Raw genomic sequence first — 68,623 nt, 5'->3', positions numbered from 1 at the left:
GCTGGAAAATGCATGGATCACCAACTGCTCCTGGATTATTGGGAGAAGTTGCTCTAGCAGGACGTTTTTCATAACATTCTTAATTCATGACATTGTTTTGGGGCAGAATATGAGAGAAAGACAGACAGACAGAGAGAGAGAGAGAGAGAGAGAGAGAGAGAACACTGCCTTGGTTGAAAATCAACCCCACGCTTGGATGATCTAGGGATGCTTTACTGTTGCATGACACCCACCTGCTGCCAATACTGACCAAGCGCTGCACTGGATGTGACATGATTCCCTTAGGAGGAGACGGTCCTGGTGCTTGCTGGACACTCTGGGATGTCCTGAAGCCTTTTTCACTGTCAAACATCTCTCGTTAAAGGTGACCATACGTGCTATTTTCCTGATTTTGGGTGCATCTTCCGGAAGTCGTATTCGTCAACCGCATACGTCATCAGGTTTATTATTTCAAGTTCTATGTCAGAAAAGCAACCATTACATTTTAAGGTAAGAATGAAACGTGAGAACCTTGATGACGTATTTGCGGTCGACAAATATGACTTCCGGAAGACACACGAAAAAACCTGGCCAGGATGCGTATGGTCACCCTACAGTAAATGTTTTTTTTTTCAAGTGCAAAGTAATTTCCTTTTATGTGAGGCCATTTTGATACAAAGAAATTTTGGCTGCACATATTTCTTTGGAGCGAACCATTGCTAAAACAATGTGAATGAACACCGTAACAAATTAAATAGACAACTTTGCAAAACATAAAGTTTATGTCACTGCCATTATTTATGGCTATGACTGTAGGCGAGAACATTGACTTTGTGTCAAGAAGAGCTTTCCTACTAACAAACTGTACATACTGTAATGAGGCTTTAGGGACTTTGCGAGAATTTTAGTGTGATTTTTTTCTTAATACATATGTTCAAATCTTCTAAGAAATTAATTTTACAAATGAGTCAAAGGGGCTGCCAAAAAACAAAAGCATGCTTTTGTCAGCGAACCGTGTTACTTAAAGGGATCATTTGAAAAAAAAACATGAAAATCCTGTCATCATTTATTCACCCTCAGGTTATTCTATACCTGTATGAGTTTCTTTATCCTGTTGAACACAAAAGAAAATATTTTTATAAATGATGAACACACTGTTGACTTTCATAGTAGGAAAAACAACTGTGTGCTTAAAATTAAAAAAAATATTTATTTTGTGTTAAACAGAATACGTCAAGGTCAAGAAAGACGTCTAAATGAAATTTTATGTGAAATAAACCTGTCTACTGAGAATGTCAACAGATTTCATTCCAGAGCACAAGCTGGGAATAAAGAAGTGCTGGGAATGTTTTATTTTATCACAGTAATATTAATCTTATGATAATATATAGGGGTCATGACTTTTGCTTTAAAGCAAATATCACATTTTGCTAGAAACCAGAAACTTACCCATCCTGTTTTTAATAGCAAAATTGTTTGCATACAGTCAGCAAAATACTGCACTTCAGACTCGACCTAATGAATGAAATTCACTCACTAATCCATATTACTTCAATTCATCTATTTAAAAATTCAGTAGATAACAAACAGTAAAGGGATATTTTAACCAAACAGCCACTGCAGCCAAATACATAAATAAAAATGTACTACACTTTTATTTAAACATTAAATTGTAATGGGATCTGCATGATGACATTAAAGAGGTTTCAGTACTATATTAGCCAGCTGCTTCCAAAGCTATTCAAAGCAGTAAATAATCACAGCGACAACACTATCTAACATGTCCTATACCCTACAGTAGAAATGTCTATATAACATTTCCTCTCTTACTTTCCATGCTTTCCTAAATTCTGTCTTAGCTGTCTATTTCATAAGAGCTATAAAGTTTAATTGTAGTGCAAATAAAAATGTACACACGAGAGCACTACAAGGGCAGCTTACCTGCTGGGTTATTTTTAACCCAATGTTTGGTAAATATGAAACACATGGGTAACCCAACCATGAGTTGAGACAAACCAGCATTGCATTGAAACAACCCATCATTGGTTTATTGATTAACCCAACGTGTGTTCTTTCCAATGTTTACCCAGCATTTGGTTAAAAATTACCCAGCAGAATTTAAAGTTTGGGGAGTTTAAAATGTAGCTCGATCAAATGCACCTGAACCAGTTAGTCAAGGTCTCTAGGTTAACTTGGAAAATTAGTCAGGTGTGCTGGAGACCTGAAACTGAAAAATACAGCAGTGTTACTCAATCCTGTTCATGGTGATCCAATGGTCTGCACATTTTGTTTGTCATCATCTCACACAACTGACTCTGATTGTCATATCCTTAGGTGAGAGATCCATGAAGCTAGGGCAACACTAAAAGATTTTTTTTAAATCTTATTAGATTTTTAAAATGTGAGAAAACACAAACATGATGAAAAAATATGATTAAATGGTTTTGTACCTAAACAGTGTGGAGTGCTGCTATATGGGCATGACAGCACACCACACATCATTAGATTCCATTTTCAAACAACTCGAGTCTCGACTGAGAACGCAGGAAATCCCCCATACACAACATGTTGAAGATTTACAATTTGTGATCGAAGAGCCTCCGATGTGTTTCAAAACAGATTCAGTCCTTCTTAAAACACCACGCATCACAGGAAAATCTGACATTACCTAGGTTGTTCGTAAGGGGAAAATCGGTCCAACTTCAGCCTGATTATCTTGTGTGTGTGTGTGTGTGTGTGTGTGTGTGTGTGTGTGTGTGTGTGTGTGTGTGTGTGTGTGTGTGTGTGTGTGTGTGTCAGGTAAGAGAGACAGCGGCTGTGTCCAAAACCACATACATTCCTACTATATAGTGTTCAATAATATGTGACAAAAGAACTATTTCTGAATCCACAGTACTCACAGAAGAGAAGGCAAAAAGTACCTGGATGCTTTACTACTTCTGGTTAGATTCTATTATTGTGCATTTAATGGACACTTTTGTATCCCATGGGAGACGATTTGTAAATGGAGCTGATGTGACGCAACTGACCCTGGTAGGTCACATGACAATGACAACATGACGATGACATGTAGTATGTCAGGATTTTTACTCATACTATAAATAGCATACTTATTATGAACTCGTTAGGTATTGACTGACTGATATAAGTACCTACTTAAGACAGTATGCGACTTCAGACGTCGTGTCCGGTAAGCTCCGCCCCGCCAGTCAGCCTTCGGCGTAAACGAGAGCGAAGAGTGTCCTGGGAATCTGCATCGGAAGGGTCATCTACCGAGCCTATCGTTCCCACCACACCACCTCATGCCATCGCTCTCACTGCACCGCGCCCAAAGAAGAAGAAGAGGAAGAAGGGCTCCTCCGCTCTTCAGCCAGCTGCCACCCCTCAGTCCTCTGATAGGCAGCAGCCTCTGCCTTCGCTGGTGCAGCCTCAGCCTCAACCCCCGCTGCGCTCCCTGTCAGTGACCCTGTGTCGTCTCCGCAGCCGCCCGCTGCGCTCCCTGTCAGTGACCCTGTGTCGTCTTCGCAGCCGTCCGCTGCGCTCCCTGTCAGTGACCCTGTGTCGTCTCCGCAGCCGCCCGTTGCGCTCTCTGTCAGTGACCCTGTGTCGTCTCCGCAGCCGTCCGCTGCGCTCCCTGTCAGTGACCCTGTGTCGTCTCCGCAGCCGCCCGCTGCGCTCCCTGTCAGTGACCCTGTGTCGTCTCTGCAGCCGCCTGCTGCACCCTCCGTCATTGACCCCGTCTTTCCCGTCCAGCCCCAAGCTGTTCCTTCCCCTAAGAACCCGGTTAGGCGAGCCCGGCCTCCACGCAACCAACCCACAGCGACTCCCCGGGGGCAGAAGGCTCGCTCTGCACCTAGTCCCATCCTCCCTCCCCCTGTGAACTGTTTGGTTCCCCCGCCCCCCCTCCCTTGTTTATTGTTCTTGTTGTCTCACCCTAACCCTCTTGTTGTTCTGTCTTGTCTTCCTTTGTTGGTGTTTGTCATGTTTTCATGGGTGTTGTCTTCTGTCCAGTCTGTCTTGTCCTGTGTCTCTCCTTGAGGGCCGCCAGTCAGGCCCTTGAGGGGAGCGTACTGTTAGGATCCTGCCGGAGTCCTGTTGGTAGTTATATCTAGTCTAGTGTGGCAGGGTTCTGACAGTTCTGACTGCTCTCTGGTACATTTGTCCCTTATATTCCCCGCCCCGTTGTCACGCTATTGTGGATAAGTTTCCAGTCTTCGCCCTCCATCTCTGCTGGTTTACTCCATATCACTGCAGTCTGGTTTCCCGATTTGTGTGGCACAGTCGAGTATTGCGCTCTCAACAGCTGTGGCTCTCCGGGCGCTGTCCAGCGGCTTGTGCTGACCAGTAGCGTGCGCTGTTCAGCGCTTTGTCAGCTGAAGACTCCGTCAGCCTAACTCTCTCTCTCTGTGCCCCGCCAGGAAACTCTCTCCGTGCCCGCTAGGAGTTCGTCTGTGTCTTCGTTTCTGTGGATGTCCTACAGCCCGGCTGTGTTTCCCACATTGTGAGCTACTCTGAGGAGATCATTGTGGTCCGCCTCGCTTGTGTTGTCTCTTCACCTCTTCATCACACACACGGACACAGAGAGTTTTTCTACTATACATATTGACTGTCATTAGTGTTTCCACCATCCTCCTGAAACCATTGTGTGTTTGTCTCCTCTATATTTTGTGTAATAAAATCTCTGCGTTGGGATCTCTGAGTTCTGTCATTCCTAACAAAGTGTGCAGAGCAGTGCATCACTAGGAATAGGACTGAGAAACTCTATAAAATGCAATAATTCATAAACAGCACCTTCGGTTTTAATACTCTAGTTTTATGTAACTGCATGTGCAATTTTAAACTTGCTGAAACAAGGTTGGTGTGTTTTGACCATAAACCAGTGTTGATATGTTTTGCAGTGGTGAAAACAACAAAACGACCATTTATAGTCAATGAAAAATACCTTGATGTCTGGCCCAGGTTTTGTGCGCAACAATTTACCCTGACGAACATGTGATACTGTCAAAAAAACACTGAGGTGAAAGAATAAAGCAGGAACTCATTTAATGTCATTGTGTTTTTTGATGTGAAAAAGCTTTAAGTCAACAACGATAAAAATAGATTTATAGGGTGTGAGAGATGATGACTTGAACATTTCTTTTGTTTGCTGTAGTAATAACAAACATTACTATAGAAATATTTACATGGTAAACAATGTATACCTGCTTAAAATGAATGTATGGAATCTCACTGGTTCTTGTATGTCACATGATGATTAGATAAGACATGCATATAAGAAGTGCTAATGAAACACGCAAGAATCAATGAGCGTCGCTATATTCTCTGCTCTGGCCCTCAAGATCCACTTTCCTGCAGAGTTTAGCTCTAACCCTGATCAAACTCACCTGCTTGCAATTATCTGGTATAGAGGGTAGGGTGGCCATTCGTGCCAGTTCCGCCAGACACGTCCTGAACATGTTTTTAGGTGCATTCTCCGGATGTTGCGTTGCTCGACCGCATACGTCATCGAGGTTCTCACATTTCAGTTGAAATACTTTAGAAAATTAAGATTGATTTCTTTTAAGACAAACAATCATTGTAGTTTCATTCTTACCCGAAATATTAAACCTTGATGATGTATGCGGTCGACCAATGCGACTTCCGGAGAATGCACCCGAAAACATGTTCGGGACGTGTAGGGCGGAACTGATAGAGGGTATGCATTGACAGCACTTTCCACGTGACCATGCCGGAGCTCTCCCTGTTGAGTTGCAAACATTAAAGGACAAGTTCGGTATTTTAGACTTAAAGCCCTGTTTTCAGATTGTTTATGGTCAAATAGAATGGTTTTGACAGAAATTTCGACATTTTCGGCTGCCCTGAGAATTTTCGCGTGTTTGTGTTTCAGCTCAGACCTCTACAATGGGTTTAATGGTGCACTGGAACAATCCTTCCTAAAATGCATTAAACTTTCGTTTACAAAGACGTGAAACTCACCGAGTGGTCAGGGGTGTTCACTGATATGCTCACACAAAAATCGCTCCAAAAGACGCATTCCAACAGGTTTTATCGTAGTTTTTACCAACTCCATTGACTGTATTAGACGTCCTGTGAGGTACGGTATTACTCCGCGCCGGGAACTTTGTTTCTATTCTTGCAATTGGCAAAGGCGGATTAGCGCCACCACCTGGGCTGGAGTGTTTATTATTCAAGCTCTAAGCGGAAGAATGTACGGGTGTGAGGCGTTTGGGGAAATAGGTCCACAAGTTAACAACGAATGCTAAAACAGCTGTTGGAAAGCATCTTTTGCAGCGATTTTTGTGTGAGCATATCAGTGAACACCCCTGACCACTCGGTGAGTTTCACGTCTTTGTAAACGAAAGTTTAATGCATTTTAGGAAGGATTGTTCCAGTGCACCATTAAACCCATTGTAGAGGTCTGAGCTGAAACACAAACACGCGAAAATTCTCAGGGCAGCCGAAAATGTCGAAATTTCAGTCAAAACCATTCTATTTGACCATAAACAATCTGAAAACAGGGCTTTAAGTCTAAAATACCGAACTTGTCCTTTAAGCAAAATGTCAGTGTAATGTGGGTTCAGACTGCACAATTTTAGCCCTGATTTTGACTTGCCGACTGGTTTTGAAAAATTGCAGACAAATGCCCGAAATCACAGGCAAATCTGTGCTCGTGCACACGAGTGACAATCACTCAGTGTGAATTATTAAAAACGCGATCTGAGAGATTTGCAGACGAGTTGCCGACCCCTGTGAGATATTTGGCATGCTAAATATCTGAACCTGTCAGCGATTCAAAATCATGCCGTGTGAAATGTGTTTTGACTGAAAATAACATCGGCCATGACCTACAGCCAATGAGAGAGCAACATACAGGAGTTATGAAGGTACAGCCCATAATATCAGCAAGCATGGATTTGGTTAAGAAAAGGGCTTCTTTTCTTTTTCTTTTTACTACAAATGAGCGCACATGCAGTTATGGCAAGCTTCTTGCGGGCTACCATTTTTAATAATAATCTGAAGTGTTACGTAGGAACTACGGTCTCGCATGCACGACCTCACGTTGTTTCCTTCTCACTTCTCGGCTTCTCTTTTGGCTGAGAGACGTTGTTTGCGGACCGGGACCAAGTTGTCGGTGATTCTTCCTATGGGAAAGTCATGCCGTGTGAAACCTCCTGTCGCCGATCCGTTGTGCAGTGTGAAAACAGCAGTGACTGAACGCTACCCCAGATAGTCATGCGGTATGAAAAGATATGTGAACGACTACTTTGAAAATCATGCAGTCTGAACGCAGCATTCACGAGTTCACACTTATAAATAAAGTCAGAACAGGGTTATTAATATGTGTATTTGGCATGCTGTCCGAGGAGAGGGCTCCAAGCTCGTTAATGGCCTGAGCGCTTCCTGGTGGGGAGAGGGTTCCAGGCTCGGAAAAATTAGAAATTAGAAAGGTGACCAGCCAACCGCGCGGAGATGGGGAGGTGGAGGAATGCTGAAACTATCAAGGAATGAGGGTGAGTTGATTTCCGGTATATAGGCTTCTGTTGATGCCGATCAGGTGACACATGATTGCTAACTGTCGACAACAGGTAGTTACAAGATGATTAGGTAGATTATTTGAATGTGTTCCTCCCAAACTTTGTTAATAAAACATCATTAAGTGACAATTATAAGCAATTATTAAATTTAGTTGGACTTGATAGGGACCCTAGCAACTTGTCAACCCACCTGTGTTCAGTGAACGTTGGCATGGACAATCCATTTACTTCTTCTTTCAGGGTTATTTGCAGTCTGTAAAACGATAGCTCCGGATTCTTGTTAAATCTGTTAGTCTATCGCACAACAGCTTTTTCCCATTTAGACGCACTATCCTCGTGTTTTTGCTGATTTCACACTGTACACAAATTTGAGCTTGCAAAAAGGGGCTGAGACTACACCCTATATAAATCCGGGTTGAATGCCATAGAGTACTTTTTCAACTGAAGCGTGCAGTCAAAAAAAACACTCTCTGCGTGACCTTTAAGCATTATGCTCGTTCCCATTATTTCAGGGAACCAGTTTACATGAGTAACCTTATCCTTCTCTTACAATACAGTTCACTTAACATTGCATCAGTAGCTGATGCTATGGGGAACATATCCCATGCTGTGCTTGTAATGGACTGTAAGTTAATTTGCTGGAGAGACGCTGAATGAGACTCCATTTAACCAGCTAAAGCGAGCTAAGGAAAACTGAGCTTGATGTGTAAAGCACCATATAAACAGTTGTATGTGTATAGGTGGGCTAACTGAGGGTACTGCAAATGTAATTATGTATCAAGAGCTGATCGACGTGCTCCACTCCCAGACAAGCTCATGCGTACCTGTGTCCATAATGAAGCACAGACAAGGAGGAACCCATTCTTAATGACTGGCTACCCATTTTTTTCACTAATATATTTGTAAGACAGCTAATCTAAATTTGGACAGACAAATTACATCTTCCACCACCACTTTTCAAAACAACGTTATGCCACTTGACCAGAGGTAGCCAGCACAGATAGATCACCCTCACTACATTGTTGTTTGGAATAAGGCCAGCTTCCATCGTGATTTCCATCAAGTTTTTTCGGCATAGAGGTGGAAAGTGAATGCTGAGAACCTTACCATCCGTTTTCACCTCATCCTAGGCCTAGGCTTCTGTAGATGCGTGCCAGGGATGGATCAGGCATGCAAGATAATTTTCCCCAGCTGCCATAGCTTGTGATGTTTATTATTTTATGGCCGTGGTATCAGGATGGGTAATGTATCATCAAGTTGTTGTGATACACAGTTTTAGTTTCTATAGAACCATTAGGTGCCCACAATCATTTTTTGTTACGTAAAACCTATTTTCTTCTCTTACCACTCCCCACTTCCACAGTAAAACAGCATTGCTTCATTCCGTAACTGACCTACTGTGTATGAATACACGTATTGTTTTGTTGCTCTATCTGTATTCATTTTCCTTGTGATAAGTTGTCAGGCCTGTCTCACACTTCCATGGAATTCTTTTCTATCATTCTACAGAAAGATGAAAGTAAATGAATGGAATGACTTTATATTATAAATCTACTCTCTTATAGAATATACTGGAGAAATACTTTATTCTTTAAAAGATAAAGAAATAGATCCTTTGTGATGGTTTTGCACGACGAAAGATAGAGAAACAAACAAACAAACGAACAGATAGATAGATTCAACACCCTTATCATTTTCTAGCTTGACAAACCTGTTCTGTCCTCAAGAACGATGAAGCAAATGTCATTTGAGTTGAAAGCAAAAGCTGAGATCTTGTGTATAATGTTGTTTTGCCTATATATATATATATATAAATGGTTTGTCTTGTAATTATCTAATCACAAATTATAGATTAACTTGATTCGGTCAGTGTGTTGCCATGTTCTCACAAAGCCTTATTTTCGAAAGTAAAGAAAGCATTATCCTTCCCCGAAACTGTAAAAATGTTCAACCCAATAAATCGGAAAACTTCAGTTTCATTGCTGCTTTTAACTTTACGTAGGTGTACAAAAGGCTGCAGCGAATCATGAATAAGTCACGTCTGAACTGAAGTCAATTCAAACCCTTCAGCCATGACTTATACAGAACAGCCTTGGGTACCTTAAATGTTTTTATAAAAAGATTACCACACGGTACAAATATTTAAGCAAAAAAAAAAATTGTCAACACAACTTTCATGAAGTAAAATAATTACCTGACCGACTGTGAACAGCAACAGAATGTTTCACATCCTGTATATAGTTACAGTGCTAAGGGTGTTGTGCAGTGAAAGAATCGTTGCGGTCCCATGTGTGTTTTATCATAAACACACCTATTGACCAATCAGAATCAATGACTGGAAAAACTGTTCCAAATAGGGAAGTTAATTCCAAAAGGGATCTGACCCGACGGACAGTCTCACATGATGACAGCTATAATCCCCAGCAGGTTTCAACAGGGAGACAGAATAGGTGGAGGGATACAGTCATAAGAAGGCTTATAGGTCACAGGTGTAATCTTTTCTGATCATTTTAAAAGGGTCAACGTATCAGGGACTTCATTGTTTACATGTGTGACGAAACCAGAAATCCAGGGTAGACAGCCAGGAATTTGACTTTGGATGGAAAACTGGGAAAGAGAATGGGAATGGCTGGAAGGTCTAACTGGAGAGGTGAGTAAGGTAACATGACTGGTGAAGTCCAAAACCAGATAATTGTTGCAAATCTACACCGTACATCCAGGACAGGTCCATGTATCCATGATGTTTAAATTCTGACCCCACAATATCAATCTGTCGCTGCAGGAATCAAGTCTAATGAGATCGCTCAATGTTGCAGGTGGTTGTGTAGGTGTATGTTTTCAGCAGTTTCACTACTACAATAAAGAATTGCTAACGCTAAAATGTGTATACTTTTACATGTTACATGTTGCTCTTGTGTTCTGTAAGACCGGCTTGGGGAAAACGGCTAAAAGTGATTCACAGCCAAATAATATTCAGAAATCATCATAATGGTGACTTTAAAACCATGGTGACATTACACAACGCAGCATACCATATAATTATGCTTTGTTTTGTAACAACAATGAATTCAAACTGAAACAAACATTGGTTTGTTATGTTCTGGTAAAATTCTGAATACAGTGTTTTACCGTGGAACATATCATTTGAATTCAAACTGGATATTTTATTGTACACATTATAACAGTATGGTAATGTGTGGCTCCATAGAGTAACTTCCTCCAAATTGTCCAGCCCACCCATATTTGAATACCCTCATTCCTCCTCCCTTATTTGTCATGTGAGAAGCCTTGAATACTGAAGGCAGAGGAATAGTCAGTGTCAGTCGCGCAGGACCGTTCACTGAAGTTCACTGGATTTTCACAGCGGTAACATAATGACTCTACCTCTGACTTTTCTCTTGCTGATGGTGAGTTAAAGGACTTCAACTGAGTGCTCGTATTCATAAACAGTAGATGTTTACGTTTTAGAAATGAAGTGTGTCTTTCACACTGTTCAAAGCCAGGTTAATGCACAACAGGTGACTAAAGGAGTGGTGTCCAACAAGTAATTGCTGAGGTGATTGTAAACTGTGTGTTTATGGATTAAAACCTTTTAAAGAGCACAGGAGGCAAAGCAAGGGCATGTTGACTCAGAGATACACTGTAAAAAATTGACTGTAGAATTTACAGGATTTAGCTGGCAAAAAAGTTGCCAATAAAGTTCTGTAAAAAAATTATTAATTGCTGTAAAATGGACTGCAGCATTATACTGTAAAGCAATTTACAGCTAATTGTTGTTTGTAAAATACAGTACTTTGTTGTTTATTTTACAGTTATAATGAATTATACTTGTATTATAAGTTACAGTATTTTTTTGTAATTCCAATAAATTACAGTATATAGTTGGCAACTAGAGTTGCCAATAAAATCCTGTAAATTCCCCAAAACCCAAGATGATATTGTAATAGTTTTACATTCAAATGCTGTAAAGAATTTTTACTACATTATTACACTGTAATATATTTACCAAATCTATTCCTGTAAATACATGAGAATGAAAACTGAATTAAATGTAGTTTACAGAATAATGCAACCAAACTCAAAGGTGCTTCAAGAACAACATTTATTAAAACTGACAGCAAAGTACTTTCAAAAAAATTATGTTGTTTCAGCAAATATTCCACTCAATCCTTAATATTCTAAAACAATGGCATCTATAAAACATCTAAACACGGTTTGTGTTACATTTAAGATCTTGTTGAATCTGTGTTAGAACATAACATAACTTGTATGTCTAGAAACACAAGTGCTCAATCACAGAACTGGCCTATTTACAATATGTTTTGGTCTTAATACATGAACAAGAACTTACATGCGTAACCATTCAAAGTCCAATAATTTTCTGAAAAGAGTACACACATGAGGGTTGATGGTGTTGTTTCTCTTCTCAGAGGCGTTTCCACTTTTTTTGCCTCCAACCTTTGTTTTGGCTGTCTTGATGCCAGTGGTAGGTGTGATTCCAACAAAACATCTGCACAAAGAACAAACAAAAATAAATTTTAGAATATACATGTACATATATGTACATTTACAGACAAATGTACATATAAACACTTAAATATCATATGGTAGCATGGGTACTTTCCTGGTGTGTGTGTATATATAATTTTATTTTTCAAATGAAAAAAGTATAATGCAGGAAAAAAACACATCTACAGAGTGCCCACATAACGTTACGTTACGTGATGAAATCCAGTAAGAAAAAATTACAAACAAAAATTGTGAAGAAGTTAGTATTAAAAGGCTTACATTTTAGACAGCATATTTCCTGTTTTTTCACCAACAAAAATAATTACAAACGCAGCCACAGCACTGTTTTGATTATCTGAGGACAAGAATGGTCTCTTTTAATTAACCTGTTCATACTCTAAAGTAAGAACCTTATGTTACCATATTTATCTATAAATACAACATATACACCAGGAAAGTACACATTTTAAAAAAGTGGTTGTCAACCTTTTTTCTTTTCAACCTATTGTCCAAAACAATGTCAAAAGTCTTATTTCTACCAAATAAAATATACTAGAGCAGGGGTGCCCAACCCTGTTCCTGGAGGGCTACCATTCTGCAGATTTTAGCTCAAACCCCAATCAAACACAGCTGAAGCAGCTAATCAAGGTGTTCAGGGTTGCTTGATAATTACAGACAGGTATTGGTGTTGGAGCTGGATTGGAACTGAAGTCTGTAGGACGGTAGCCCTCCAGGAGCAGGGTTGGGCACCTCTGTACTAGAGCTTGGCGTGTCTACACAATGTAAATTTGTTACAAAAACATCCAAACAATAAGAAATCTCTTGATTTTTGATTGTTTTAGCTTATCATGCTTGTTTCGTTGTATTTTGAATAACTGTCATTTAAAAGTCTTAAGGCCTACTTGGGGGGTCCTATCCCCCTGGTTGAGAAACACTGCTATAAAACAAATAGCTACCTATGTGAATATAATTACCTTAGAACAAATTCAAGTGTGGAGGATGCCTCCTCTTAATAAACCAGGTTGAAGTTGTAGTATGATGCGAACAAAGCTGCAAATCCAGCCACAAGGTTGGGGTGTGGATTCACAACCACCTGACCGTCCATACTCAGCATCCACTGAGTTGCATTGAGGATTTCACCTAAAAATTATCTTGAAAACAAGAAATATAAAATGTAAGAGAAAATATAACAGTCAACATTTATTGAACAAATACAACAGATTTCAAAACATTGTGTATTCTTGAGACATGAGAAGCAAATATGAAGTTAACACTAAATGTCCTCTCACAGCTCTTAAAAGGGCATTTTATCTCCCTGCCTTCATCTATATGGTCTTTTAAAGGAACACGCCCAGATTTTGGGAATTTAGCTTTTTCACCGTATCCCCCAGAGTTAGATAAGTCCATAAATACCTTTATCATTTTTATGCTTGCTGTAACTCTGTTTGACGCAGCCCCCGCTAGCTAAGCTTAGCACAAAGACTGGAAGCAAATGGCTCCAGCTAGTATACTGCTCCTAATAAGTGACAAAATAACGCAAACATTTTCCTATTTATGTGTTGTGATTTGTATAAATAACAAGGTGATATGAGACACAACTATCTTTTAACAGTATACAATATACTCGTCAGACAGAGTTACAGCACGCACAGAGATGAGAAAGGTATATATGGACTTATCTAACTCTGGGGGATACGGTGAATAAGCTAAATTCCCAAAATCTGGGCGCGTTCCTTTAATTGTCCAATAAAGTCCTTTAGGCTTGTACATGTGAAATTACAAACTTAAATTTGTCAAGTCAATGTGGTGCCTGTTTGGTCAAATCTGACACTTCTATGATACCCTCTTAGGTCTCTGTTTAAATGAGACTTGAATGCTGAAATTTTTTGAATGCACGGGAGCATTCAGGTACTCCACATGTAAAGGAACAAGTTACAAACATTACTGTGTACTTTCATATGCTAAGTAAAGCCTATAATAGTATTGCTCTCATGCTGACACAACTTGCAGTGATACATGTCTAAAAATACTTTATAAAATAGCAAAGTCAACAGTGAAGTATAGCATCCATCCATGAAAAAGGGCACAGTGGGTTTTTCACCTTTTCTCATTTGTCTCACACCACCAGTCAGGTTAAGAGTTGCAATCTCTGCTGTCTCGTGCCTGAAAAACAATGTTAAACTTAATTACACTCCAACCTAACCAAATTTCACGTTTAAAACAACACTGCAAAAGCACCTATACTTACATGTAAAAAGTGAACTACAAACTGGAAAATTAATTACATCTGACTATGTTGGCTAATGTTATAAAATATTTCTGGTCGAAATAACAGGCATCAAATTGCTTCACATTAACTTAAGTATGACACAATATGTGTAACACTACCTTAAGTAAGGAAAATAAACTGACGAAGTAAACTAGAATAGAAAATCGCAGCATCCAACCATGTTAACATATTTTCTAAGATGAGAGCAAATACGCATTTATCGTGTAACCTTACGTTCGTTTTCTTTCACAAGCAATTCCGTTTAAATATCACGTTCAGTTAACAGCAATCCAAAATACTTTAACAAAATGGCAACAAACTACAGCCGTATGCAAAAATAAAACGTCCTGTATGATGTTTCTGTTGGTGCTTCTTTAGTCTCACCACCCTGAAGTTGACCCGTATGACGTGACATCTTTGCTGCCTTGCGCCTGAATTCAAAACTCCTGCACATTCAACTCAGATATAACGCGGGTATTATGTTAAACATGTTGACGTGCCCTTAGTAAGGAGTATAAGCTGGCGAAATAAACTAGAAATTTGCATGATATCCAACCATATCTTATTTTTAAAACTGGCAGCAAATAACGTACGCGTTTATAACGTAGTTTTCTTTAACAAGCAATTCAGTGTCGCGTTTAATTAACAGCAATGGTTTAAAAACACTTTAGCACGCATCCATGATAAAATGCACAGCATGTACAATGTTTTTTACCTGTAAGTTCGAAGATTCGTCTCACCACCACTCTTTGCCACCATGCAGTCCAGCCGTTACGGACCCCTCGCGCTTTTTGCTGCCTCGCTCATGCCTGAAAAAAACATCTGAAACGTTATAAAGTTAATGACACATAACTACCAAATGTAACATTTAAAATAATGTAAAGAATTTAATTTTATATTTTGCTACATGTCTTAATGACACGCTGTTGTGAAATACAAATTATTAACATCTGTTATGTTAATAATATCTGGTATAGCGGTCGCATACCAGATATCACTATTTAAATGACCATAATAGTACTATATTAGTTTAATACTGTACTATATTTGAATGATTTACGTGAACTTACCAACAATTTTGAATGATGACTCTTCAGTGTTCAAGTCCATTTCAAACGTAAATACACCCACGCAATCCCATGATGCCATTTCACAATTAATTTTTGTAAAAACATATGATATACAGTGGCAACACCTCCTGCCTGTAAATTCAATTACAGTTTAAATGAAAATATACTGTTAACAGCTGTAATACTTTCTTTTACCCATAATGCATTGTGAACTACACTAAAATCTTGTAAAATGTTAAAACAGGAATTTCCTGTAAAATTTTGCTGTAGAAACTACAGCAATTTGTTACAGTGTATAAATTACCACTGTAGGGTGTGGAGAAAAGTTGCTTTCATTCCCAAGCATTTTTCAGACCATGACACAAGATTGTTAGTAAGTGTTTAAAGAGTGCTTTGTGATGGTCAAAATGAATGGCTTTGGATAAAATAGATTAGCTAAACGTGCACTGTTAAGCCTTTAATGTGAATTTAAGCTCTTTGAAGCAGGCACTGTGAAAAGTGAAAGCTGCTTTACTTAGAAAACTTACTTCAGTTGATAAACCTAAACAAAATGTCTTTTATAAACTTTAATTTTATCACTTTAAGTGGAAAATGTAAGGTGAAAAACTTCAATTGGTAACAGCTAAAATATTTAAACATTTTCAACAAAAAATTTTCACTTCAAGTTTTAGAGGTGGTTTCCCGGACAGGGATTAGCTTAAACCAGGACTAGGCCTTAGTTAAATTAGCAAATATAACTAGTTTGAACAAACACGCCTTACTAAAAACGTTACTTGTGTGCATTTTGAGGCAAAACAAAGGGCACTGATGTATTTTAAGATATGCCAGTGCAAGTTGTTTTCAGTTTTGACAGCTCTTACATTTATTTTAGTCTAGGACTAGTCTAATCCATGTCTGGGAAACCTTAGACTTTACCAATTTAAGTAATTTTTTGAGTTGGTCCAACTTTAACTTTTGCTTTAAGTATGGAGCATGTATAAGAATGCATGCTGTCATTAAATTCATGTGAATTTTTAAGTCCTTATGAAATGTTGAGCTTTTCACTCAAATTCTGCTGATAATGTCATTTGTAATGAGAAAAAAATGTAGTTTAGAAGAATTAGTAGTGTGTTGTGGGCTTTATTTCAAAGGCTTTGACGTGTCAAAACTAGAATATATGAGGTGGTTTGCAGAGTTTATACAAGGATGCCCTCAAGCATTTCTGAAGAAGTGTCAGTGGAAATTTGATTGGCCTTACTTACACAAACACAAATAATACTATTACTGGCAGAAAGCACTAAACTCATAAATTTTGTTTCCTGTAGTTAAGTCGAATCATAATGCAGTTATTCATTAATAAAAAGTTGTATATCAAGGGTAAAAGTATATGACTAACACTTCAAATTGAGAATTACATTTCTCTAAAAAGGAATGATAAAACAAATTATAATACATTGAAAACTTCTTAGCAAAAAGTTAATACATAAGATTTAAAAAAAACCTTGTTTAAATATATTACAATAATTACACATTCAACACAACTATTGATCCCACTATACAGTATAATATGATTCTTCAATAATTGAAGAGTTCGGATGCAAAACTGTTGAAGACTGGAGTCAAAATCCGATTTTCTGTTGATATGTGACCCATGTCTGTCTCTTTGTATGACCGTGTGAACAGCACAAACCACATAAAATGTAATCTTTTCGATTCTGATTTGAGCCACTTCCATATGTTGTTTTTAAATCAAATTACAGGTCAGATGTTTTGCAGTGCCACATCAGTCTGAACATTCATATCGAAATTCATATCATTCTAGATTGAAATGTGCTACAATTGCACCAATATTGTACAGATGACTGACCCGCATGCGGACCATGCAGAGCATTGTTCCCACAGAATTGGGATAAAACACGTCGACTGGCCGGTCTGCGCCGCTTCGTATGAAGTTCATTATACTCACTGAGTAGTCTGCAAGTTCATCTCCATAATACGGTGTGCTGCACGTGACGTATTATTGTTCTTTTGCGCATGCGGTGCAGTTCAGGACCACGACCAGTTCAAGCAGGTGTCTGATTTTAGCTAAATAATGTAAAAAGTCAAACAAAAAATCAGATCTGAGCTAAGAAACAGAATTGAGCATTAAAGCTTGCGTTCTGAACGTAGTCTACAGTAAGTGCATCTGACCTGTTTTCTTTTATCAGGCTCTTGTGTTTAGGTTCAGTAATTTCACTTTAATGGCAATGAAAAGGTTTATTCGTCAGTAATTGAAATGCTTTATTTTCACAAATGTCAGTTTAGTCATTTCATTGGTATTTGAGCAAATTTGACTGTCTTTGGTTGCAAAATCCTCTAAATGCATGCAAGCTTTTGCGGCAAAAACTGCCACTACTAAAACAATACATTTTTCTGGAGAAGAAAATCACTGAAGATGCAACTAAAAACATTGCCAAAGATGAACGTCAAAGTGTAAAAACAAAAAAGAAACCAAGGCACACATTAGGGTGTGTAAGTGTCACATAGGGATTGTATTCAGGGTTAAGTACTCACAGGGGATACAAGTTTGAATGTGATCAACAGGTGTTTTGCACATCTTTACTCGTCGAATTTATCTTTCATGCATTAAGAGGACAAGTGCACAAAGTCGACGTGGTGTTTAGTGGATTCTGCTGACAACGCTGTATTAAGTGGATTTGAAGCATTCGGTCAATATCTTTATCTCATTACTGATGGAGGTGTTGTTTTGCATCTGAGTTCTTCACTTAAATGCACCTAACATGCATTTAAACTCTACACATATGCGCAACATCTGTCAAATGCTCTATTCTTCTGTCAGTACACATGGTAATTAAAGACAGCTAATATAAAGCCATCACGATGGACTCTTTGACTTTGACACGCCGTAACGTTACAGAAAAAATCCCCCTCAAGCAATATGACGTTAATAGTCCCGCTGAAGGGGAAAAGGTGTGAACTCAACAGGGTTCAAACTTGAATAACAATCTAGATTTTAAACCACAGAACCTGCACACTTTTCTTTGTGTGATGTTTGCTTTTTTACATAATTTTTGTAGATCATTATTATCTTATGCTTTGTAGAAAATCTGATGCTTGTTTAACCCTTGTTTTAAGTTTATAAATGGTTATTTTTTTAACTCAGTTCACCTGGACCATGTGTGCATGGGCTGACACAGGAAGGATAAGAGAGAAACGTGCATGGATCATTGATTCTTTTTCTATAGAAGAAGAACACCCTGGGCCTTTTCCATATAAACTCGGCAAGGTGAGTCGTGTTGTAACAGCCTGTTTTAAAGTTCTGGACATGCAGAAGCTCATTAATTTGAATGAATATAAATGTAAATGTTGTTGTGTGTGTTTTTAGATTGAACTTGATAGGAAGTATTTAGTAAATTTCGAGCTCTCTGGCGAGGGTGTGGAGCTATATCCGGAAAATACTCTGAGAATTGATAGCAAAACAGGTGAAATTGAAGTACTTGCAAAGGTGGATTATGAAGCTATTGACAGCAAAAAAGCTCTAAATGTATGTAACTACAGTTTATTAATTGCATCAAAATGTCATTTAATTAAACACACTGCATGAAAGAACTGTATATGGTATATTGAGTTTTATCTGACCAAATTACAGCTCCAATTTCAAGCGAAAAATAGATCCAATAATGCAGTGGACACGAGGCTCGGAGTTGAGATCAAGATACTGGATGTAAATGACCACCCCCCAATGTTTAAACCACCAAATTATGAAACCACTGTGGAGGAATCACGTCAGCAGGGTATGTGAATGTCCTTACATTATATGAGATAATGTGAAACTAAAGCTATAGTGCACACACACACACACACACACACACACACACACACACACACACACACACACACACACACACACACACACACACACACACACACACACACACACACACACACACACACAATTTTTATTACTCACACTCCTCTTTTTCTTAGGTGTATTCTTTAAAATATTCAAGCTAAAGTCATTTTGTGTGTGTGTGTGTGATTTACTTTTTTCTACATAAATCATCCTAAATTATGTAGATAACAATCTGTAAAAATATCTTGATATATTTTATATTGACTGAGTAAAATCATGACAAATCTTGAAATCAATGAGTGAAATCAAACATTGATGCTCATTAGATTATGAGACCTTAGACTGGATTTCACAGAAAGGAGGAAACACAAAAACTATTATTGATAAATCATTGTAGCAATAAGTGCAGTAGTTATATTCATCAAAGGTGCTTTTTGGGTCACTATCATTATATATATATGACCAGAATAACAATTCTTCTAACTTTTAATTTCCACTGATAAAGTAACAACACAAGGGCTTAAAGGGGACATATCATGAAATCAGAAATCTGTTTAAGTGCTATAATTGGGTCCCTGGGGCTTCTATCGACCTAGAAAATGTATAAAAGATCAAGTAACTTATTTTTGGTAAACCATTCTCTGCAAACATGTGAAAATATAGGTTATTGAAATTTGCCCCCCCCCTTGTGATGTCAGAAGGGGATTTTACTAAAATAATTCCGCTGAATACCGGATTCGGCCGAATACCGGGCTTTTTGACGGGGTTCGGGTTCGGCCTAATCTTAGATTTTTTTTCCACCGAACCCTAAACTTGCGTTACGCTGGTCGACGTCACATGGCCGTTGATTACACACATCAGGTGCTGACATGGAGATAAGTGTTTTTTTTTTCAGTGAGCCTTAGGGGCGTTTCACATTTCGTGGACGCACCTGGAAAAACTAACGCATCGCATCGCTTTCATTGTGCTTTGCAGTCGGGCTATCAAAATGCATCCCCGCCCTGCCCGTCGGGCTATCTTGACTTATAGGGAGGAAAAAATATATTTAAATGCTTATGTATCCTCTCACAGATTTGGATTGGTAATTGTGGTGCATGAAATTCAGGAATTGGGTATTTAAATTGCGTTTGAACGCGCGCTCGAGTTTTACTTTAACTTTCGCGATCGGGCGAAGCCGCAGTACAGGAAGCAATCCGTACTGATTTGTCATGGATTTTTGTGCAAATCCTCCAACTTCGTCCTGTCAGTCATGACTATCCTCACGTAAGAAAATTAAATCTCTCGCAGCAAGCTTTAAAGTGTTATAGATTGTACGGGCAGTGAAGAGAGTGACGCAGAATCGCTCTTAAAGCGACAGTAGCCCCTGTTTTTCTGATCGAAAAAATGATCCAATCTCTAACTGGATGATCCAAACTGTGAGTTTTGTGACCCACTGAACCACTTTTAAATGGTGGGTATATCTGGGGATGAGCAGGAACAGTTGGTTTACATGGAAATCCATTTTTTTTGTTTCAGCATCAAAACAACAACAAGAATAGCAGATTAAACATTGTGGTTAGAGGCCCTATTGGCTTTGTATTGGCAAAATTTCGGGCTACCAAAAACTGAAGAGTGCCTGCCCGAAGGGCTACCAGGGATTTTGAAATTTTGCAAGCCCTGTAATGGAATAAGGATGCGAGTAGGATTCGGTATTCGGTTTCGGATTCGGCCGAATCTTAACAGTGGATTTGGTATTCGGCCGAACCGAACCCAAAAAGAACACACCCAAAAATGACACATTTTGCTTATACTTATAAAGTGGCCATTTATAATAAATTATCTTTATGGTATTTTTAGCTAAAGCTTCACATATGTACTTTGGGGACAACAAAGATTTATTTTACATCTTAAAAGAGTCTTGTGAAATGTCCTCTGTAAATAATGACATGATGTTTGTGTGATCTTTTCCTTTGACACTTTCTTTTATCAATGTTCATTCAGATAAACGCATTCTGGTAGTGTTGGCATCTGATGGCGACAACTCAAATACCCCCAATGGAACTTTCGATTTTACAATCAAATCTGTCACGCCACAAACTGACAACGTTGAGTTTTATCTCAAACAGTATGGCGATTCAGGGACTATTTATTTCAATGGGTGCTTGGACTACGAGGTATAAACTTCACTTGTCTTTCATGTGAATAAAGGTGTTTATAAACTTTTATGCATACTGGTATGTGAATTTTCAAAACCTGCAAAAAAAATTTTCAGTATCCGTTTTAAGTCCAATTGTACGGAAGAGGATTAGGGCCACTGGTGAAAAAAATATTTGAATTCTGACTTTATTCTCAGAATTCTGACTTTAATCTCAGAATTCTGAGATTAACGTCAGAATTCTGAGATTAAAGTCAGAATTCTGAGTTTAAAGTCAGAATTCTGAGAATAAAGTCAGAATTCAAAAAAAATTTCACCAGTGGCCCTAATCCTCTTCCGTACAATTGTGCACTTTCTGTGTGTCACAGAAAAAAAGTAATTTTCACCACATTAAAATGTTTTGGGTTATTTTCAACAGTGTTGGGTCAAAATGCAACAAGCCCATTTGTTGGGTTACAGTAACCTAGAAATGTTTATATTTAAAGTAACCAATAATATGTTAAAACAACCCAGCATTTTGGGTTAAATCAATCCAGCTGTAGGTTAAATGACAACCCAGTGGTTTGGGTTCTTCCCTTTTTGACCCAACGCTTGCTTGAAAATAGCCCAGCAGTTACAGATGTTACTTTTAGTACATAACTATATATTTCAGAAAGCTCACAAATACAAGATTCTGGTTGAGGCAAAAGACCGCGGAGAGAAGGTTCAGCTGTCGAGCACAAGCACAGTGACAGTCTGGATTGATGACAAAAACAATCATCTTCCAGAGTTCTCCGGCCAAACTGTGAGTTTGGACTGAATGAGTGTTTATACTTGTGATGTTTTCAGTTATCGTTTGGATTCTTAAAAAAATGTATTGGCAAGGTTGACATACTGTATGAAGTGCAGGGGATGAGCAGACTTACTCCTAAAGAAATATTTTCATAATAAATACATGAATATACTCTATAGCAAACACTAATGAAATCAAAACCTTTCTTTTTAGCAAATATAAACTCACCTAAAGGATTATTAGGAACACCATACTAATACTGTGTTTGACCCCCTTTTGCCTTCAGAACTGCCTTAATTCTACATGGCATTGATTCAACAAGGTGCTGAAATCATTCTTTAGAAATGTTGGCCCATATTGATAGGATAGCATCTTGCAGTTGATGGAGATTTGTGGGATGCACATCCAGGGCACGAAGCTCCCATTCCACCATGTCCCAAAGATGCTCTATTGGTGTCTGTGGGGGCCATTTTAGTACAGTGGACTCATTGTCATGTTCAAGAAACCAATTTGAAATAAATCAAGCTTTGTGACATGGTGCATTATCCTGCTGGAAATAGCCATCAGAGGATGGGTACATATGGTGGTCAGAAAGGGATGGACATGGTCAGAAACAATGCTCAGGTAGGCCGTGGCATTTAAACGATGCCCAATTGGCACTAAGGGGCCTAAAGTGTGCCAAGAAAACATCCCCCACACCATTACACCAACAACCTGCACAGTGGTAACAAGGCATGATGGATCCATGTTCTCATTCTGTTTACGCCAAATTCTGACTGTAACATCTGAAATCGAGACTCATAAACCAGGCAACATTTTTTCAGTCTTCAACTGTCCAATTTTGGTGAGCTCGTGCAAATTGTAGCCTCTTTTTCCTATTTGTAGTGAAGATGAGTGGTACCCGGTGGGGTCTTCTGCTGTTGTAGCCCATCCGCCTCAAGGTTGTGCGTGTTGTGGCTTCACAAATGCTTTGCTGCATACCTCGGTTGTAACGAGTGGTTATTTCAGTCAAAGTTGCTCTTCTATCAGCTTGAATCAGTTGGCCCATTCTCCTCTGACCTTTAGCATCAACAAGGCATTTTCACCCACAGGACCGCTGCATACTGGATGTTTTTCCCTTTTCACACTATATAAACCCTAGAAATGGTTGTGCGTGAAAATCCCAGTAACTGAGCAGACTGTGAAATACTCAGACCGGCCCGACTGGCACAAACAACCATGCCACCCTCAAAATTGCTTAATTACCTTTCTTTCCCATTCTGACATTCAGTTTGGAGTTCAGGAGATTGTCTTGACCAGGACCACACCCCTAAATGCATTGAAGCAACTGCCATGTGATTGGTTGTTTAGATAATTGCATTAATGAAAAATTAAACAGGTGTTCCTAATAATCCTTTAGGTGAGTGTATAAGCCTGCTACTGACATCAAAAGTGATGGCACAGCCAGTTTTTGAACAATTACAGCTTAAGCGCAGAGAGAAAGGCAAGGTTTTCAGGACGTACAAAATTCAGCCTGCAATCACATTGTGCTGTCATAAAAGTCCTTAAAATCATAAAGGCATATTTGATTTCTGTTTTAGGGCACTGGGAGGGTAAAAGAGCGAGAGACTGGCACAGAAGTTTTACGACTTCAAGTAACAGATAAAGATAGTTATGGTACAGACGCCTGGATAGCTAAATACACAATCCATGGAGATACGAAAAACATTTTTCAAATCGAAACAGACCCAGCTACGAACGAAGGCGTTTTAACTGTTGTTAAGGTAAGTCAGTGCTCTTAAATATATTTACTGCTGAGACATCCTGATCTCAAGGGAATTTATATGTATTTTACGAAATGGCTAATTTGTGTGAATGTGTACAAACTTACACAAAGGCACGGTTATTAAGATCAAAACAATAATGAAAACCCACCCATAACCCCGCCCCTAACTCCAACATCATGGGGTGAAAGCAAATCGTACAAACATGTATGACGGACTGTGGTTGTACAAATATGAATTTGCCACCTCATAAAATACATACAAATTGCAATAAGATTCTGTTGGAAGATATCACACAAGTCTGGCAAAGTTAAATAAAATGTATTTATTTCCTGAATGTCATGAGGTTTGAGGTGAAGTGTGTAGTTTCTGTGTATGACACTGCTCTCGAACACTTAATGATATAATAATTAAATACTTAAGTCTAAACAAATATAAATTAGTGCTGGGAAAAGATTAATCGCGATTAATCGCATGCAAATAAAAGTTTATTTTTGTATAATATATGTGTGTTTGCTGTGTCTAATTATTTTTTTTAGTTTAGTTTAGTCGGTTTATTTCAGGAATATATGGCCTCTCGGCCCAAAATTCCACAAATATCATACCATGGCGGACAATCTCTTTTTCATTCCTTGATATATATACAGTGCCAATCGCCATGCATACACAGAATCACACATACTTGAGACATCTTTGTGGACATCACCTACAAGAGTAAATTCACTTAAATATTTCTCACGTAAATCTATGTACAAAGGACAAACATACAAAAAGTGCTTCTCATCTTCTATCACAGAAATTTTTGTTAAGTTACAATAATGACAGATTCTTTCTGCAACTGGTGTATTACTCCATCTGCCCGTTTCTATAGCTAGCTGATGACCTGAGCATCTAAACAGGAGCAATGACCGTACCAGTTGCACGTTACACACAGATGTTATGTAGCTCTCTTGTATTAACAAAGACTTGCATTGTGAGTACATGTTTAGTTTGTTATTTTCTAAAACTGCTGCATACCACGCCTCATGTGCTTTTTCTTTCAATCTTTGATTCAAAACTGCCGTAAATATTCTTATATCACCTACACTTTGGGCCTCCCAAGCAGCAGAAAAACCATAAAAATTCAATAATACTTTAATATTGGTAACCCAAGTTTTTCTACCTACTTTATCCAATTCCAATAGCATATTGTAACATTTTTTGGGATAACGATAATCAAGCATAGACACTAATTTTACCCAGTACATAATTTAGCAAACCAAGGCAAGAAAGCAATGTTTTCTTTGCTAAGGTTTGTTCGTAAGCAAAAAATTAGCTACACTCAAGCCCTGTTTTTGTTTGATCGCATGGTCGCCCCTATACTGTATTATGGATGTGAAATCTGGGGCTATGAGCCAGTTGAATGTATTGAGAATGTTCAAGTATCTTTTTGTAAAAAACTTCTGTGTATTAGTTCAAGTGTAAGCAATGTAGCTGTTTTGGGTGACTTAGGAAGATTTGCATTGTCCACATGTTATATGAAAAGGTGTATTATGTGTCTAATTATTGTGTATATTTAAACACACTCACATACATATATACATTTCAGAAATTTTATATATATATATATATATATATATATACATATATTTATTTATTTATATTTATTTATATACAATATAGAATATATAAAAATATAAATAAATATATATACACATGTAAATGTTTCTTAAATACATACGTGAATGTGTGTGTATTTATATATACATAATAATTACACACAGCACACACTTGTATATTATGCAAAAATCACTTTTATTTTGTATGCGATTAATCGCGATTAATCTTCTCCCAGCACTAAAATATATTATTTTAAATCTCAACATTTCTGAAAGATTACAATAATAAATAATTAATAAAAAATTTTATCGATTGAACCAGACCCTTACGAAAATGAACCATGGTTTTACTATAGTTAACAAAAAAACCATGGTTACCACAAAATAACCATGGTTTTGACAACCCTGGTACCAAAAACCATAGTTACACCATGGTTACTGTAGTAAAACCATAATTTTGCTGATAATAATCAATACACCAAAAAACATGTTTACTTTGCTTTTAATTTTTGTAAGGGGAGATGCTTTCACAGATCATCTTAAAGCTCTCTTGCTTGCAAGTAGCGAGACAAGAAATATCACAAACCTTGCTGAATGAGTACATTGAATAAAAGTAACATTAAAATTCTTGCAATCTTTACAAGATAGTTGGATTTACATAGCACACATTTTGGAAATATACTGTAAATGTTCAATTAATCACACAGCTCTTGTTTCTACATATTATGCAGTGTTAGGAGAAAGTATTTGAACAATTACACACTTCAGCTGTGCAATGTGAGGATGTTTTTTCGATTTATTTTTAATTTTTGCATGACTTTTCTTGTGGCTCTATTTGACTCTTTCCAAACACTCAGCCAATGGACTACGAGGAGCAAAAATATCAAAATCTGTCCATCAGTGTGCACAATGAAGCTCCTTACTTCTTCTGTAAGATTAAGAAACGCACACCGAATGCACTGGGAAGGTGGGAACTCGAAACATTTTTTGAAACTCCTAACAAAATTGATCCAAAAAGTTACAAGTCCATTCCAGTGACCATTAATGTTGAAGACGTCAACGATCCTCCGGTATTCATACCACCAGAAAAAAGTATTGTGGTAGAGGAGAACTTAGATGTAGGAATCCATCTGACCACCATGACGGCCAAAGATATGGATGGAGGCCACGATAACACATTTAAGTACGTGGAGCTATTCACTTTGTTTATTTGTCACATACACAACTTAGATTGTGCAAATATTAATGTAATAGACAATTAAAATAAAATACAGAATAAAAATAAAAATAAAATGGCATGCTGGAAAAACAATTTATAGGATACAGTAGAAATATAGCAGTATTTACCAGGCTGTTTTTCCTACTCTCAGATTTATTGTAGGGGAAGATCCTGCTGGATGGGTAACCATTCATCCGGAGACTGGATTAATATCTACAACTAAAGTTGTGGACCGAGAATCCGAATATGTAAATGGCAGCACCTATAAAGTAATCCTGTATGCTGTTGATAACGGTAAGATACAAACATCACCGTTATCAATATTCTTGTATTCGAAAGTTCTTATTTTACCAGTTCACATATTTCTATACTTATTTTGTAGTCTCTTGCTATTTCTTGAAAGAGAGCAGTTTTGTAAACATTGTAGAATTAACTTCTGATCTTACACTTCCAACTGTGCAGACGTTTATCTCTAGTACTACCCCCCAAAAAATTAGGATCACAGTTACTTTAGGTCAATATAAAAGTATACGCCATGTTTTCTTTTTCAATATTTTGTACACAGGCTGAATTTATGATCATTGTATGCATGCAATTGACAGGTCAACCACCGCTGACTGGCACAGGGACTTTATTTATTAACCTGATAGATAAAAATGATAACGTACCAATACTGACTGTGGATCATGTTAACATATGTCTGAACAAGGAGCCCGCAATGGTCAACATCACAGCTGTAGACCTGGACCTTCCTCCATACAGCTCACCTTTCTCCTATGAGCTTTTAGGAGACGTTGAGGGCAAATGGAGACTTGATCCCACCACAGGTAAAGTCCAATAATTTTTAGACTGATGAGGACACTGTCCTTTTTTATGCAATCTGTTGGTTTTCAAAGCTTATGAAAAGGAAAATCACTTTCGAACTGTCTTTTTTGATAGAAGCAAATCTTTCATTTGGTTTTCATTTAAAGGTCACCTAATATTGCAAAGTGTAAAAATACTCCCAGGGATTGGTATTGAAAAGATTTTATTGGCATTACTACTATCACTGATACTGCTTATCGATTCTGGTAATTTTACGGTATAGATAGTTTCACATGTTAAAACATGCAGTACTATCAAAACACATTCGACCTGGATTACCGTAGTAATGCTAATCGGCAAAAATGTGATAATTATTGTAACCGAATGCTCTTGGCATGAACTATACGTTCCTTCGCATCAAACCTGCTTAATCCCACCCGTTCATTAAATTCATTAAAGTACTGTTCACATTATAACAATAACTACAATGTTAACTATAACGATATTAGCACCACCGGTGATAGCAATAACTTCATGCTAATTCGCTTGCGAGGCGCTGTACTCACGCAAATCATTTACCTTCAGTGGCATTAACTAATAGTGCATATTTCCTTTAATAAAAACACTTTTTATACTAGTTTGTGTAATCTAACATCGAACCTTTTGGTATAGTTAGTGTAGTAAAATAAAAACATCATAAAGTCCATTTCACAACAACTGCAACACCTCTGGACACCTGGGGTAATTTTATGTAAGGGACCCCGGCAATGAGCTTCTTCACAGTGTCATCTGTCATTTTAAATGGGCGTGCTTTTTAGATTAAAGTAGATTTGATTGGCTGTCATTGGTTTATTGTTCATAATTTGGGGGGGAAATCACTCAAAAGGTGATCCCAACAAGATCTTCCTTGTATCCTTATCATTATAGTTGAATAGTTGATAACTTCAACACACTATCAATCTAATAATCGAAATCATGCAAATTTCGTTTTTTCCTCATGTAAAATGCAAAATAGAAATAAATTACCCGTGGTAACAGGCTAAAATGTCTAGGGTTCAATTCTGCTTTAATATAAAATAATTTTTTTAAACTACATTTTTATATAGTTATAGTTATCGTTTTAATGTACAGTAAACAGCCCTTAAGAGTCTGATAAAAATGCGTATTAACAAGAAATAATGTCAGACTCACCTAGCGGGTTTTGCATCTGAACTCTTCTGAGCGGTTTCCCAGACAGGGCTTAAACCTTGTCCCCGACTAATTTAAATGTTAGTGTTGTCTTGATCGAAAACAACTTGCTCTGATATATCTTAAAATATGTGTGAATGTTGTATCTCAAGATGCACACCAGTAATATTTATTTAAGCAATATCGCTCGAGTAGGAGTGTGATATAGCTCTATATCATCAGGGCTGTGATTAGGCCAGAGGCACGAGGCCGTAGGCCGAGTGCCGGAGGCAATCACAGCCGTGATGATATAGAGTTATATCACACGACTCCGAGAGCGATATTGCTTTTATACAACAGTTCGACGGCACACGTTTGAAAAACGAAAACTAAAAAACAACAACGGAGTTATTTTAAAAGCCTCTTTGTTTGAGAACTACTTCTTCCGCCACGGATTTGAGGGCGGCCAGAATGACAGGTAAAACTTTCGGCTGCTTTGAAGCTCATAACAACTCAATGGACGGAAAGCCGTTTCTTTATATTACCGTTTCTTGGTCACAAAGTGTAGTTTTAAGATTAGTTTAGTCGAGAATGTATATGTATTATATTTAAATCTGCAGTCGATTAGTAAAGATAGCGCCTGTTTGAACGAGTGCTTACTGAGATTCGGTACGAATGAGAACCAAAGCATGAGCGGACGTGAGTGTTCACTCGCCCCGCTGACCAACGCCCTCTCTGGGCTACATCTCTGACAGAGATACCCTGGCTCTCATGTTGGCCTTGTTTGTTTATGATCGTCAAAATGAGATCAAATCAGCAGTATGTGGTGTCATGATCAAACGATTACTTGTTTTTTTATTCATATTTAGTGTCTTTTGTGTTGTTATTGTTTTGGCACGAGGTAAAAGTTAATAAAACTATACTTGTATAACGTTACTATTGCTTTCTCATTTATTCTTAACGCGATACGAGCACTCGATTATTATTATTAAACTTTGTTCTTGTCAGTACTATACAAAACGGTTTTTTATAAGTGTCAGAGAGATGTTTTTGCATGCTGCTTATAAATATACCAGTGGCGATATCTCATAACATGTTTTAATAGTCACATCACGATAAAGTAAATGATCAATGTCCACATTTAAAAGCTGCGGTGCTTACCTGCAGTTCCACGGTGTTTTCGCGTTCTGATAAAAGATATAGCTCCAGAAAAAAACGAGTGTTTATATTCCTCTTTCCAAGTGTTAATCGTCCACACGATGTGACAAGACATTTCTCCCATTAACTTTAACGTAACATCCAAGAGCGCTGATCTTTGACAGAATAATTACTTCCGATTGGGGATTCACAGACTGATTTATGAGCTAGTAAACTAATGAGACACACGGAGAGTGATTCAAAACAGCGCGTCTGTGTTTTTCCATTCAGAGATGAGCCTGCTTAGGACCTCCATTCACTAGGTGGCGGAATAATACGAAAGGTGATGCGGTTACAGTGCCGTTATCAGCACAATATCGCATAGCTCTTAGCCAATCAGATTCGAGAACCAGAAAGAACTGTTGTATAATTATAAATAATGCTTTTAAAAATTACAAAATGAGGCCTAGTCCTGGTTTAAGATAATCCCTGTCCGGGAAACCACCCCTTCGTATATTCAGCATAAGTGATAGAGTTCAAATAATCTGTATTAGCCCTTAACATACATATCTGAGGTAGACTGGGCATTGAGAGAGCAGTTAAACCACATTTAAGCGGTTAAACAACAGTGCATCTATCTGCCTGTACATAATGCACTTTTGACAGGTGCTTTGACAGATTACCTGGGTTTCCGCCCTTACAGTACAAGCAAAAGTTTCGTTGCACTTGTGGCAACAAGCATTGTCAGCATCAACTTCAATGAAGTGTAACCACACTTCTGAGCGTTTAGTGTCCATCATTGCTAATTACGAGCAGCATCTTGGGTGTGTGCATTCATGCATGTGTGCGCTGTAGCAGCATAGACACAAGCTGCGTGAGAGGCTGTGCGCACGCTCTGCTGGTTCTGGAATATAAACATGCACCATAGATGAATTTTTTAATATTACCGCAAACCGTTGGTGAGATAAAATGTGCAAGATAACCCTAATGTAGCAAGAACATAAAGACTTTTTTCCTGAGTACTGATAGCACAATGTAAAAAGACTGAGCTTATCGATATTCAGTTTTTCAAAATTTTGCCCCGGGGCCCATTAAATACTGAGTTTCGGTACCCACCCCTAGTTTAAGGTGTTCCTAGGTGTATCTGTTAAGTTTCAGAACCAAATTCCTTGTAGATGATTTATTATACCATGTTAAAATATTTGGGTGTGCAGGAAAAAATGCTGGTGTTGTGTTTGTCTCTTTAAATCCAAATGAGCTGCTGCTTCCCTTTCCGTTTACTCTTATCTATAACAAAAACAAACACCGTTTTTAATTGGACAATTGTCTTATTTCATTGTTCATATTGAAAGTACATACAGTAATGATAATGTAAAGAACATTTAAAATATAAATGTTGACCTAACTGTAATATTTGGACAGTTGTGGTTGTGTCTTAACCAACATGACATCTAAGGGTAAAAAGTTATACCCTTAAAGGTACAGTATGTAGGATTGTGGCCAAAACTGGTATTGCAATCACAAAACTTGTGGCTAAAACTGGTACTGCAATCACACAGCTGGTGGCCAATACACAACATGACAACATAAACATCAGTTGAGGGCTGCAACTCCACTTTTTAAATGACAATATCCTGGCCAGACCACTGTTGTCAGTGATATAAGTATTTGAAATGAAAATGATTTCTTAATGTCTAGTGACATATCAGGGCCATTTTATGATAAATTTATATAAATTTCTTACATACTGTTCCTTTAATGTTAATATGACAAACTAAACTAACGTAGATTCTGTAACCTTTGGTTTTTTTAGAGTCAACATCAAATACTTTCATTAAAACACGCAGTCTGCAAATGACAAGCGTGAGATTTTCCTAGCAAAGTTGGAAATGCCTTGGGGCGTTTTAGGCAGGTCTGGATCAGCAATCTCTTCAGAATTGAGACCGAACTTTGTAGCTTTGCAAACAGCTAAATAACCCACTACAGTATATAAAAAAGCAATCATGAAATCGTATTATTTGACATATAGTGATTGTGCTGTGATTGAATGAAAGGTCGTCCCGGCTAATACAGGACAGTTGGCAACCCTAGTCATGTCATCTTTTGACATACAGTGGGATAGGATGTTTCACACCACAAAAATTCAAGCTGGGAAACCAAGCAGAAGAAAAATATAAAGAAAAATATAGTTTATTCCCTGACTGTAATGTATTTCACAAATCTTATTCATACAACATTGATCAGTAGCGTAGCCAGAAAAGAGACTCTGAAAATCTGGGTGTGCCACATTTAGTGTCATATTACTGTGCAAAGGATTAACCATAAGCATATAACCATGATATAATGGCACCGTAAAGTGGATTCTAATTTCTGTGCCCTGAGAATATGATAAATGATGTCACAGAACTGCCAGCCAGATTCAAACTGCTTTGCACATTTGTTGGCGCTGAGCCAGAGGTGGACGTGCTCAGCACTTGTCAAATATCCAGTGGCAGAACTCGACTTTTTTAATGGGGTGGCCAAGGCTACTTTAAGGGGTCCATAGTCCATTAAAGAAAGATCTGTGGGATAGTCACCAATTTTTTGTGCTAATTTTTCCGTGGCATTCTCACGGATCTCTGCATTTTTCCGACTTTCTTTTCCATGGCAAATATTGGTTACTCAACTGCTTTTTCCTTATTTAAAAAACCATTGTCGCTTGATTTGGTGTTATGATACTTCCGAGTTGTCCTAGACGCAACTCAATGCAGCGCGGCACTGAGCGACCACCTTTGGGCTGGGCATTTAAGTTTAAAGACAAAAAAGCACCATAAAGGGTCATAAATAATAAATCAGTGGTAAATAAATAAATGTTTCTCATGCAAGAAATCACTAACAAAATATATGAACTTTATATTAAATATTAAAATAAGAAACAATGTGATGCATGAATCCTTTAACAGTAAGGAGCGTCACCTATAAGAAAGAGCCTATTGTACTGTATATATTTAATTTTTTGAACCTGCGAAGTTGAAATTAAAAATTATTGGACAAATTAATGGTTTATTGTGTGTGTGCGCACGTGGGTGTTACAGTTACAACAGATAAACACACTGTTTCCAGATCAAACTTTATTTTCCCCAGCATGCCAGTCATGCAAAAAATCGCTGCGTCAGCCAGAATTGCATTTTCCCATGAGACACATTTAGTTTCTGTTATGCAACATTGGCTGGCACATCAGCCTGTATATAACAGTCATGTATATTTTGTGTGTATGCATTGGTGTGAATCTGTAAATTACGAATGTGTGTGTTTGAGTAGAATACGGTGAGTGGGAGTTGGAAGTGGATGACTTTTTGGAAAATTGTAAAACAAGTTTCACAATGACTGGTAATGACAAATGTCAGTGACATCAGAAAGGGATTGATCTGCAGTCATGTGTATAATGGTGGGACAGATGAGTTATTTACCTCTACTGTATTACCACACTCCCAATGCAATGACATTTTCCTAACACCACCAACATTTTGAACATGGTCTTATGATTCATGACCCTACCGATTTACTCAAACCAAACCTACACCGATGTGTGATGTTACAGGATGTTAATAGCTGTTACTTGTTAGACTAGAGGAACATTTGAATAGTCTTGAAAGAGATGCATATTCCATGACCATTGACATGAAAAGATTGTCTTCTGTTTTCTATCTCTTTAAAATAAAGGGACAACTGTATGGCTTATTAAAGAAAACAACGCATATTCAGGTCATCACATGATCCAGATGAAAATCGCAGACCAGCAGGGATTTTCCAACATGCAGAATCTGTCAGTGACTGTGTGCGACTGCTCGCTTGATTCAAGCTGTCATGAAAAGATGGTGTCGACGGTTCGGATAGGCAGTTCCGCTGTCTGGATCGTTGTCCTTGCCATTCTGTTCCTCATAGGTAAGTGCAACTGACTAAAGCAACCTAATCTCAAGGCAAGTCGTGGTATAGTAATGAAAATTTTGATTCATTTATTTGTTTTTGACGCTGTCTTTTTTGTCCTTCCCAGAACAAATTTCTGTCAATGGCTGTCCGTGTCTGTGGCACGACTTTCTTTATCACTTTCTATTTTTTGAAAATTGTCGCTTGGGGTTTGGGTTAGAATCACTTTCTGCAATTTCCTAACCAAAACCCCAACTCTAGGCGAGAATAGTTTTAAAAGCGGACGAAAAACATGTAGAAACCAATGCATAAAATGACATCATAATGCAAACCCAAATCTAACCTTAACCCGATAATGATTTAAAAATAGGAAAGAACGATGAGAAAACAAAATATAAAATGACACGATAAAGAAAGTCGTGCCACAGACAAGAACAGCCATTGATAGAAATTTGTGCTGGGAAGTGCGAAAAAGACATTCGTCTCTAGAGACACAAAAAACAGCGGAAATTCCTGTCATCAAACATGAATAAATTAATAAAAATGTTCGTTACTATAACACAACTTGCCTTTAGACTGTGTTGGACTAAATATTTCAAACTGAACTACATTTTCAGTAATTTACTAAAACAAGATAATAAATCATGTTCTTTTATACATACCGGTGGGGAGTGGGACTTTAATAGGCCTTGCATCAGGGATGGATAGAAGTCTTTTTTCAGTACAAATATAAAAAAATCTTAAAACCAAGGAATTTTTTGATGAGCAAAATGACCTAAGAAAATAAGTCTTAAAGTAGCCTTTATCTTTGTTTAAGGCACAAATTCACTTAAATTTTATATTTGTTGTTTAAAAACTAGACTTATTTTCCCAGGTCATTTTTCTTATCAAGAAAATACATTATAATTTAAAGATTTTTAGATATTGCTATTACTGAAAACAAGACAAAAATACTAAGAAAGTCATTATTTGTTATATTTCAACCACTATAATAACGCAGAGTTTGTGAAGTACATTTGTAAGTGAAACCAGTGATGATGGGCAGTTTGTAAGCTGTTTAATTTGACTCTAATACTTTAATAATAGATTTTTGCAAGCAGTTTTATAATACTGTCCTTCAGTCCAAGCGTGGTGAGGTGTGGTGTGGTCTCAACTAACTTTCATACCTGTGGTTACACGTAAAAAAATGCTCTAAACAACCTGTATAAACATGTGAGGGCTTGTAATTATTTCAGTGGAAATGCACACAGCATTTTACATTAACAAGGTGAATATGTACTGTATGCTTGCTTATCATACATATTAAAATTCAGGGTATTCCTAAAATAAACATTCTTTTGATTAAATCTGGAAATAAGGTTTTATGATTTTGGAAATTTTAAAATATAGCAGCATTTTGATGTTTAAATATTCTATTTTCTATATCAAAATTGAATCTGATGAATCTAAAATATTTCGATGCCAGTTGTCAAGTGTTTGTGATATCTAGGTAATATTGTTTCAATTAAATTTCCTTGCATTCCTTAAAGCAACACACTCTCTTGATTCATGTAACATGAATCATCTGGTTTGACTCGTGACAGACATAGTACATCTGTCAATAAAACAAAACAACATTCCACTTAAATTGATGATAATGTAATGTTTAACTGCAGATCATATACTGAAAGTGAAGTTTAGTAAAAATTTAAACAGTTTCACTATGAATGTAACCGAATTTAAACAATATTTTTCTTTAATTTTCAGCAATGCTCTTAATGGCACTTCTGATGACATGCAAGGATGACAAAAAAATGATAATAATGGATGATAACTCGAGTCATCTGCTTAAAGCCAACACTGAAACCCCAGGATCAGACTGTGAGGTACTTTCATCATAAAACTCGCAACAACACTTACATTTTGTTTTTCAAATATTGCAAAAATTTTCGAATGATCTTGTATATTTATCATCTCTTCATGCAGCTACCCATAAAAAGACACCATTCCACCAGAAACAGTGTAAATTCATATACACAGCTGGATGGGATAAAAAAAGTGAGTTGCAAACAAAATATTTTAAAAATTATTTTTTACATTTATAATTGTGACCCTGCCTTTGAAAACGCAGTTAACGTTTTTTTTTTGTGATTTAATGTTTTCTACATAAAATCATCCTACATAATGTAAAGAAAATCCTGTGAAAATATAATCTTGATATCTTCAATGTTGACTGAATAAGATCATGTCAGAAATTTAAAATTAAAGTGAAATTAAACTTTAATGCTCCTCATCTCATCTTTAGATTAGACGACTTTAACATAGATTTCACAGACAGGGTCACATACACTCACCGGCCACTTTATTAGGTACACCTTACTAGTACCGGGTTGGACCCCCTTTTGCCTTCAGAACTACCTTAATCCTTCATGGCATTGATTCAACAAGTTACTTGAAACATTCCTCAGTGATTTTGGTCAATATTGACATGATACATCACACAGTTGCTGCAGATTTGTCGACTGCACATCCAGGGCACGAAGCTCCCGTTCCATCACATCCCAAAGATGCTCCATTGGGTTGAGATCTGGTGACTGTGGAGGCCATTTGAGTACAGTGAACTCATTGTCATGTTCAAGAAACCAGTCTGAGATGATTTGAGCTTTGACATGGCGCGTTATCTTGCTGGAAGTAGCCATCAGATGGGTACACTGTGGTCATAAAGGGATGAACATGGTCAGAAACAATAGACAATGCTCAATTGGTACTAATGGGCCCAAAGTGTGCCAAGAAAATATCCCTAACACACCACCACCAGCCTGAACCATTGATACAAGGCAGGATGGATCCATGTTTTCATGTTGTTGAGGCCAAATTCTGACTCTACCATCTGAATGTCGCAGCAGATATCGAGACTCATCAGACCAGGCAACATTTTTCCAATCTTCTATTGTCCAATTTTGGTGAGCCTCTGTGAATTGTAGCCTTAGTTTTCTGTTCTTAGCTGTCAGGAGTGGCATCCGGTGTGGTCTTCTGCTGCTGTAGCCCATCCACCTCAAGGTTAGACGTGTTGTGCGTTTAGAGATGCTCTTCTGTATATCTCGGTTGTAACGAGTGGTTATTTGAGTTACTGTTGCCTTTCTATCAGCTCGAACCAGTCTGGCCATTCTTCTCTGACCTTTGGCATCAGCAAGGCAATTGCGCCCACAGAACTGTCGCTCACTGGTTATTTTCTCTTTTTCGGACCATTCTCTGTAAACCCTTGAGATGATTGTGTGTGAAAATCCCAGTAGATCAGCAGTTTCTGAAATACTCAGACCAGCCCATCTCGCACCAACAACCATACCACTTTTAAAGTCACTTAAATCACCTTTCTTCCCCATTCTGACACTCGGCTTGAACTTCAGCAGATCATCTTGACCATGTCTACATGTCTAAATGCATCGAGTTGCTGCCATGTGATTGGCTGATTAGAAATTTGCATTCATGCACAGTTGGACAGGTGTACCTAATAAAGTGGCCGGTGAGTGTATATCTGGGTCTGGATATATCAAAAATTTAAAGTGAATTAAAAAAGTCTGAGATCACACTCTTTTGAATCTAAAATAAAAGAACTGCTGACCTATGCCTACATTTATGACACCTTGCCACTGTGAAGCAAAAGTGCTACATACTGAGTTTAGGGTGACCACCCTTGCTGTTGTACTCCACAGCCTTTTGAAGCTTTGTCCCACACGTTGCATATTAGGAAAAATGTCTCGCATTTTTATCAGTAGCCATGTTTCCATCACCATGACTTTATGCCCATTTTGAAGTATTGCATCGAAAACAAATTTCGATAAAACATCTCTTGATTCACTCCCTTGAGGTGGTTTTTGATTCATGCGAGATAAAGAATCAAAAATGGGAGATGGAAATGCATTTGCCGAATTAATTCTGACGTAGCGCACATTAAAACCACGGGACTTACTTAGCTGTTTCCGCTGGAGTTGTCGCTGTTGTTGCAATGTCCTTGCTGCTAGTGCCTTCATCAAAAGTCTGCATTTCTTCTTCGGTGCACAGCATTCAGTTTGGCAATTACAAGCTGCACGGCAAATATATTAATAAATTGCCCCATCGTGACTATATGCAGTCCTGCCTCCATTTTCCACACGTACATTGATTTGTTTACTGGCATTTCTTTGTTTTTATTTTGTGCATTTTGAAAATATTCACATCACGTTTGGATTGAAACCCAGCTAGTGTTGGTTTTTAACTGCCATGTTAAGAAAACATTGTCACGATCGGTTCTACACCGGGAAGTGAAAACCAAAAGGAGAACCCAAACGCAAAGGATGTATAAATAAACTAAGATTTATTTACAAATAAACTGAAACACCCACAAGGGGGTAAAACAGAAAGGAACCAAAACACTGTGATGAAACACAAAATAAACAGAACACGAGAATAACTCGGATGGGTAACTGGGGAACATCAACACAGTAACTTACAACAACGCACGCACACCACACAGAGAACACAAGGGCATTATATAGACAGCACATCAATGGGGAACAGGTGAACATAATTAATCACTTAAGACATGATTACATAAGGGAGTAGGGTAAAAGTGACAAGACACTGGGAACACGTGTTACACATACATGATGTGAATCAACACGTATTCCCACATAAACACAATGCTGCCCTGGTCTTGCCCTCTGGATAATAACCAAGGTCAGGCAAGACCATGACAGCCACACCACACTGGGGAACACGTGTCACACAGAAATAATGTGAAACACACGTGTTCCCACAAAACACAATGCTGCCCTGACCTTGCCCTCAGAACATAGACCTGGACCTATACTAAGGTCTGGCAAGATCACGACAGCAACAAGACACCGGGAACATGTGGAAGCCACACACAGAATGTGATCCCACATGTCCCCACACAGAACATGATACTGCCACGGTCCTGTCGGATGCACTCAGACCTATCATCTAGCACGGATGTCCGACAGGACCGTGACAGTACCCCCCTCTTAAAAGACGGATACAAGACGTCACAACAAAAACAAACAAAAACATTAAACACGAGGAACGAACGACTGCACAACAGAAGACAACCACGACAACATTACTACAAACAACAAAGGTAAACAAACATATGTGACAAACGGGTTGGGATGGTGTAACAAAAACAATACATGATGAAGGGGAGGTGGGGAAAAAACAGGGGGAACAAAATGTCCATGGGAAACATGATTATTAAAGTCCCGCGGCTGAAAAGCCGACTGATGACGTGTCCCCGGCTGCGCCGGCGGGTGACGTGTCCCCGGCTGCGCCGGATGGTGACGGGTCTCCGGCTGCGCCGGCTGGTGACGTGTCTCCGGCTGCGCCGGCGGATGACGTGTCTCCGGCTGCGCCGGCGGGTGACGTGTCTCCGGCTGCGCCGGCGGGTGACGTGTCCCCGGCTGCGCCGGCGGGTGACGTGTCCCCGGCTGCGCCGGCGGGTGACGAGTCCCCGGCGGGTGACGTGTCCCCGGCTGCGCCGGCGGGTGACGAGTCCCCGGCGGGTGACGTGTCCCCGGCTGCGCCGGCGGGTGACGAGTCCCCGGCGGGTGACGTGTCCCCGGCTGCGCCGGCGGGTGACGTGTCCCCGGCTGCGCCGGCGGGTGACGTGTCCCCGGCTGCGCCGGCGGGTGACGTGTCCCCGGCTGCACCGGCGGGTGACGTGTCCCCGGCTGCACCGGCGGGTGACGTGTCTCCGGCTGCACCGGCGGGTGACGTGTCTCCGGCTGCACCGGCGGGTGACGTGTCTCCGGCTGCACCGGCGGGTGACGTGTCTCCGGGAGTGTCGGTGAATAACGAATCTCCGGCTGCGCCGGTTCCGAGGCCCTCTTCGTCCTTCTCCTCCTCCCTTTCGACGCAGGGTGTGCCGGTCCGAGACTGGCCCCGGGAGTAGTATCCAGCACCGGGGAGATGGGAGTCGATCTCCCCATCCTGACAGCTCCGGTCATCATGTCCCTCATAATGGACTGAGTCTGGCGGGATCCAGCCGATCCAGTCGGTCGCCGCCTGGCCTTACCCTCGGGCCCGCATACGAGTGGGTCATAAAACTCGTAACCCGACTCGTATGCGGGGCGGGATCTCCTTCCCCGAATCGCCAGGCGGCTGCCAGCAAACATCCTTGCTGGGTTCAGTTTGGTGCGTGCGTTCTGTCACGATCGGTTCTACACCGGGAAGTGAAAACCAAAAGGAGAACCCAAACGCAAAGGATGTATAAATAAACTAAGATTTATTTACAAATAAACTGAAACACCCACAAGGGGGTAAAACAGAAAGGAACCAAAACACTGTGATGAAACACAAAATAAACAGAACACGAGAATAACTCGGATGGGTAACTGGGGAACATCAACACAGTAACTTACAACAACGCACGCACACCACACAGAGAACACAAGGGCATTATATAGACAGCACATCAATGGGGAACAGGTGAACATAATTAATCACTTAAGACATGATTACATAAGGGAGTAGGGTAAAAGTGACAAGACACTGGGAACACGTGTTACACATACATGATGTGAATCAACACGTATTCCCACATAAACACAATGCTGCCCTGGTCTTGCCCTCTGGATAATAACCAAGGTCAGGCAAGACCATGACAGCCACACCACACTGGGGAACACGTGTCACACAGAAATAATGTGAAACACACGTGTTCCCACAAAACACAATGCTGCCCTGACCTTGCCCTCAGAACATAGACCTGGACCTATACTAAGGTCTGGCAAGATCACGACAGCAACAAGACACCGGGAACATGTGGAAGCCACACACAGAATGTGATCCCACATGTCCCCACACAGAACATGATACTGCCACGGTCCTGTCGGATGCACTCAGACCTATCATCTAGCACGGATGTCCGACAGGACCGTGACAAACATGCATGCGTTCTTTAAAGCTCCCGTTCTCTCTGTGATTTTGAAGCTTTGATTGTGTTTATAGTGGGCAATATAACATGTGTTCATGTTTCACGTGTAAAAAAACGCGGTATTTTTCACACAACTTACTTATCTGTATAGCGCTGTTTTCATTGTCCTCAAAACAGGCTGATGTCTTCCTTGTTATGTGAAGTCCCTCCTTCAGAAGTAGTTTGTTTAGTGTGCTGTGATATGATACCAGCTTAGCTTAGCCAGAGCCGTTTGAGCCAAAGCTGGTGACTGACGTATTCATGTGGGCGGAGTTTAGTCAACGAACTGTTTTATTGACGTCATTAAAGCAGTAAATAGAGGGCGGTAGTCCAAACCGGCCGTTTGTTGTAGGCTTTTAAAGAGGAATTCTATTGAAGAAAATATTTCGCCTGGCAGTGAACTTTGAGGTTTATCATTTTACAGGTATTATTTATGCTATTATAGCAACATTACACACTAACTAGGGTTTAAAAAATGGTATCAGGAAGAACGTGACCTTTAAAATGACTTAAAAATGTAGGGTAGTTTCTCCCATATTTGACAGCGCTACGTCAAAAGCAGCAACCCCCGCTCACACAAATAGATGCTTGCGAGTTTCAAGAGGTGCCGCAAGAACTGAAAGGCGGATGATGTCAAAGAACCGCAATACTTTGATGGTTCTTGTGGTGACTTGGCTCATCATCGTCCGCCCTCAGGCCCTGTCCCAAATGGTGCACTTCATGTGGACTTTCGGTCTCGTGGCCTTAAATTGCATGTGCTCGCTTAGTAAACAAGCCGTAGGGTGTCTCATCTGTCATTTTTATGCTTCGAAGTGCGCACCGTTTGAACCCTTGATGCGGTTTTCAGCGAAGCACCGACAGTTGCAGGCTTCACGCACTTCACCAACCCAGAAGTCCTTGCGAAACCAATCAGATGACGAATGGGAGGAGTTCACACGGATGGGCAACTTCTCTTCCTATTTCCGGCATGATGCTCAAATCTGTCCCAAAATACAACTCTTGTGCACCCTTGTACAAATATGGTCAGTGGGATTTTTTACAGAAAGATTAAAAATACGGGAGAAATACACTAAACTATTTTAACGCGGGATAGAATGGTAAAATACAGGAGAATCCCTAGAAAAATGGGAGGGTTGATTGGTATGGTCACGACCATCAATCAAACTGGTGGAGCTAGAGTCTCAAACCCAAACACACATTGGGCCCTATTTTAACGATCTGAAACGCAAGTGCGAAGCGCAATGCGCAAGTGACTTTGTGGGCGAATCTTGGGCGCTGTTGCTATTTTCCCGGCGGGAGAAATAACTCTTGCGCCAGGCGCAAATCAATAAGGGGTTGGTCTGAAGTATGTTAATTATTCATATGTGTGGTTTGGGCGTAACGTCAAATAAACCAATCAGAACGCTATCCAACATTCCCTTTAAACGCAAGGGCGCAAGTTCCATGGCGGGTTGCTATTATTATGGCGGATTTACCAGGCGCACGAGGAGACCGACGTTCTTGTAAGAGCAGTCAAAGACAGAGAAGTTGTTTGTATGGGGATAGGAGAAACCCGCCCAAATCAGCGTCGGTTAAACAGGCGTGAGAGGAAATAGCCACAGTTTCATCAGCTGGCATCCCCATCGTTGCGCCAAGCGCTACAATGATGTCAGGAGACGGGGGAATCCCAAGCTTGCCAGCATAAATCGGGCACGCCGTGTAACGGGAGGTGGATCTGCCAAAATGCTCACCACTATGATTCCCCTTATCTCATGTTTTAATATTTTTTATTGTAACAATTATGATTTGCAAAAATAACTGTTGCATCTGTGTAGATTAGATAAGCAAAGTGTGTGCGCGTTGTGCACGCTATACATTATGGTCAAGCATGCGCCCTTAAAATTGCATAATGAACCACGCGCAACGCGCCACGTACTTTAGACTAGTTTTTTTTTTGGTCAGTGGCGCAATTGTTTTTTGAAACTGCAAAATAGCATCAGGGATGGTTTGCGCATGAACACGCCTCCTTTTTTGCGCTGAACCGCCCAGGGAGCGCAAGTTCATTCCCTAGTTTGCAGACTGTGGAGGGAAAAACCCGCTGTGCGCCGGTGCAAAATACGAATGATACATGCGTCACTGACAAAGTCAATTGCGCTGGGTGCAAGATAGGGCCCAGAATTTCATTATATTATTGTATGACAGTTTTAGGTTATGTTTCAATGTAACGTCCCACATTGCCCCACACAAGCTTACTACTTTGTTACCTACATTTGGTTTTTTGGTGGTGGTCATCCTTACTGAGGTACTGTGCTGCAATGGTTTTGAAAACTTTATAATGGTAAAATAAGTCATCCATTATTTGTTTTTGGTCAGTAATCAAACATACGCAAATTTGTGTCTGATCATATTAAAACACTAATATTGATGTTAAGGTTTTGCACAAATTTCCACATTAGAACTATTTCAGATCTAGTGGTCTCAGATTTTTGGACAGCTACAGCTGTGATTACCAGAAATATACTTCAATCAAATGAAATGTATAAATGTCAAAGTAATTATGTTAAAAACATCCAGATTGCATCCAACGACGTTCAGGCTGTCCCACAGATACCGACGATCTTTTACCCCGATCAGATGTTTGATAGGTCATCTATATACAGAGTAAGTATTCACTTTAATAACAACAACAGCTTTTACTTACACTTTATTTTTATTTAAGTTAAACGGTTAGGTATGTGGAACATGTATAACATGCACAGTTTAGTTTTCTTATTTTTCTTTGTTTGTTTGTTTGTTTGTTTGTTTTTGTCTTTCAGAATTCCGCAAGGCGTTCCTACAGGAGCAACAGAAATTTTCAAGTAAACAAAAATGAAGTTGCTTTTAACATCATATGGCTTCTCCAGCTCTCCATAACCTTTAACCACCTTATCATCTGTGTATCTTTCATATAGAGATCGAGTTTTAGAAGCACCAGTTCTTACAATCAAATGCACTGCAGCACTTCAGGCTTCACGGAAGAGCTCGCCTCTCGCATCAACAAGGTGATTTAAAGCCTCATTTATTACTTTGTCACTTCACACAACCATAAGTGACATTGGACAACACTGAACATTTAAGTGTCCAAACATCTGACTGATAAAACCATATTCTTCTTCTGCAGAGTCTGCTTGCTGTCAAAGCCCGCGAGGATGAGATGACCTTTTATGAGCCGCGCTGTTACGCAGATGAAGGAGAAATTATTGGAGATACTGATCTGGAAGAAATCTCAATACCAGAGAATGACTTTAATCCAGAAATGCTTAATAATCTGGACGGCAAGTTCAATGGCCTGGCAACAATTTGCAGACCCGATTTGATGAAAACATGACAATAATATCAGAAAGAATAGCGGCTTTTTCTGAGTATGAGACTGAGAACTTGAACTAAAACAGCAATATAGTAAATGATCAGGGATATTGGGCATCAAATATGGGATGAGGGTGTTTTTCTACTGTTATATGTGTCATAATGAATGATAAAGGATTTCATTTCCTGAAGAAAAGAAGAATGCTTGTGAGGCAGCAATAGAATAAAATGTACAGGGTTCATGTAATTTCTGGAATATCATGAATTTTTAAAGGTCAATTCTAGACATTGAAGGTCATGGAATTTTATATATTTTTTGTCCAAGTCATGGAATATCAGGGCTTTTGTTTGTCTCTCTAATTTTTGCATTTATCAAAATGTAATCTGCTTTGTGATGTAAGGAATGCTGTGTCCATCTTAACAGCCGCTTCTTGATATTGTTTATTCATTTGTTTATGCATTTAAAGGTGCAGTGTGTAGATTTTAGCAGCATCTAGCAGTGAGATTGTTAACTGCAACCAACGGCTCAGTCCACCGTTCACCGAAACGCATAGAGAAGCTACGTTAGCTGCAACAAGGACGAAAGCTGTCATTTTAGAAAAATACAGTAGTGATAAAATGCACTCTTTGGAGCAGTTTGTCCTTTTAGGGCTACTTTAGAAACATGGCAGCACAAAATGGCGACTACCATGTAAGGGGACCCGCGGTGTATGTAGATTAAAAACATCTCATTCTTAGGTAATAAACACATAACAGTTCCTTATGTAAGGTCTTTATACACCACTCATAATATAGTTATTTAGATTATATTGCATTTCTGTCAAGAAATCCTTCTAAATGTTACACACTGCACCTTTAAGCTAAATGTTTTATAAACGTATGGTGTACAAGGCTCACGGCATCTCAAAAATAGGTCATGAAAATTCAGCTTTTTAGTCAGCGAAAAGTCAGGGAATTTGGCCTAGAGAGGAAACCCTGGATTTAAGTCTTTGCATTTATGTATTTGGCTTTTATCCAGAACGACTTGCAGTGGATTTGAAAGCATACATTATATCCGTATGGTATGTGTGTTCCCTGGGAATCTTCATGCACATTTTGAAAAATTCTTGGCATATAGATGAACTCTGCCTGTCAAAGTGCATTTGATTTAAATTAATTGTAAGTTTGCTTTGAACATGAATGTACATTTGCAATTGAACAGACAAACACCTATAGGGTGTGGTTTGGGTATATTTGTCTCTGTATTTAAGGTTGGGGCTTTTAAAGAATCCTTAATGAAAATGGTGTCAAAATAGTGCTGCCTTGCAAGCATCAGAGATATTTGATGAAAACCCCACTGAAAGTATGTGAGATTACAGTACTATGGTTTAAAGGTGTTTATAAGAGACACCTGTTTGGGTTGTTTCTTATCACAACATTAAGGTGCATGTGACATATCTGGGTCTGTTGTTGCCTTGGGGCAGTGATGAAACATAAACACTGTTATTATCAGGCTTTTGTGTTTTTTTTTTTTTTTGTTGAACTACTACTGTGATGATGTTGCACTGTGAGTGTTTTAGTATTATTTGTGTATTTTTGGGACAGTTGATCAGATGACAGTAATAAAGTGCAGTATTCACTTTAATCAAGAGCATGTTGCGTCGAATGACTTTGTAGCTCAACGGCTGCCATGAATTTGTCGTTTGGACGCGTCCCCCAACCTGTTCAACCTGTTCTAGTCTTTTCCCTCAATGTATAGTTGCTGTAATAGCTCACTTTAAAATGTCAAAGAGTATCGCATATCAATACCTCCCTGCGGCTATCTGCAGCTCAAATGAGTAAAGCAGCACTACCTTACAAACCGCAGGAGCACACTTTCAGAATTGCATCAGCCTTATTATGAAGTCTATACAAACAAACGCGTCCCGATCTGCAGAAACCCATCACAGTTGAATGCGCGTCAATGAGAATAACATGAAACTTATCACTATGTAGATCTACATTTTCCATTGAAATGGTGTTTGTTCCAGAACTGGCTGGTGCATGTTTTAGGATTTCAAAATAGCAAACGTTAAACTTTATTGGCATTTTAAAACTCAACTTATTTTGATTTATATATTTAATTTATTTTTGTGGCACCATCATGTGAAGAAACTTGAGTTTTAAGGTGTCATGTTTGGCAGCTTGCTGAGCAAGATTCTCCCTTTAAGCTGGCCTTCTGCCAATACAGCAGATTAAGCTAAAAGTGAAAACTGATCACAACGTGACAATGCTGAGAATGAAATGAAATGCAATACGTTTCAGACATATTTTAGAACTCATGAAATCAATCTCATGTTAGAAATCTGTCTGCTTAAGCAGAATGAGTTCTTACTTCAAAACAGACACAGACAGACCTCAATGGTATTCATCGAAACACAGAGACAAAGGTTTTGAATACCTACTTCTTACAATCTGATCTTTTACCACAAGAAAATCTGCAAAGGTTAGGTCTCCAAAAATCTGTCTTTGTTTTCTAGATTTACAAACTGTTCTTTAGCATGATGTTACATCTATTCTAAGGCACAGCAACATTACTTTTAGGATAATTTTCCTATTTAAAACTTGACTCCTCTGTAGTTACATCAAGTTGTGATTTTCTAGGCAGATATGGCTAAGAGCTATACTTTCATTCTGGCGTAATAATCAAGGACTTTGCTGCCGTAACATGGCTGCAGGAGGCGCAATGATATTATGCACTGCCCCAAAATAGTCCCCTTGGTAACTTTCAATAGCTGGGGACTATTTTCGGGCACTGCGTAAATATCATAGGCAACCGCCTAAATTAAACGATCCAAATTTTTTATATTAAAAATACGTGATGCAACTGCATCTCTGCATCCCCCGTAGTGGGACCCCCTCTCATTATGCATGTATGCTCTTGATACTTTTGCCGCTTGATTCAAACTGGCATAATGTTAAACTTGTGGTACTGTAGAAAACGTATGATTTGAAACATGAAAAAGACTTATTCGTCAGGCAGCCAGACGCAAAAGAAGAAGCAAGAAGAGGAGGAAAAGAGGAAACAGGACAGCGGTAAGTAATGACGAGATGATGAATGACTTACTGTACAGTAAGATTGTATTGTACCTCAAAGTTTATGTTCTATTCTGACTTCTATTAAGATGAATTGATGACATTATTTTGATTAAAATAAACACTTTATGTTCTGTTAGATGTGTTTTGACTAGTATGTTGTTTTATTATGTGTCTGGGTAACAAAGATATATTAGGAAAAATCTATTAATACGGCCCCACTGATTATTTTTGCTTGGGGCCCCTACTTTATGTTGCTTCACCCCTGGTTACAGTTAGCCTGGCTCCGCTCTCCTACGTGCTTCCGCTTAATTTTCATTTCGCTTCAGCAGTAAAGTGAAATGAGCAGTCTGGGACTGCTCTGTAGAGTTTCGTTTTCTCCTGCAAAAATCTGCAGGTCCAATCAGCGAACAGAGTGGGGTGGCTAAAAACGATGATGTTGAGGTTGGCGTCAGTTTGAGTTGTAGACGTGAGAAAAGCTATTCGGTCCGTTGTTGCAAAGCTGCCGAATATACAGAAGTTAAAGCCGGAGCAAGAACCAGGTTTGCAAAGTTTTGTTGGTCTGATTTTTCATACTTGTTGTTTCTGGTCGGTTTCGGTGCATGATATACGTCACGACCACACGTTAGCAACTGCGTATGGCAGATCCTGAGTGACTCTGGGCAGATCCAATCGTTTTAAACTTCAACAATGGACCCTCCTTAACGGAAGTAACGCTTTGCAATGGAGCGTGGCCAGACTCTCTGAAATGAAATGAATGTATAAGAGTCTGGTTGGACCAGGCTAGGTTACAGTTATATGAAGTCAGTGAAAATGTGCTGTAAAATGCAAAACTTATGTAAACCTAGTGCATGCAAAAGACCGCTGGAAAACAGACCAATCTCAACATAACACCAACTGTAATGTTACAGTCCAGATGTACGCCCCAACATCAAATTAAACATTAAGACCAACGTTGTTACAATGCTAAAAAAACAAAGTTGTGACTGCTGAGTTAGCACTCCATGCTAGTTAATGCTATATGCTAGCGTTTGAGCTGAAGTTCTACTATTGACGTTACAGTTACGTTTTGCAGGTTTATCCTGAAAAAAAATACCACTCAAAAATGTCCATTAATAATCTCCAAACAATTGATTATTCCTCAAAATCTGTATCTTCGTCTGTTACAGACTCAAACATATGATCTGTTTACACACACACAGAGCTACTGAAGGAGCTGCTCTGAGAAACAGCCAATCAGAGCAGAGCTCAACATTATTATTTGTGACCAAATTAGGTAATAATAGACCATTTAATTCTAAAGGCAAACCCAAGGGTTGTAAATTGCAATGTAAAAAAATATCTGGATCATTTTTGCACGTGATAAAGCCATAAACCGTCTACGTAGATACCAAAGAACAATTAAACAGGTTGTTTAAATGCATTCTTTGGCACCTTTAATTATCTTGAGTTTTGCACGCAATTATTTTTTTGTGGCATGTGTCTATCTGGCAACATAGCTGAATAACATAATGATATATTATTACATTTACTGTGGGTAAACTTTAAGATACAAAAGCCTGTCGCGTTTCTATGGTTCCACCCAGAGTCTTGCTTAAACGGTAATTTTTCTATGGCATTATATCAATTTTACAACCACAACAAATTATTATTTGGTCATGTTTGTGTGAATCCTGAAAATTCACTGTAACTGTTACTGACTGATCCTGTATTTAAATTAAAATAATAAAAGAAAGTATTTTGGATGTCAGAGTCAAACCACTACCAAGTAAAAATTAATTAATCTCATGTTGACTTTAAGGCTTGTAACCTGTCAATACACTTGTCAGTACCTGCCAAACATTGCTGTTATGTGCCTCAATAATGAAACTCTGACAGAACAAATTTTTGTGTAAATCATTTAACCATTTTTATGTAATTTCTATTGGCTTCAAATGCAATAGTACTATGTATGTGCAAAGACACACAAACAATTATTCTGTTAGGGTTTTCTGCAAAAAATAAAACTGAAAAAATATAATTTGATTAATTACTTGCTTGGTCTAAATCAGTGGTCTCCAAGAGGGAAGTCTGTGAGTTGCCCACCAATGCACATTTTATTAATAGCCTCAATTTTAATATTACATTGTTTTATAAAAGCTTGGCTTATTTTAGGTATGTACGCATTTTAAACACTCAAACAAAAGTATGATGATAAAATCAACAAGTAACACAAAAGACTCTCCGTCTAAATGATGTTTACAATATTTGCATGGTTTATCATTTTTGATAGGTGAATGTCTTGTGGTAACATTGATGCACATAAGTTGTGGGGCACAGGTGAATATTAAAATTTTTAACATTAAAATGAGTAAACAAAAGTAGTTTGAAACTGAAAACAAGATCAGCAGCTTTGAGACCAGTTTATGAGTGCGTTGAAAAAACAGCAGTACTTAGGCTACAGGGAAAGTTGTAGTTTACCAGTTCAAACTAAGCACACAAATGCACAATGACAACAAGAACAAAATACCAGAGATGTAACTCTTACATGAGCATGAGGTTGAGAATTGCAAATAATACTTTGCATATGCATGGTCATTTTACAAATATCTCTTAATTTCACTTAATTTTAAGTGGTCCAACCTTAAAACAGGCAACACTGACATCTTGTGTTTAAATAGTGATTTGACATTAATGAATTGTGTTATCTGTGACGTCTGCTTATCTTGTTTTGTCCTGCTATTTTGTTGTTTGGGTAACACTTTATAATAACTGTTATAAGTCCTTAATAAATATTAGTGAATGCTTAATGGATATATTTACATAGCTAGAAATATGAGATAATGTGCTTGTTAATCATTTATTAGAATATACATAACAACTAGCAGATTATTAGTTAATGTCTTTTAAAATTCTTACAAATGTTATTACCTTTTCAATTCACATGGTAATGCAATTTAAAGATTTACAAATGACTATAATATATGTTATCCAATAAGTAACTCCTTATTTGTTAATGTACATTTGAATGTTTCAGTATAGGCACAGTAGTGAAGCATATACCTTAAGCTTGTTGAATGCATCTTCCGCTCGTGGGTTCCAGTCTAATCTCTTGGGTTTGCCTTTAAAGCAACACTATGTAGTTTCCATGTAAAAATGACTTACAGCTCCCCCATGTGGTTGAAAAGTGCAACAGTGCCTGGTATCAGACACTCTTCTGCAGGCAGGGGGAGGGGCGGGGCTGTGTGCTCTACCCTCCACCACCACTTTCAGAGTGTGCTTGTAGCAGCTAGGAGGTTGCTCAGGTTGCAGCAACAGTACAATTTGTCCAGTTAAAAGTTGTTTTATCACTGAAATAATTTTAGAGACATTATTTAAAGGTAAAAAAACTACATAGTGTTGCTTTAAGTAGAGAAGTGAGTGGAGCTGCAACCATGCTGTAGTTACAGATGAATCGCCGGTAGAAGTTGGCGAATCCTAAGAATCTTTAAAGATCTTTGACAGTATGAGGTATTGGCCATTCGGTGACTGCCTTGACTTTGAATTCGTCCATCTCGTAACCCTGTGAACTTATATTGTACCCCAGAAAGACAGGACTTCCTTGACATGATTAACATGGTCCTCTACACTGTTGGAATAAATCAGGATATCACCAATGTAAGCTATGACACATTTATGAAGAAGAACACCTTATTAATGAAAGATTGAAAGATAGCCGGCGAGCAGGCACGTGCACACATAGACATCAAAGGGGGCTTGAGCACCTGCCCTTTTTATTCCTGGAGAGAAAGTGCCCTTTTTTCTGGGGTGCTTTTAAAAAAAATAATAATATGATCTTTATTCATATAACAACTGATGTCTGTCTGTTTCTTGTGTTTTTTACTTGTTGCTTATTTAATTTAACATGAATTTATTCAGGAATCATTTATGAGATTTAAACTCTTATATAAAGAAAATTAGCGCTATTTGTGGCACACAAACGGTTAACAGATGAGTCCCGCCTCCAAAATTCACATCGCTAATATGATTGGCTTTACCTTTCCTTAGTCCCGCCTCTCTAACTTACTTCGCTTTATGATTGGTTTGTCTACACTCGTGCTGCATCATTCGCACTTCAAGCGCCAAAGCTCAGCCTGAACGAGACGCGATCATGTGCATGATTATGCAGGCAGGCTACCGGTAAGTGTGTGAGGAAGAAAGCATTCTTATATTAACAGTTTTATGCGCAAAATATTGGACACGTTGTTACACATAACGATTCAGGGACATTGTTTTCCATGGAAATCCCATATTAACCTGAAGAGTTGCAAACTTGTAACAGTGTAGTGTAGTTTAAACAGACTGCTCAGAAAATAATAAAGCACAAACAATAAAATAATTGCTAACTGCAGTAGAAAGCTTTTTTGTTTGCGTTTTTTGTAATGGCTGTTAAATAAGTATAATGTGTTATACTGGAGTGCTGGAGTAGATTGGGAAGAAATCTGATGGTTTTGAATTTTCACTGACATCACAAAAAAGTAAAATATAAAATACAAATAAAATAGGCCTAATCTATATTTGTTGTTTCTGACATGTGTAACCCTAATAAATATGAAACCTAAGATTAAAGGTGCCATAGGATGTGTTGTCATAATATGTCAAATTGTTCTTTGACAATTACATAGAAGGTATGTTGCTTTATTAAGTGCAAAAATTATCCAGAAACGTTTTTAAGTTCTTAAATAGTTAAATGTCTATTTACAACCCTAGAATTTGTCAATTTAATTAAATGGTCTATTTTTGCCCTATTTGAAAGGGTCATGAATAATAATGTTGAGCTCTGCTCTGATTGCTCTGCTCTGAGGCTCATGCCAGAAGCTCACATTAGTAAACAGACCTTATATTTTGAGCCCTTATCAGACAAAAATACATTTTGAGTAACAACTAACAATTAATCAGCTAAACGCTAGCATATGATATAGCATTTATTGGCATGTAGCGCTAACTCAGCAGTCACAACTTTGTTTTTAGCATTTTAACAAATTTGTAATTAATGTGTAATTTAATGTTTTCAAAACATGCACATTGTGTAATGGCTTCCTTTGCTGCTCTATAAACCTAGACTACTAAGGAGACCATGGTGTCTGTGTGAACTGATTATTTTGTAGACATATTTTGAAAATTAAACAATTGCGCGAGTTTGAGGAAGATAAAATTAATTAACTTTTTTAATATTTTTTTTAAAAAGGAAGTCAGAATTGCGTTAATATATATACTTTTTGTTTAAAAAAAAGAAAAATATATACATAATTATGAGAAGTGCCCTTTATTTCACTTGAGCCCCTGCCCCTCAAAATGTCTGTGCACGTCCCTGCCGGCGAGTTGGAGAGACCATATGGCATGACAAGGTACTCATAGTGCCCCCTGGTGGTGTGATATGCAGTTTTCCATTCGTCACCCTCTCGGATGCGAATCAGATTGTAGGCACTGCATAAATCGAGCTTGGTGTAGACTTTGGCCTCTCGTAGTTGTTCCAAGGCTGCTGGGACAAGAGTTAGAGGGTATGGTAATTTCACAGTGATATTATTCAAACCTCTATAATCAATGCATCTTAAACCGCCATCCTTCTATTCAAAGAAGAAGAATCCTGCGGTGGCTTGGGACATAGAAGAGCAAATAAAGCCATTATTAAAAGCCTCCGATATGTAGTCCTCCATGGCTCGAGTGTTTGGTTGAGACAAGGGATAAATTTTGCTTTTCGGTGGCATGGCATTAGGGAGTAATTCGATTGCACAGTCCCATGGTCTGTGGGGTGGTAATTCTGTCGCTTAGGCTTTGCTGAACACATATATGATACTCTTGGTAACAATTAGGGATATGAACAGTTTTACTCGATGGGCTTTCGATATCCGTGGTTAGGCAGGGCTTGTGCAGGGGGTCTTTTATGCAGTTGGCCAAACAATGTGTAGCGGCCCCTTGGATTTATTAATCAAAAGACGCAGAGAGTTTCAAATGGGTGTCGGTTTATTTCCTCTCAACGAACACCATGCACCATAAGCACCATGAACACCATGAAAACTACAACAAAAACAGCAGAAATACAAAGTGTTTCTATGTACTTTCACAAATAATTAGCCCATAAATCATGTTCACATATAAATCATGTTTACACCATATGTAAATCATTTTAACTAATAACCAATATAGAATGAACAATGTTTTTAAGCTATTATGACAAATAAAATATCACATGCTTCTTTAAATTAAGTACAAAATATTACAAATGTTTACAGAAAGAATATATTGCTTTTATCAAGATAACACGTGTAATGAACTCATAAACAAATGAACTTCATGACATTCTCTTTTTCCACAAACAAAATCTCTTCTGATAATAATATACAATACACATTTTTGAGTTTCATACCTAATTCCGCTCTCCAAGGGCACTAATTAAAGAGTTCTGCCATCAGCTAGCATGCTCTCTAGCTCGACACACACACACACCCTCAAAGTTCAAGGCTCTTCAAAATAACAGGTACGAACAATACAAAAATTAGTAAATCACAATGTAAACTTTTTCCTTACAGGATTCAAATGGATGAACATGATAAACCACTAATATGTTTACAAGTTTTTTACCGTTCTTCCGATGATGCATCAGCACCACATTGCGAACTGTGTAACAGGAAGTTTAGCACCACAAAACATTAGAAGAAGAAGACGCGCTTTTCAAAATAAAAGCAGAACAGACCACAAGGTGGCACGGTAGAACTACAATGTCTTTGTCACAAGGTGACGATCTTTTGGGCGGAACCAAAAGTCGGGAAACTTTGGTTCCGCCCGGATGTTTCCGCCCAGACCGGAGAACTGAAACACCGGACATCCGGTAGCGTCGCGAACGCTGAAATCAGCCAAATTACATACAGCTGAGAGTCATTAAGAGGAGCGCCGGGTGATTGGACGATGGCAATACTCAGGAGAGTATTTCAGGGCAGTTTAAACCACAGTTTGGGGGCGATTCACACGAGCGCGATGGACACGAGAGGCGAGTGACACGGGGGAGCTCCTTTGCCGAAGGCAATATAAAGACACGCATCTTCTGAAGAGCCCGAAGCTCTGTTGATCCGGGGATCGCTAAAGCGAGCGGAGAGAGGACAGAGCCATAGGAGGTGAAAGGAAGAAAAGCGGTGGATCTTTTGAAAGGAGCACCCCGAAACCGCTTATTATCCCTGTTGTTAACTTCCATTGATGGAGATACCGACGACCTTATAGGTAGAAGAATTAAACGAATACTGACCTTGGATGAAAGAAACGAAGGAAGGAAAGACGCACTATTGTGAGTATACGTTTGTGGAAAAGTGGTGTTGGTGACTGAAAACCATCCTGTCTATGCATCTGGGGTCCTAGTAGCGTGAGATCAACCTTGGAGAACGTGGGACGAAGAAAGTGCAGCAGTTGTGAGTAACGGAGTCTCCTTATGGAAGTGTTGTACATGTATTTGACCTGTATATCTCTTTGAGTGTTTCCGAAAGAGAGTGGGTGGCCCTACCCCTGAACCAGCGCGGTGGGTGAGCCGAAGGGTTTTTGTGCTGAAACGGCTCCGGTGACGAAAACAAACACTAGGCCGAGTTACCATCTCCATATTTTCGTCCAGAGCGAAGAAAAGGAAGACGGGCGTCTATTTGTGTGCACTGAGCGTGGAGGGTGAGCCTTGGATATAGAAATTTTCACTTGAAGTGGTGCTGTGTAATGCTGTGTATTGCAGTGAGATTGCTGTTGTCTTGTCTGACGTACCCCCGCCTCCAGTCACTCGCTCCTGAGACGACGAAGAGGAAGAACGGTCCTAGAGTAAGACATGAATATGCTGTGAGTGTGTTTCAGTTTTAAAATCACGGAGCGGCATCTCAAAGTATTTTCCCCAGCCAAACGCTTGGCGAACTTGAGTTGAGGAGTGGCGGCGAAGAACTGTGCTATCGGCGGTGTGTGAGTATCACTTATAATATTGCTACCTTACCTGTGTCTTGTTATCATCACAGAGCTTGAGGCGAAGGAGATCCGTCGGCCCGAGGTCTCGACGAAAGGGCGCCCCGGTCCAGTTTTCGATTGACCAACGGGTCTCGGGGAAAGGGCAGCGCTCGACCCGGTGTGCCGGCGTGACGTTCTCGCCCCTCTGTAGACCAACGAGCTCGCCGAGAGGGTTTTGGCCCCCGGCGGCATAGAGGAAACCACTGTCCAGTTGACACAACGTGTAGGCCGCTATCTCATCTGTGGAGAGAAAGAGCCAGCGTGAACGCTGAGATATCGAATTGTGAAGAGAGCCATACCTACCCAAAGCTGTAGTCAGCGCAGAGGTGAGAGGACCATTGGAAATCGATTCATTGTGCCTTTGTGTCCCAGCAGTCATCTGTGGAGAGAGAGAGCCAGCGTGAACGCTGAGATAACGAACTGTGAAGTGAGCCATACCTACCTAAAGCTGTAGTCAGCGCAGAGGTGAGCGAACCATTGGAAACCGATTCATTGTGCCTTTGTGTCCCAGTAGTCATCTGTGGAGAGAGAAAAGGAGAGCCAACGTGAACATGGAGATATTGAGCTGTGGAGGAGAGCCTGGAGTGGCCGTTATTTTAAGTTCCCCTTTCCCCTTCCCTATTTAATATTTTTTAGTAATTTAATAAAGTATATTTTAATTTTATGCTTACCTTGTGTGTCTGGTCATTGGGGTGGCTTTGGGAATCTCCTCGAGGTGGAGAAAGGGGCGTGGCCTTATTTACACCTGGGTCCACCCCTACCTGTGACAGATTTGGCGTAGTCGGCAGTCCACCTCGGGTTGAGACCAAGGTCCCCCAATGGCCTACCACATTTTTTTAAGATCACCTCCCATCACCGCTCTATCAGTCCCCAAACAACACGTTCTCGGGACGAGAACGGATTGGCGGGGGAGGATGTCACAAGGTGACGATCTTTTGGGCGGAACCAAAAGTCGGGAAACTTTGGTTCCGCCCGGATGTTTCCGCCCAGACCGGAGAACTGAAACACCGGACATCCGGTAGCGTCGCGAACGCTGAAATCAGCCAAATTACATACAGCTGAGAGTCATTAAGAGGAGCGCCGGGTGATTGGACGATGGCAATACTCAGGAGAGTATTTCAGGGCAGTTTAAACCACAGTTTGGGGGCGATTCACACGAGCGCGATGGACACGAGAGGCGAGTGACACGGGGGAGCTCCTTTGCCGAAGGCAATATAAAGACACGCATCTTCTGAAGAGCCCGAAGCTCTGTTGATCCGGGGATCGCTAAAGCGAGCGGAGAGAGGACAGAGCCATAGGAGGTGAAAGGAAGAAAAGCGGTGGATCTTTTGAAAGGAGCACCCCGAAACCGCTTATTATCCCTGTTGTTAACTTCCATTGATGGAGATACCGACGACCTTATAGGTAGAAGAATTAAACGAATACTGACCTTGGATGAAAGAAACGAAGGAAGGAAAGACGCACTATTGTGAGTATACGTTTGTGGAAAAGTGGTGTTGGTGACTGAAAACCATCCTGTCTATGCATCTGGGGTCCTAGTAGCGTGAGATCAACCTTGGAGAACGTGGGACGAAGAAAGTGCAGCAGTTGTGAGTAACGGAGTCTCCTTATGGAAGTGTTGTACATGTATTTGACCTGTATATCTCTTTGAGTGTTTCCGAAAGAGAGTGGGTGGCCCTACCCCTGAACCAGCGCGGTGGGTGAGCCGAAGGGTTTTTGTGCTGAAACGGCTCCGGTGACGAAAACAAACACTAGGCCGAGTTACCATCTCCATATTTTCGTCCAGAGCGAAGAAAAGGAAGACGGGCGTCTATTTGTGTGCACTGAGCGTGGAGGGTGAGCCTTGGATATAGAAATTTTCACTTGAAGTGGTGCTGTGTAATGCTGTGTATTGCAGTGAGATTGCTGTTGTCTTGTCTGACGTACCCCCGCCTCCAGTCACTCGCTCCTGAGACGACGAAGAGGAAGAACGGTCCTAGAGTAAGACATGAATATGCTGTGAGTGTGTTTCAGTTTTAAAATCACGGAGCGGCATCTCAAAGTATTTTCCCCAGCCAAACGCTTGGCGAACTTGAGTTGAGGAGTGGCGGCGAAGAACTGTGCTATCGGCGGTGTGTGAGTATCACTTATAATATTGCTACCTTACCTGTGTCTTGTTATCATCACAGAGCTTGAGGCGAAGGAGATCCGTCGGCCCGAGGTCTCGACGAAAGGGCGCCCCGGTCCAGTTTTCGATTGACCAACGGGTCTCGGGGAAAGGGCAGCGCTCGACCCGGTGTGCCGGCGTGACGTTCTCGCCCCTCTGTAGACCAACGAGCTCGCCGAGAGGGTTTTGGCCCCCGGCGGCATAGAGGAAACCACTGTCCAGTTGACACAACGTGTAGGCCGCTATCTCATCTGTGGAGAGAAAGAGCCAGCGTGAACGCTGAGATATCGAATTGTGAAGAGAGCCATACCTACCCAAAGCTGTAGTCAGCGCAGAGGTGAGAGGACCATTGGAAATCGATTCATTGTGCCTTTGTGTCCCAGCAGTCATCTGTGGAGAGAGAGAGCCAGCGTGAACGCTGAGATAACGAACTGTGAAGTGAGCCATACCTACCTAAAGCTGTAGTCAGCGCAGAGGTGAGCGAACCATTGGAAACCGATTCATTGTGCCTTTGTGTCCCAGTAGTCATCTGTGGAGAGAGAAAAGGAGAGCCAACGTGAACATGGAGATATTGAGCTGTGGAGGAGAGCCTGGAGTGGCCGTTATTTTAAGTTCCCCTTTCCCCTTCCCTATTTAATATTTTTTAGTAATTTAATAAAGTATATTTTAATTTTATGCTTACCTTGTGTGTCTGGTCATTGGGGTGGCTTTGGGAATCTCCTCGAGGTGGAGAAAGGGGCGTGGCCTTATTTACACCTGGGTCCACCCCTACCTGTGACATCTTATTAACACATAAATATAACACTGTGTAGGAGAATATTAATGCAATTTATCAGACATTTACACAATGAGATGACTATTGTTGAATCTCACCGGTTCTCCAGGCTATCTTGGGATCGTGTGCAGTCAACCAGGGGTGACCCAGGATGATGTCGTGGCGAGGTGAGGTAACAACATAGAGGGAGATAGTTTTGTGATGAAGTAAACCAACTTGGAGTGAGAGTGGAACAGTATGATGGGTGATACCATTACCAATGGGGATATTATTAATGGCTGTGATGCGAAGAGCTGGTTCGCATGGTAATGTGGGGATATGGTATTTTTTCACGCCATCTTAGTGAATTAAGTTGAGGGCTGAACCCAAATCGATCAATGCTGAAAAGGACAATGTGTGATAAAAACTTCCTGAGTAAACATATTGTGGTATGGCAACATGGTATTGTGATGGCTTACCAGGTTAGCATGGTGTGGAGTTTTAGCTGGGCAGGACATGTCCAGCGTTTCCACAATAGAAACAGAGATTGTAATCAAGCCGGCGTTGTCCTCCATGGAGATCGACATGATACCCAGCTGCATAGGTTCCTTGGTGGTTAAGGAAGTGAAAGGTGGATTCTTGGTTTTACAGGTGGGAGTCGTGGCACTCGATGAAACTTTGACTTTGGGTTTAGCGGGGGAATTTCTCATCAGGTTATCAATATGGACGGCTAGTGAGACATATTCAGAGAATGTAAGATTCTCACCTTTATGTCACGGGGTGACAAAAGAACGAAAATGAAAGTGAAAACGAAAGCAGAACTACTTTTGTGGAGGCGATTTCCCGTCGGACCGATTTAAATGTAACTCCCAGCCAGTTCCGATCGCTTCCCCAAAGATTTGATGAGCAAACGAGCGCCAGGTGTGCCAGTTGAACGTGGCGATGGCCGATTGGGACACTTCAGGGAAGGATGGGCTATAAAAGGGATGTTGAAAGAAGGAAGAGGGTTGTTGTTGTTGTTGCTTTTCTGGAGCTCTCATTCCCATTCCGGTTGGAGGAAGAGGTAGCAGTTTAGCGAGTGGACACGAGAACAGTGAGTACCAGAAGGGTAAAAGGACCAGACCATTAATTTGGTCAAGGTCAAGGCGGAGAAGTATAAGCCCTACGTTGCTGTGAATACTTGGGTTTCAGTTTGTGTGTCGTGTATAACTACACATGTGCATTGCTGTGGATTGTTTGACTATTATTGAAGTGTTCGGAGCACCTGTCCTGCTGGTGTCCGTGCCTGCGACCGTGAGTACCGCCCACTTGTAAAGCTAAAGTTTCCCACTATTAATCTGTGGAATAGCTACTATAAGATCTATCTAGACGGGCCACACATCTACCTGCTCACCGCTGTGTCTCTATGAGAAAGCCTTTTGTGTCTACTGCTGTTTTCTTATGTTGGAAAACCTGTGTTCATATTTACCATTGCTGCTTTGCATAGAGATGTCTCTTCTGCTCCCATTGCTGTGCTTTTGAAGAAAGCCCTGTCTGGATATTCTTTGTTGTTTTTATAAGAAAGTCCTTCGTGTCTACTGCTGTTTGCTCACGTTGGAAAACCTGTGTGCATCTTTACCATTGCTGCTTGCATAGAAACGCCTCCCCTGCTTTCATTGCTGTGTGCTTCTGCAGAAAGCCCAGTCGGGATATTCCTTGTTGTTTCTATAAGAAAGCCCTTGTGCCTACTGCAGTTTGTTCACGTTGGAAAACCTGTCTGCATATTTACCATTGCAAGCAAAGTTTCTTCTGCTTACATCTATTGTTGCTCATACAGGAAAGCCCCCTTGTTATTTACCACTGCCTGCATACCCAGGGGAAACCTGTCTGTATATCTACCACTGTCTGTGTACATAGGAAAGCCTTCTGGTAGCTATGGTTGCTTGCTGAAGAAGGAAAGGTTTGTCTACATGCCTATTGTTGCTCTCTCAAGGTAAGCCACTTCAGCACATCAGCTCCTATACACCTGCCGAGGAAAGCCTGCCCTGTATACTTACTGTTGACGACCTGTAAAAGTGAGTCCCCCCTGTATACTTACTTACCATTGTGTTGGGCCGGCCTCAGAGGAATACGGAAAGAGGCCCATCGTCCACCTGTTGCGGGCTTGGCTGGAAGAGAGAAGCCAGAAAGAAGTTTAGTTTTAGAGTGCCCAGTTTTAATTAAATTTAAAAAAATCAAATTGTTATTTTTTAATTCGTTGTCTGTCTGCTTTTTGGGAACTCTGGGGTCTCCTCGAGGTGGTACTGGAGTCAGGGGCTAGAGTAGTGGTAGTCTGCCTCGACCTGTGACATTTACAAGCGAACTTGGCCTGTAGTTCAGTATCTAGGCTGTGTTGAAACACGTCCTTCAACCACTTTGAGCAGCGAGTGTCATTTTTTCCTCTTGTCACATGCACGTTGTGTTGTTTCCGGGTGATTACAGTCATGCTGTTGTCCAGCTCTTGCCTAGTGTTTGTTTGATCTGCTCATTACTGTCGTTTGTTTACTCCAGGATCCGGAGGAAAGGTGTTGGGTACCAGCTCGGGACATACTTGACCTTGGTCTAATCGAGGATCTTCGTGGGCTTCCCCGGGGTGGGGTTCGTCCGGTGCCAACCCTGGGGGAGGGGTTACTGTCACGACCTCAGTGTGATTGGCAGCTGTGTGTTTTGTATGTATATGTTTTGTCATTTTCCTCTTGTGTTCACTGTATTCCCTCCCTTTCGTAGCTCTAATTGTCTGCCAGCCGTGTGTAATTTCTCACTTTCTTTTTAACCCCTTCCTTTGTTCCTCTTGTCACGTACACGTTGTGTTGTTTCCAGATGATTCCTGTCATGCTGTTGTCCAGCTATTGCCTTGTGTTTGATCTGCTCATTGCTGTCGTTTGTTTACTCCAGGATTAGCAGTCATGCTGGTTGGATTACTGGTTCTCGGTTCCTGCATTATTGTGTCCTTGTTAGGAATTTCAAGAGACTAACCCAACCGCAGACGTAACTTAACCCTCTGGGGTCTAAGGGGTTTTTAGGGCCCTGGGGAAGTTTTGACATGCACTGACATTTGTGCTTTTTTCAGTTGCTTGAAAACATATTAATGGCAAAAGTCTCATAACACTGTGTTCATCACAAACTGGGCTACAATATCATATAATCAACATGTATGTACATGTTTGTATTTTTGAGAGAAAAATGTTTATGCGTGGTTTTTGAAAAAGCAAAATTTTTAAGTCACTGATATAACTCCACAAAACTCATTCTAAACATGTTTTCCCAAGACTTTCCAAACAGGATCTAGTAGTCTAGAGTTTATTCTTCAAAATGATGTGAAAATCATATGGCCTACTCAATCACATAAAGCAATGCATTGATTTACAATTTCTAAGACACTTTTGCTTGGGAAAGGCTGTATGCATGGAGGCGGGAAAGCTCCTGAATAATCAGTGATTGACAGCTGAGAGACAAAAGAGTTGAATAATGAGCCACTAATGAGCCTTGTGTGGATGTTCAACAGGAATGTAACCCTCAGTAAAACCATGATAAGGTTTACTTTTCAATACAATGTAAACACACACACACACACACACACACACACACACATTATATAGGCTATATATATATATATATATATATATATATATATATATATATATATATATATATATATATATATATATATATTTTTTTTTTTTTTTTTTTTTTTTCTATTGAAATATTTTCTATTAATATCACAAGTATAAGTTACCTTTTAAAAACCATAGTATCAGTAATAAAGTGAACACAGGGTTTGTGTTTGGTTGGCCAGCGAGAGGTTTACTTTTGTGCAGTAAAAAGCTCAAAAGAACAACTGCCTATCGTTGTCTGGACTCCTATTTGTGTTTTTGTAATCATTATAGTAGAAACATAACCAGGGACACGCGTGATAAACTTATCAATGTTTGTTTACAGCCGCCGCCATTACCTCACATGTTGATCATGAAAGCAGTGAATGTGTGCACATGCGAATGATCCTGTGTTTAATAAACTTGCTGTGTGGAGATATGCGCTTAGACGCAACTAAATAAGGATTGTACTGTTTGCAATCGCGTATTTTATAAGAATACCAAAAAGCGCGTCGAGTTTCCTGACTCGCGTGTTTGTGTATGTGCGTTCCCGTCGCCTCAGCTGTTTGACGGAAGACAAAGAAAACACTCGCGTCTGGAGATACTGACACACATCCGCAAGTAATAAGGATTTATATGTCAGACATCGATCCCATCACACTGACGAAGCACACACACTCGCGTCTGTCTGGAGATTTAGGCGCGAGTAAACAAGTATGTGATGTGTGCAATCGCATCTTTTATAATGATACCACAAAGCGCTTCAAATATGAGGCATTGTGTGTTTGTGTGTGCGTTTGGACGTCGATCGAGTCACACTCGCGTCTGGAGATAACTTTAGTTACAGTCACGAGTAAACAAGTAGATGTCATGTTTCCAGCACTCGGATTAAAACTTAACACAGCAGTGAATGGCTGCAGAGACGGAATGTCCATTGACTGTGGGGTTGACTAATGAATATGGATGATCTCTGCTCTTTTCTTCAATGGAGCGGGGCGTGGCTCATTATAGATAATGAAGCAACAGAAGAAAGACAGTACATCTCTCTCTTCTAATACAGTTAACAACGAATTACAATATTTGTTTTCGATTTCACTTACATCTTCCAAAAGCAGACATTCAAGCATTATGTAGACATTTATCTTTTGTTTATATGACAAATATTCGTTAAGTTAGAGTTAATTTTTCTGACGTGTTTCTGAATGGACTTCACTGAGGGAGAGAGAACAAAACGCGCATCATGTTTATTTTCTTAATTTTGCGAAAAGCACAACATGCTGTTTTTATTGGGAGTGGACAGAAAAAAACTAGACAATTTAACGTTTTAAATGATGTATAAATCATATCTGTATGTCAAAAATCAGCAGAGTTATCTAAGTCTCTTTGGGGAGTGATCGAAAAATAAAGAGTTTGCGGCGCCCGCGCCGCAGCCGACCCCAGAGTGTTAACAAAAAAGTTTTATTTAGATACAACAGGGAAAAACAAAACCCACGATGAGGAAAAACAACAAAACACTAAACTAACAAGAAACTACAAGGACTGACATCAAAAACTAAACTTTTGAACATTAAGCACTGGAACAAGATACTCACAACAACAGGACAAAACGGACCAGTACAAGACACCAAACACAAGGACTTTAAATAGGGAGAAAATAACGAGGCACAGCTGAAATGAATGACAAGTAAGGGAACGGGTAAAAAGTGACGAGTGTCATGAATTTGGTTTTCTCTGGCTGCCTTTTTGTCACACACACACACACACACACACACACACACACACACACACACACGCTTTCACTCGCATACACCCCTTCATTTTAGTTGGACATCATTCTCTCTCTCTCTCCCTCTCTCTCCCCGCTCACCTGTATGTCATTGCAATCTGCGCTCGCGCTGATTGCTTTGACACCTGTTCCCACTCTGCCCTTAGCATTTATCTGGTGGCTGTTTTGGGCAGTCCCTTTGTCGGATTATTGAATTACACATGTTCTCTGTATCTCAACAGCCTTGTCGTGTCGTGTCTAGGAAAAGCTCACCCAGTCTTGTCTTGTCTGTCCTGTCTAGTTTCTCCACTAAGTGCTTGATGTTCAGCTGCGTGTGAAGCTGAGGAGTGTTCTCCGTACCTCATTTATCCTCTGCTGCGCTCCGGGCCAGCTCCAGGGAATATTTCTGTGTCGTTTTCCCAGATCGGGACTCAAGAATCATTTGTTACATTCCAGTACTGTGTGATATCTCCAGACTGCCTTTGTTACTTTAATTAAAGACTCATTCCCTGTGATATCTGCCTTTGGAACTCTTTACTTATTACAGACAAGACCCGGGAAATGCGTGGTCAGAATAAACATATGTGACCCGTCACGGAAACCAGGGACACAAGTCGGCAGCACAAGTTTTGAGAAAATGAGAAACAAAGTTTTTTTTTCAAAATTTGTGATTTTCGTTTTATTGCAGAATCTGTTCATTGAGATCACGAAGAAGCCTCTCCATGTTTGAGATAGCAGTTTTTGTATATTTAAAAGAGTACATTTTGCGGTTAAAATAGGCTTGTTTTTCCGGAGATTCTAGCGTGCAGCGGGGGGCGTCATTGTCTGTGTGTATATTTACATACTGTATAAGCTTGTGTTTTCGCCTCCGCCCCCAAAGTGAACAGCGTGACTACTAAATAAGGATAGTTCGCCCAAAAATGAAAATAATGTAATTAATGACTCACGACATTTGTACTGTCAATACATTATGTGAAAAATCATTGTAGATTGTAAATTGAAAACTTAATTCTGTGCTGTGTTAACCATCGAATTTGGACTTGTAGTGTAACATCTATGACTAACAATTTCGTTCTGAACATCACATATAAACTTACATAATGAAATAAACGATGTCATCAAACGCAACATTTATAAGACTTGATTACCCTACGTGATTTCTCGTTTGCGTCTGATTGATAGCCATCAGTGGTTGAGTTAAAGACTACAAATCCCATAATTCCATGCTGCTTCAGAGCGTCATTAAACAACATCATTGTTATTGATTTGATCTGGCGCCATCTAGCGGCGAATAAATACAAAGTGCATCTTTAAATTAAAACCTCTTCAACCCTGAGGACCCTGTCCCGGGTCCAAAATTTCGTATTTTGACTTAATATAAAAGATTCTTTTAATCTTTAATGCTCCGTCATGGACCCCAGTAACACATATGAGATACTGTTTGAAAGCTTAGAGTCTCTACTTTCTGCAGATATGCATCACTTTGACATATCTTTTACTGTAAGAAAGTTATTTACACTTAATTTACACTATCACCCACCCAATATTTTTTGATATCATATAATATTCACATATTTCATATTTTTCAAAAATGACAAACATGGGCAAGTCTTATATCAAATGAAAGCTCTCACTCTCAGGAATAAGGCTACAGCGTTATTTTTGTTCTAATATCAACACATATCCAACAATCATCGAATGAATAATAAGGTAAAAAATGGTCTTTTGTAAACATATGTGAAACTTGAGTGTGAACTGCCTCAGATAGCACATATAGCCACAAATGATACACCATCTTTTATTTTAGGTCCTACTCTAAACAATGAGTCCATTCACAGCATTTTCTTTGGTTGTTTGCATAATTAATCCCTAGCTTTTTATTATATGTGCAAAACAAAAAATTAATATTTTTATGAAAAATGTATTTCCGCACCCTTCAGTAAAATAAGAATATCTTTTGAATGCGACATGCTAAAGAGTTCATTCTTTTTTTGGGTGTTTACTGTCTGCTGCTGCTAACAACCAGAACTGTCTGCAGTCTGCTAGAGCACCCAGAACCAGAGTTATACACTATCAAAGACAGTATTTACAACATAAAAAATAAAATTTGGTGTTTCATCATATGAAAAACAACATAAATAACAATATTTGTCACAAACAGCAGCTTTTTATGTAACTTCAAAGGGTTTTCTTTAAAATGATATAAAGAAATTGCATTTATTCCACTGTATGTGGTTATGGTAGCACTTCAAATGTTTTTTGGCAGAAATTGTACACCATAAGCGTATTATTCCTCCCATCAGTTGGAGTAAAATAACTTTTGCATATATTATGATAGAGAAAAAATTCCTTTTTCCTCTGTAAGCTGACAATTGCTGGAATCAAACAAAACTGTCTGCAGGGACCTGAGATACCCAGGACCAGAGTTATATACTTTCAAATAAAAACTTTAGAAAAAAAACATAAAAAGCGCCTATTTATTTTTGTGTTTATTAGAGGCCTGACATCACATACAACCATGTTTAGCACTTTTAACAGTGTTTTATGTAATTTCAAAGGGTTTCCTGTAAAATGATACCAAACTTTTGTATGTAAACCTCTGCATGTGGGTATGGGAAGCTTTTGAAATTGGGTAGGCCAAATCCAGGCGAAAATCCCCAAAATAGCTTCAGGGTGTAAGAAGTTAAACAGTTTAAACTAGCTTAATTAAATTATGCTTTATTTAATTGGGGCCATAATAATTTTTTCAGTGTACAAAAACTTCCCTTTATTAATGCAAATATTTCAAGTGTACCACTATCAAATGATTGATTTATATGACGAAAAGAATGCAAAGACCCATAACCCATAACCCAAACAACTTTGAAACATAAGCACAGGTTGTAATTAGGGATGGGCAATATAAACAATATGCAATATAAACGATAGAAAATTGGCATACGATAGAGATTTTAAATCTATTGCACTATCGCGATAATGCATGTTAATGAACCAATCTACCCGCGAACTTTAGAGCCACGAGCTGCAGCCGAATAAAAATGGATGAAAGCGTCAGCGAAACAGAGGAACTCGCGAAAAAGACAGATGCAACATCTATTTTTTGGATTTAAGCCATAAGTTACATAAGTTAACTGCTGCTCCACGCGCGAAATTGGCATTATGGTCTAGTAATTGTGAAACATGCATATATATATGTTTTTTAGCAGATAGATCTTGTCGGCTTTATCATTTTAAAAGTAGATCACCACACAAAAAAGTCTGGACACCCCTGACGTAGAGTGTGTCAGGCAAAAGTTCCAGCTAAGAGAGGTAACAAGACTAATCTGGCCATAACGGTTTACTTTTACTTACTTTTTTAGCAGTTTGGCTTTTGTAAGGGTCTATATAACCTGTTCTGAAACGAGTCTATTGAAATTATTATATCGCAATATATATCGCTATCGCAAGAGGCTGCAATGTATAACGCAATATGGATTTTAGGCCATATCGCCCATCCCTAGTTGTAATAAACTGTAGGCGTTAATCCCCAGCACGTACATCATAAAAAGCTGCTTGCAAAAATAAACAATGAGGTCAAATTATTTTATGTTGTTATTGTATGTTGTTAAAGGATATACAGGACTAATTTTTATAGACCAATAGTAAGCATTTATAAATAAACTTTTCAACTCTATTTGAGACCTGCAGAAATATGAACAAATTATTAATAAATGATTTGTAAAGTTGTTTAAATAGTAGAAGTATGCTTACAAACTAAAGAAATGTGTTAAATGAAACCATTGTTCCACTTGCATTAAAACTTTATGATACCAAACAAGACCAGATTCAGATTCTTTGTGCAGGTAGAATGTAGCATTTCATATACAGTTTGCTTTGAGGGAATGAGGAGAGGGGGAGATGAGAAAGTGAGGTAGGGTGTGACCCTTCTGTCTCTGCACCATGGGGTGGTTGTCTCGGGCGTAGGTGTGATTTCTTTGAGAAAGGTTTCAGATATTAATTCAAACGGAATTAAATGTTTTTAGAAAAAGGCTCCCTGGATCCAATCATTTTGTGTCAGGATATGAAATTAGTCTTACAGTTACCTACAGACCTTGGTTGACGAATAAGTTAATTAATTATTTGTTAACATGACCAGGACGTGAAGTAACTGCAATAACCAATAATATTTTAAAACTCAAGGCCAAGAATGTAAAAGAAGTGTTGCACGGTGTGAATTCCTTATCTCAGTGCTCTTTGGATGTAAGTGATCATTTATAAATCAATATAAATCTATATAAATCAATAACTCAATACATTAAAAATTACCAAGGAACTCGAATGGTGTAAAAAAATGATAAAAGGCCTTTAATTCATCAAGGCTTAATCTTAAAAAAAATGATTAATAATTAATCTAAAGTTGAAACTTAATTTGTAACTTAATTTATTGGTCTATAAAACTTAGTTACTGAATGCTACAGACATTTACAACATACAATAATTTAATCTAGCAAAAACATCAATCTCATTGTTTATTTGTGCAAGCACCATTCCAGTGCCTTGGAAATTCTTTATTTATTAATATATAAAACTTGTATAACTTCTAATATTTTACAAATTTGCATAAGAAAATATATAAATCGATGTTTATTAGATGTTTGTAAGCATTCAAATGTACATTAACAAACAAGAGAGTACTTTAAATTGTGTTACCATTGAATTAAATGGTAATAACATTTGTAGGCACTACAATATACTTTAAATAATGATCTGCTAATGAGTCATTATGTAATGTTCTATTAAACAATTAACAAGCACATTATCTCATATTTCTAGCTATGTAAATGTATTGTAACTAACAATTGTAAGCATTAACCAAGTAAGGAATAATTGATGAGGGGCCGTTAAATTATTAGAAAATAATGCATTTTTCCTGCACTGTAAAAAAAAACCTTTGCTGCCTTAAATGTTTTTGTTGAATCAACTCAGATTTACAAGTCATTTCAACTTACTATTATTTATCTTGACAAGAGATGAGTTGTTATAACTACAGGTGAGTTGTTATAACTTATAAAATATAGCTGAAAAAAACTTTATAAGTTGTAACAACTCAACTCTTGTCAAGAGAAATAATAGTAAGTTGACATTACTTATAAATTTGAGTTGATTTATCAAAAATTTTGCAAAGTATTTTTACAGTGTGATCACACGAGTTTTCGTGGCATAGTCACAGAATTTTTTGCTAATTTTTCCGTGGCATTCTCAGGGATCTCTGCATTTTCCGTGGCCCTGCCACAGACATCACATAATGACATTCTCACGGATTGGTTACTCAACTGTTTTGTCATATTTTCTTATCATTGT

At 39.2% G+C, this 68,623-nt stretch overlaps 1 protein-coding gene and 1 long non-coding RNA gene across 2 annotated transcripts; one reads left to right on the top strand and one right to left on the bottom strand.

Moving 5' to 3' along the window:
• The first annotated feature begins 10,796 nt into the window (after positions 1–10,796).
• LOC135772927 (cadherin-like protein 26) lies at positions 10,797–45,591 on the top strand. Its single transcript, XM_073812970.1, has 17 exons — positions 10,797–10,921; positions 18,505–18,627; positions 18,727–18,885; positions 18,991–19,135; positions 21,175–21,347; positions 21,981–22,112; positions 23,681–23,863; positions 26,319–26,644; positions 26,832–26,974; positions 27,283–27,507; positions 33,491–33,712; positions 35,441–35,559; positions 35,660–35,731; positions 43,197–43,283; positions 43,439–43,480; positions 43,574–43,663; positions 43,783–45,591. The coding sequence occupies exons 1-17, from the start codon at positions 10,889–10,891 to the stop codon at positions 43,987–43,989; spliced, it is 2,481 nt and encodes an 826-aa protein (XP_073669071.1). The 5' UTR covers positions 10,797–10,888; the 3' UTR covers positions 43,990–45,591.
• On the bottom strand, positions 11,600–15,655 carry LOC135776125 (uncharacterized). The gene is made up of 5 exons (XR_010544048.2): positions 15,363–15,655; positions 15,008–15,101; positions 14,125–14,186; positions 12,998–13,174; positions 11,600–12,024 (listed from the first exon to the last, which is right to left on the bottom strand). It is a non-coding gene; the product is annotated as an uncharacterized lncRNA (long non-coding RNA).
• Positions 45,592–68,623: the final 23,032 nt, after the last annotated feature.

Source organism: Paramisgurnus dabryanus, chromosome 21 (genome assembly GCF_030506205.2).
Source record: "Paramisgurnus dabryanus chromosome 21, PD_genome_1.1, whole genome shotgun sequence".
Classification (NCBI taxonomy): domain Eukaryota; kingdom Metazoa; phylum Chordata; class Actinopteri; order Cypriniformes; family Cobitidae; genus Paramisgurnus; species Paramisgurnus dabryanus.
Note: the sequence above shows the minus strand (reverse complement) of the source record. Positions and strands in the feature narration are given on the sequence as shown.

Bases quoted from the DNA above. Each gene is read 5' to 3' on its own strand.
- LOC135772927 (XM_073812970.1), top strand. From the start codon at position 10,889: ATGACTCTACCTCTGACTTTTCTCTTGCTGATG. The intron at 26,645-26,831 runs GTACGTGGAGCT...TCCTACTCTCAG, and splicing joins GGCCACGATAACACATTTAA to ATTTATTGTAGGGGAAGATC. The intron at 26,975-27,282 runs GTAAGATACAAA...TGCAATTGACAG, and splicing joins CCTGTATGCTGTTGATAACG to GTCAACCACCGCTGACTGGC.